The sequence below is a fragment of the Tinamus guttatus genome, unplaced genomic scaffold, assembly GCF_059628265.1.
Source record: "Tinamus guttatus ecotype Peru unplaced genomic scaffold, ASM5962826v1 Tinamus_guttatus_pri_ptg000048l, whole genome shotgun sequence".
Classification (NCBI taxonomy): domain Eukaryota; kingdom Metazoa; phylum Chordata; class Aves; order Tinamiformes; family Tinamidae; genus Tinamus; species Tinamus guttatus.
In genome coordinates, this window is record NW_028288582.1 from 5,620,834 (window position 1) to 5,691,783 (window position 70,950).

Here is a 70,950-nt window from a genome sequence, read left to right on the forward strand (position 1 = left end):
TCAGGACAAAAATAATAATACTTAGATAAGCTTAGCCTTTACCAGGGAACAGGCATGTTAAGCAAATCTAGGAAAGGAAACCTAGTATTAACTATCTAAAGATTTTATTTCATAGGTGTTTGATCCTTTCCACCCAGGAAACAGTGGCAAAGTTCTCACTGCATTTGTAGGCATGGAGACTCTGTGTAAGCACCTTCATTTCAGGGTATGTTTGAGATCAAGGCACACAAGGCTGACTTGACCTCCATGTCCTACCTCCAATATATGGTGAAGTAGAGTAATGTGGCTTTGGTTTGCTTTTGTCTCTGTCAGCTTGAGCAAGGCACTAATTTTAAAGCCTCCAGCATCTCCACTGTGATGCCCCTGGAAAATGCAGGAAAAAAAAAAAATCTTTGCTTCAGTTTCCAAGTCTTGTATTTAAATTTTCTGCTATCTTCAGAAGTACAACAATTATAAAGAAATAACTTCACTTACGTAGTTCAGAAAGTTTCCAACTTTAAGAATCAACTGACAGAAAATTGGCAGTCGGTGACTTGTAAGAAGGGCTGAAGAATAGAAAGGGACATTTTCATAAATTAAATAAGGTGTTCTGAAAGAGGATGTTCCTTACGTTGACAGCAGTGTTAAAACAACTCTCATCTAAGATTATGTAAAGTCAGTATTATTATGAATTTGGAAAAAAGAACAACATAAAAATGGTTTATAGAGAGCATGAACAGAAATAAGTCAGATGTACGAAAACACAATGAAGAAGTTTCTTTTTTTGGTATTTTCCCTAAACTACAGAGAAAACGAGATTTCCCATCAATTTTAGAGTATACATATACCATCACTGCAACCACTCATGAGGGACAACTACACGTGAGAAAGTATTTAAACATGAGAAGGTCAGTAGCTGTCATTCTCAGCACATTGTTACAGGTTTAAAAAGTGAAGGTCCTTTTGCCTCGTAAACATCATTAATGAGAATAATGAGAGGCTGTGCATACTGACAGCAGAAACTGGAATACAAACAACATTTTTGGCAGAGCTAGAACAGAATTCTCACCCACATGCTGGCCCACACTGCTGGGGGCTGAATGAGACTGCAGAAAGTTGTTGATTAGGACACAGATCCAAGAGTAGCTATAGCACTGATATCGAATAACCTAGTTATAGCCAGATTTTATATACAAACACACAAAAGTGCAGCTGGGCAACAGGAAGTCATGGCTGCTTAAAATTATGTATCTGAAGCTATAATCCAAGAGCTAATTTAGGAAAGAATTGAGTTAAAACGAAAACTGTATCTGATTTTGTGGAGGGAGTTTATGAAAATATTACAGACATTATTATGGAGAGAAACATTATTACGGAGGGAATTTATATAATTGAGGATACATATTTTGTAAAACAAAATAGATTCTATTATGTCACTTTGACTAGGTCCATCACAGAGCTATAGCCTGGGCTACAACCAAAACGAACTTAGAGGAGGAACTGGAAGAGCTTCATTGTTATGAACAAAACTCTCTGCTGCGCACACAAGTTCGACTTTTATTTAAACAAAATCTGGGATTTGCATATAGAAAATTTCCTTCTTCTCTGTGAGGGATTGTTGGTAGGAATGAGCCAACATGCCTGCTTTATTTATCTTGATGAAAGCTCTGCAGAATAGCACAAATTGCAGCTCTGCAGAATGAACTCCAGAAACAGAATCTGTAGCCAGGGTTTTGATGTTCCTTACATATTCAGCAATTAAAAGGTTAATTTTCATTAGATTATAGAATATGATATGATTGAGTCTATTTAGATAGAAGTTTTCTGTGCCTAAGCACTGGGCATAGACACATCACTGAGGCACTTACTTTCACAGGCTCTCCTGATTACTTGTGCTTTTGGCAACAGACAGTCCAGCAGAATTTTTGTTTCCTCACAAGCCAGCATACATTCAACCCGCAACTGGTAGCTAAGGGAAGTCAGTAAGAAAAAAAGAAACACAGGCCTGATTAATTGTCTCAAGTCCAGTGAGAGAATTTCCCATTTTAGGCAAAGAGCAGCACCAGTGTTTTTATGTTACCTTTAATGCTCTGACAAGAGAGAAGTCTCACTGAATTGGAATCAAACCCCTAGACCTTTCCAAAGACGTCCTAGAAATAACTATAACCTCCTCTTTCAGGAAGCAATGTTGTAATCAAATCTGGCAGTGACTTCCTTGCATAACGAGGCAATAATTTTTGACAATTCCTGGGCAGCACTAGGCAGGGCTTTTGTTCTTCCTGTCAACTTCTCAGACAGAAATTCCAACCACTTTGCAGTGATGTTGTTTAATAGTATCTTTATGCATCTTCATCGTGGATCAGTGTTGCGGAAAAGCCATGGAAACATCTTATAGAGTGTTTTTAAAGCTAGTTATAACCTTGAGAAAATTAAAAGCCAGATTTTCTCCACCATATTTTACCACAAATGGCTGCAGGATAGACAAGTTATCACATTTCACTGGGACTATTCCTGTGATTTGTAACATATCACTGTGTAGTGTTTTGAAGAACAAAAAGATTTCCTTCTGTGTGCTTTATCTGGCTTGGTGACAATTCAGGAGGTGGCCAAACCACAGACACTGATGTAATTTACTCATGGCTTTGTGGACTCTTTTTTTTTTTTTACAGACTGAAATCTCTAACACAGGGATGGAGAGAACTGGCAGCCAGCATTCAATCTGTAACTTCACACATACACTATCATACAGATAGTCACTGCACAACAGCCAACAGTTTTCTAACTATGACTTACTAATACCTAGGTGAATTTAACAAGTTTCCTAAAGGCATCAGAAAGTCTGTTTGGCCACTGGAAAGGAGAGGTTTCTCACCCATTAGTAGCAGAGAGTTGAAGGCTCTACGAATAGTAATCACATGCCTTCTCCTGAGGACGGAACCTTATGGACATCCTTCTAACACAGGAAACAGGATTCTTATGGATAACCCCTGTAAGCCACATACACTCACAAGTAGAAATCAAAGAAAATTTTACTTACTTAGGAACTTCCAGGAGATGGAGATAAAATTGATCTGTATTTGCTAGTTCTGATTTTTCTTCTTTGCAAGATTTCAGGCTATTTATCTAAAAAGGAATAAAACAGTAAAACCCCTGTAAAGTATTGTAAAATATTTCTGGGGCCCTGGTTGCTTCGCTCAGAGACAAAGCTGTTTTTTCTGAACTATTTGTGTGCACAGACAATGGGACTGAGCCAGATGAGACATAAATTACACAAGCAAACTGGTTTGCAAAGACCTGTTTAGAAGTAAAACTATTAAGTTTTGCTTCACTTGGAAGGCTGTGATTGTACAGTTTCTTTTATGATAAATCCCTGATTGATAGGCAGGACTTCAACATGTTCTGGTGCAATCTAGCCTGGCAATCCCTTCAGAAAAACAGATCCCAACACCTCTCAACTGAAACCTACACTGAAAGTCTGTTTATTCACCCAGATTTACAAATGCTAATATATTATACTCGTTTAATTAAATTATCAGGAATGAAAAGCAGGACTGATCCCCTTGGTGAGGCTCACAGTGTATTATTGCCTCATCTTTGTAACATGAGGCCAGATTTTTGCTGGGTAAGACTTCACTACTGCTCTATCCTAGGAATCCATTGACTAAGACGGTGCATGGCCATGAGGGATCCGGGCACACTGTCTTGCTCTACCAGTGGAAATATTCAAAAGCGAGCACCAGGCATGCTCTAGGTCCAGCAGAATCAGCAGGATGATAGATACCTCATGCTCTTCAGGCAGCAGTTTGAGTAGCTGCTTTAGCATCTCAGCATCAAACTTGGATCCATCCCCTTTGTGAATCATTTCTGCAATCTCTTTATTGGAGCTGTAGGAAAGAGAGATGCCAAGGAGCAGCAGTGTAAGAAGAGGGAACACAAAAAACATAGGAGAGCACAGTTCCATCATAGGAATAGAAAACAGCATCATAGGAATAAAGGACATTATTCATACTGCACTTGCCTTCCGTTGTTATTAGGATCTCACTCCTTAAAAGCATGATAAAGCAGATTTTGAGGGAAGCCTAAAGCTAGTTTAATAATAATTTAAGTGTGATTTCTGAGTTTGGTTCATCGTCATACAACAGAGTCCTCCCCTTTTAGTATGGGCATCCAGTGGCACTAAGGAGAGATTTACTCCTGAATTTTTTATACTGCTTTCAGTGAAGCCAAGGCTAAAACTGCTGGCTCTTCTCCTGCTGAGAGACATTTAGGAAAATCCCAGAAAGTTTCATCCCAGATCTTTTCCTAAAACTTTGGCAGACAATATGTCTTTGAAATGAAACCAGGCTGCTCTGATTTGGGTTCTGGAAACATCAACTCCCTGCACCTACCACTGCTAATAGAGGAGGCAGCTCAGTACAGAGCGTTATCGTCCTGCAAAATGGGAAGCGTGGCTCAACTACTTGATCCCACAGTCTCTAGCTGCTCCCAGGAGGGCTTAGATGCTGCCCAGGGAATCACGTAGAGATAAAAAATAGCAGCTAGGCTACACAGAGCTATTTTACACCATAAAGCAGAGCTTGCAATGGAAAAAAAACAGAGGGTTGAAAGGAAAAAAAAAAAAAAACCTTTCAGACTGATTCTGATTTATTCTTAGCACAAAGGAATCTCTAGGCTGAGTTTTCTTTCTGAAGCCCTTATAACATGGGACATTGCACAGAGGATTACACTCAGGGAGAGATCAGAAAATTCATCTTGATACTGCAGTAGTTCCAGGGAACATCAGTGAGGAGATTTTGCCAAGAACTGCTATAGATTCCCTTTTTCTCTTTTTAATCCTCTGGAGACTGTGACTTGGTGAACTTCCATTTGTTTAATTAAGTAAACTATTCCCTCTTTATAGACAATCTGTGAATAAAAATTATAAACAATTTTAAATTCTGAAGATGTCCCTTTAAAATTAACTAGCTACAGAATTCCTAAATAATGCTTCCTGCGTGCAAATGATATTTATGTCGATAATGCATAAAAGAAATACTTTCCTACATGATTTTGCTGCTATTTATAAATATTGCCTCTTTAGGAATCAGTGTTGTTCCATTTTAGGTTTAGTAACTATTCCAACATGGTATTAATTGCCTGGGAAGAGTCTGACTAGTACTACCACATCTTAGCAGCTAAAAAAACCTTAACTCCCTGATAAAAATACATAGCAGTTATAAAATCTCTGCTAAATTTATTTTATGTGTTTGGCATGTTTCTGTTCATTCAGACTACATGCTGAATTAGAGGCTACTCTACAGCACTTACCACTTAAATTGCTTCAGAAATATATTCAGAAGAAGACTTTTCCTTAGACCTATAAATGTGACCTGGCAGAAGAAAAAAAAAAAGATAAGAAAGAAAAGCAGTCAGTTAGACTGAGCTTTTGTGCATTTATTGGCAAAATTAATGCTTCTTCAGTAATACCATTATCAACACTATTCATAGCTGAAACTTGGAGCAATTTACAAAGCATGTGTGTCATTAGATCTCTTTTAGAAAGAATCAGAAAGAGAAAAAAGCACAAAAAAGGGAAATGATTTATCAAAAATATTCTAGTTTATAAGAATTATCAGTGAAATTCCCACATTCTCTCTTTATAAATCTAAGATCTGTTCCTCAGTAGATTTAATTCAACATGTCTAATCCTATACCTATTCATTCCATGCCCTTTTTTTTTTTTTTTTTGGTGTCAGCTTTAGAAGGTAGATATCAAAACTTCCTACTTTATTATAAAAGATTGACAACAATAAAGAGTGAATAAGCTATTTTTCTGAAGAACTTTGATAGGCTCTACAAGGGAGAAATCCTGGTACCTCTTTTGATTTATGTATTTTTGGCCCTGTTTTCTCCTTGTGTGCAGCTGGTGGAACACAGAAAAGCAGCTCCAAGCTGGTGTAGTCAGGCTCTACAAGGTCCTTGCTGCCACCTGCCACTGCAGCCCACATGGAGCGGCTTTCTGGAAGAGAAGGATGCTTCAAGATGGACCACAGAGACAGAGGAACACTTCCAAGCAGTGAAACTTGCAGAAAAGAAAGCTCTTCAGAGGATGAATGAAATACGAGGCTCATTAGTCCTGGGCAAATGTTAATTATTTAAGAGTGGCAGCTCCCACGGAGAGCATCCCAAAGGGTTGAAGGCTAATTAAACCTGGAAAACTATCACCACATGTGGCTCATTGCTGAAGGCAAGCTGAAGGCAGCTGATGAACTTAATGGGTTTCTCCAACTTCTTTTTGCTGTTGCTAATAGTCTACATATTGCACAACTGTGGTACCCACACAGGGGACGTTACGTCGTATTAGGAAAACATCTCTCCTTACAAGAGATATGAACTCCCAAGCCCACCACCATTGCCACATTCACTAGGAACCATCCACACAACACATGGCACTTCAAAACATGAAGTTATCTCTAACACTAGATTTTTTAACAAAATGTTTCACCTCCTTTTCCTTCAGGAGAGATTACAACACTATCCCTTAAAGACATTGGGAATGAGTCTGAATTTGTATCTCTGCATAAGAGAGCAAGCAGTGGGTCACCCAGGCTTTTTTGCGTGATCGTTTGTGTATTTTATCAGAGCAACAAGTTCTTACAATTCTCACTTTAGTATTTTCATAAAGAACCTCTGATGTCCTACCAAGCCCCTTTCTTGGCAGGGAGCACAATGGAAAACTCCTACAAGATACATGGCCTGTGAACTGAACTTTAAAAAATGCAGCAGGAATGGAAACTGCATTCCCAGTTTTACATGAGGGGCCTATTCCTTGCCTAAACTTGAAGAGACCTTGCAAGCACCTTTGACAGACCATATATTAACCATAGACCTTAGTGCTTTTGCAGCAGTGTGAAAATCAATGTGATGAACGGTGAGTTCATTGAGGAGAAACCACAGACCATTACTGTTCAACAGATCTTTCCACTCAATGGACTTCAAAACATTTTGTAAACCTTAATTAGCAGATTCACAACATCTTAACAAATCAGAGAGAGAGGCTGAGTGGTTAAATGTCACTTCTTGCAGCAACGGACAGATCTGGACCTTCATTTCTATACATTTTTCCAGTCTATTATTTCTTCCACTTGTAAGTCAAGACTTTTCAAGTTTATTAGTATTGACATTTTTTTTGAAGGATTGAGAGAGAGCATGAAAGAACCAACTGCGTAGCCCAACTCACCAAGATCTAACCCTCAACATTTCTATTTTTTGTTTAGATGTGAAGTAAACGAACCGGCCAGCCCAGTGTTACAAGCACGTACGTCTCACCACGTCAGAAGGGAGCTTCTGCCAGTGAAACACCTTCATCCTCAGCGTTGGCGTCTTGGCCCTCTTAGCGCAGGGCTGCCCGGCGCATCCGCAGGCGAGGCGGTCGCAGTCGGCATCGCTGCCCGGCAGCGGCGGCGGGAGCGGCAGGGCCCTTATGCCCGGCCTGGGAAGGGGTGCTGAGAGCAACTTGCATCCAGGGGGTAGGGCTGGAGGGGCTGGCAGCGACGGCTGCATTGCTGGCACAGCAAACTGTTGTGGGGAGCACGGGGAAGCACATCGTTGGGGAGGTGACGTCTTCCCTGGAGACTGCTGGCGCTTCTTGGAAAAGCAGGTTGGTGGAGAAAGGCTCAGATCAGCCCTGGGGTTCTCCTCTTCCAAGTCCATGTCAACTTGAATGCATTTGTTCACTTTTTGAACAAATCTCCTGGGCACTGAATTACGCTGAGGGGGACACTTCTTGCTTGGCAGAGTGTTCTCCATGGCTCCCCTGGTCCTGTTTTCCTGGTCTACAAGACAATAGTGAGGTGCAAGGATTAGCAAGGTCACACCCAGCTGCCAGCTTCTGTTAACTGCTACAAAGAAATGCCAAAGCAACAGAGACCTTCCACCTGGGGCAAATAGGAGAAACATTTCTATCTGTTTTCCAGAGAATAGAAGTGACACTGCCCTGCAGTTTCAGCTGTGTATTTCAGAAACAAAGCCTCACCTCAGGACTCCTTTTCCTCTTGCTCCTTTTACCTCTTTGTCGCAACATGTGAGGAAAACAAAAGCAAATGCAGTCACCACTGTATACCTCTACCTGCCTTCTGATTGCTTTTTTTCCCCCTCTGGCTCAGCCATTAGGCAGGATATTTCTTTCAAAGGGGTAAATGGATTCCCCCTATGGAAGTAGCTATAGTCATTGGTGCAAGAAAGCAACTTCTCATACAGCAGGGACACAATCATTCCCACCCCCTAAAGAAGAGCATTACCACAACTTACTTTGGCTGCAGGAGGGTGGGATTTTGAGAGAAACTTTGACCTAATAAATTAAACAAGCTACAGGTGAGGACAACTTAGCCTAGGCTCCTTAGAAGTTTGTAACCACACAGATAAAAGATAGGTAAGCTTAAGAATAGCTAAGATAAAATTTGACTGAAAGGGAAAGACTAATACAGCATAGATTCTTATTCCTGTGCTGGAACTATGCAGTTTCTCTTACAGCTTCTTGCAAAAGGCTATGGGCTGCAGAAGCAGTCCTCAACTGAAGCAAATTTTAAGTGTGCAGGTCAGTAGAAATACTTGCAAGTTCAGGACTTGTGATTGCCTGAGGGTGGAGCTTTCTTTTCCAGAACTTCCACCTCTTGTAGTCAGAAGTTATTCCAGAACTCAGTGGCTGTGGCTGGTGTGTGATTTCTCTCCTTTGGTTGGCTTCCAGAGTGACCTTCTTCAACAGTTCTAATAACGCTGGATGTTAAGGAGGGAGTGAGAGCAAACATCCAAATGTTAGTAGCAGTGCACTTCATATAGCCCTTTTTAAACATCTTAGGGAAACAGTGATGGAGACCTGCATCATCCCGGCCTTTAATGAACTCATGTCTTTAACAAAACATACATTAATAACACTAGTGACTTTAACAGTGTTAGCTGTATGGGTACTTTTAGTTTTATGTTCAGGGAGAACTGGAGGCTTATTAGGTATATACCATTTTTTATGTCCTCAAATGACTACATTAATACTTACAGCTGGCCATTATTCTCCTTACGTGGTAGTTTAGGTAGAGTTTTGTCTGCTTATGTCATTAAGGGAACTGCATTAAAACCTGCAATTCATACATCTCTGTTCCACAGTACTTATTTAAAATACCTCCTATAATTTGAAACTATTTGTCTTTAAAACCTAACAGTTCTGGTGGTAATGTCCAGTTCTTGGGAGAGCCTCCGTTAAATTGTGAGCCAAAGGCCCCAAGGAAAAAAAAGCCATAAAAATGTGGTTTGTGGTTTTAATCCTAATTTAGTAAAGAATTTCTTACATTAAAAGCATTAAATATTAAATCAACTAGAAAATAACATGTGATTTACATAAAAAATGGAATGAGTTAAAATGTGTGCTTAAAATAACTAAACCAAAGACCTATAATAGGAAATTAGTATTAACTGTATTTGCTGTTTACTTGAATTAATTTGTTGTCACTTTCCATAAAATTTTTTTCACACAAATAAACACTAAGGTTTTCCCAAAGGTAAACTAGGCTTACATTTAATTTATGCAAACAACCTAATGTATCCCCTTCAGGACTCTACAGTCTTTGTGCTAAACTTGTACAGATGTTTGTAATTACCCTAGCAGGACAAGTGAGGGATTCAGCACTGTGAAAGAACCTAATGAGGAATAATCCACTTTCTGATAGAAATATTAGGAGTAAAATGAGCTGATAAAAATTCTTATTAGAAATAATCATGTGAAATTTCTGCTGCTTATATGAATTAATTAAGCTGTTAGAGGCATCAGTAAAAGCCTATTAATTAGGCTTTTTTTCTTTCTTTTTTCTTCCTTTCTTTTAATCAGAATGCTCTTCTAAATTACTGCAGGATTTGGGTAAAAGGAAAATTTTGTTCTTAAATTCTAATGAAATAAAAATGCTTCACAAGAAAAATAGCTAATATGCTTTGAATGATAAATAGATTTATAATTATCTACCTTCAAAGATTATGCTTTTGAGACTATGCAGTGAAATCCATGCTGCTAGGAAGATTAAGGCTGTGGTATAACTTCAAGGCAGCTTTAATTTACACTGCTGATAGTATTAAAATGAGCCTGTGGGTATATTAAAGAAAAAAAAAAATCTCTGCATGAAACTTCTTCCTAGAATATGCAAAAACCCATCTCTCTCAAGAAAATTGCACCTTAATGAAAGCAAAAAGGGACTGGTTTGCTCCTGACAGGTATGAAAGTAAGGTAATGGGCTTACACCATCCAGCTAAGGCAGGCTATGGGCTAGCCCAGCTCTGACAATCCAGCTGAAAAGCAATGAAAATTGCAATTAACTCTAAAGCTATTTTGAGTATTTTGCTACTCTACCTTTTGTTTTACTGGAAAAGTTACTAATATTCAAGGACTTCCACAACACAAACTTTCATTCTGTACTTTCTGAAGCACTGAAAATAGACCTGCTTCTCATTAGCCCTGAAATGTGTGCTGAGTATTGATTATGTATATATAAACACACACATGTACATATAAAAGACCATGTAAGCACTATCATTTCTTTTGTTATTTGTGGTGCTGCTGGTGGGCTGATATGGGCCTGTGTTATTGTATAAGGTTTCATTTTCTTCATAGCTGGAAGCTCATTTATTAGTCATTCATGTACTGGAAACAGGGGTTTCAGGGAACAGTTCAGAAAATCAGCCACTTCCCCTTGTCCCCTTGTGTGTTGTTTTCAAATTTCTTTCTTTCTTTCTTTTATTTTTTTTTAGTGCTTTACAAATTGTGCCTCTAGAAAGTTTCAAGGTAACCATCAAAAATGTAAGCACAAGAGTCAATTTGTGTAATGCAAGATGTATGATAAAAGGCAATAAGATGGACAGTTTGCTAAATGGCTAGAAGCTAAGGACAAAGTGTATAAATCAGTCAGGGGAAAAGTTTGTACCTCAGTCATGTAGGTAAATGATTTCTAACCAGTGGAGAATGATCATTTGTTTTCTGCATTTGCTGCTGTCTGGAGTCGGGCTCTGCTTACATTAGGAGTCTTTGTGGACCTTTCAAGAGGTATCACTTTCTTTTTGTTATTAATGATTGTTCCAAAGATAAAAAATAAATTGAAGAAATCAAAGTTGTCAATCCTTCAATGAAAAGGCAATTTTTGTTTAACTCCTTTTTGCCATAAGGTTTACCCTCCTCCTTTCAGATACATTTGTGTGGTTTTCAGGGGCTTCCTGCAATCAGGATTTCAGAGAGGTATGAGGGGAATTAAAGTTCTTTGTAAGCAGCACTCTTGCTTTTACAGGAGCAACCATGTGATGAAAATTCACAAAAGAGGGGAAAAAACTTATTGTGTGTGTGTGTGTGTTTACTATTAATAGCTTTTCTTTTGTGATGCTTTTCATCAGTTTTTTTTTTTCATCAGTGGTCAAAGTGTTTTATTTGGATACGATTGCCCCCATTTTAGAGATAGGGAAACAGAGGCACAGAGAAATGACATGCTTAAGGCATCTGTCAAAAGCTGTAACTCCAGTAACCCAAGTCTTCTCCACCCCAGTTTAGAGCTCTGGCTATCAAAAAGCTTTTTAATGTTTGCAATCCAGCGAGTTAACCACTTCTTTTCTATGATGCAGCTACGGCTGTGCCTTGATTCTCTCGTACCAAGTTACTGAAAGCAGGGGGAACATAAAGCAGAAGGGCTCGTTTTCTGCTCGTGGAGATGAAGTCTACATGCTTAATGCTTGTGGGCTAGACTGTGGGAATGGTGAAGAGCAAAAGCCTTTTAAGAGAACTGTGCTTTACTACCTGTGCTTTATGGCAGGTGGAGATAAAGCAGGAGCCTTGGGCCTTGCTGCAGATGGAGCCTGAGCCAGCAGGCAACTATAGGGTGTAGGTGGATGAGACACTACTAGTAGCTGGTAGGAGAGGTCCCAGCTGGTCTTTGTGCACCTGCAACGCAGCCGTGAAGCAGTTTAAGAAGCCACGTGATGGCCTATGTAGAAATGGGGAGGAGGTGCGCAGGGGGCTTGGAGAAAATGGGTTTTATGACTAGCAGAAAGTTATGAATATGATAGAGATGACAGAGATGATCCTACAGAGGATAAGTAGGATAAGACTGTTGAGAAAACTTGGGGGGGAGGGGGATTGTGTCTGTCCTTTACAAGCTGCTGCCTGAGATTTGAGAGATTGTTCCTTAATGTGAGAACCACGTTGTACAACGCTTTCTTTGTGATGGATTGTGAAAGTTCTCCTTTGGTGGGAAACCTGCTTTAGGAAGCACATGTGATTGCACAACCATCATGGAGCTATGGGGCATGAAAGGATGTGAATGATAATGAGCAGGTAACGAGCAGACTAGGAGGCTGGATACATAGACACGTGTCATTGTGCCTCTTCATAAATATGCCACTGTTTTTCACTCATGTGTCTCAAAAATGATTTTCTACAGTTATTTTAACTGGGGTTTGTTTGTCTGAAGGGATTAGTGGCAGGATATAATAGCTTTTATTGTTGGATGTTTACTAGGTTTGAGATGGGCCATGGTTTGGAAGAACTTATCATCTACTGGTTGTCATTCGGCTAAATGTGGTTAAGCTGGGATCTGCACCGAGACCTTCATAGGCAGCTGCATGTGTCACTAAAATTCACATTTGTTTTCCCTTTTTTGATTATTATTATTACCACAGAGTAAGGACAAATACCCGAACAAGCCTCTTCACTATTACTACCTCATTCTTTTCCCTCTGTAATCAAGGTTGTAGACATGGCAAAACTGTTTTCTATAGCATACCCACAGCTTTACATATGATGTGACCAAAGAAAACATGGGTTGTGATGGAGTTTGTCTTTGGGCAGTTCACTGATGAACTCTCAGATGCAGGTGAACGCAATCACCATTACTAATATGTTCACCTGTATTTCATTGCTATGACTATTAACACATACATATATTTATAGACATAGGATTCGCATGGTACTGATTTTATTACTGGTAAGCTTTTATGTTACACTCAAAGTCTATCTATGTACAGAATAGATCTAGGCTCTGTGTTTAGACAGATGAAAAATGGGAAATTTTCCTGAAAGACAATCTTTTTTGTTTGTTTTGAATTTTATCCCGTCCCCTCCCAAACAGAACAGAGATATTTCTCAGTCCCTGCATTTATACTGAGTCTACATGAGGATCAAGAGGCACACTCTAGCTGCATGGCATTGGCACATTTTGGAGGTACGGACGTGCTCCAAGCCTGGAACATTGGTGCCTGCATCAGGGATTGAGGATGAAGGGGGTTGTGAAGATTACAGCAAGAGCTTTCTCTAATAGGGTAAAGGTTTTTTTGGTTCATCTTTCTGTTCACTAAAGGAAAAAGACTTTTAACTGTGCAGTACAACGGTGTTACTAAGCAATTCTGGTTGGAATCCAGAATTAGAACATAGTTTAATGGTGAAGTAATAGTCTATTGAAGAGAAACCATAAAAACGTGGGCCCTTACCACCCCCATGAAAGAAAGGAGTCAATTACTTTGACTTCTTTTATTCTAAAATTTCAAATATTTTATTGAAATTTAAAAAAACGAAGCAAAACCAAACCCTGAAAATCCATCCCCTTAAACACATCTGAATTTTGGTGAAGTGTTTGGAAACGACTTCTGCTCATTTCTCCCATAGCTTGATTTTTTCATGTAGCTGATGTTTAATTAGGAATACACAGTTATTTGAGTTATAAACTTGTGTTCACAGGCTTGTTTACGTAATGGACTCCACTTGCATTTGCTGTGATATACTTCCAAATATTTTTTTTTAGGACCAAACTCAACATTCACTTAAATGAGCACAGACCTGTTGAAGGAGTTGTAAGTGCCATTGTTCTTACCAGCAATTAGTTTGAACTTACAGCTGAAAAGTCACTGAAAAATCTTTGGGATCACAAGCTTTACTTAAAGGTTACGAATGGAGCAAATCCTAGTTGGACATCTTCCTTTGACCTGCTCTAATCCTGCCCTCTTGCTAAATAATCTCTGCAATGGAAGCAGAGCTGCTCTTAAGTAATAATTCTAGGTAAGTGCTGTGCTTCAACCTGCTTATCGGGATGTTATTATAGAGATAATTTAATATAATTTTCACAGATTACTACAGAACAAAGAAGCAGCAGTGGCTTAAAATTAGCCAGTTCTCAGCAAACTCTTGATGGCAGTGGAAATGCCGAATGCTATTTCCTTGAAGACCAACCTAAGAATTCAGAGAAATAAAATCCCTGGCCCTGTGAAAAGGTTTTCTTTTTTCCTCTTTAGATGGAAATGGGAGCGGCTGAAAGGCCAGAGATGTGGACACCTGCTGCACCATTCGAAGAAATCAGCCTGCCTGGGGTATCCACAGGTAAGACTCCACATGTAACATCGGGGTAGCTTTCTTGTTCCCTGCTCCTAAATCTCAAAATTACTTTGTTCCTCTGGTAAAACAGCAGTGTGGGCCGGAGGAGGCTGGCTGCTTGCTGCCAGCCTGGGCTGCAGGCTCGTGATGGTTGCAAGGCTGCTGGGTAAACGTGTTTGATGGATTTTTGTAGCCTGGAGTCTAATTTGAGGGCAGGAAAAACAGAGCAATGAGAGTAACAGGACTGGTATTTGGTGGATGTGTTCTGAGGCTGGAAAAAAAGAGACAAGGATAGACCTGTGAACAGGATCAGGTTAGTACCGCAAGTCATACCTGGGAGGGTGATGCAATTCTGCTGGAAATCTCGGCCTGCCGTCGCTAGCGGGGCCATGGATTTCAGCCGCAACGGGGCTGTGCTGTCCCCGGGATCCTGGGATCTCTATTCTAAACTAGTCTTCATTTTTGTTAACCAATTCTTAACATACTCATAACAATGCTGCCGTTAAAAGTTATCAGTGATTTAATTCTTGGTTGAACTCCTAACTTAGTCCAGCAAAGTTCTCTGTAAATGGACTGCCAAGTCCTATAAAGCAAAGCAAAATAAGCTTTAGGCTGAACATTAGTCTAGACACAGTGAGTTACCATATAAAGGCATAGTTTTTAAATGTAACAATCTCTTCCACTTGATTCATATTTCAGCAGTGTCACACCGTAGACTCAACATACAGAAATTTGAATTGACAGCTATATACAAAACTATGATACAAAGTTATTACAAAACTGAATTGAGAAATAAAAGCTCTGAATTTTTAAAACACAATACTGCACATTCCCAGTTTTCAAGCAACAACAACATGAAACTACCCGTTCTGCAGCTGGAACATAACACTTCAGAGCAGCTTAGCATGATTTTCAAACCCAGAGATTTACTGAAGTACAAGCTGAAAATGCAGCTAATAGAGCCCCCTGGAAAACCTCTTTCTGCTGCTTTAAAAACAGGAACTTGGGCGCTGACTCTCCCTCATCTGTACGTGAGGCTCCTGCAAGACAAGCTTACACTTAATTACACATAGCATAGGTGGGAATCAGACACTGTTTATATGGCTGTATGTTTAATAAAATACTTCTACTTTATTTCCAAGAGGGATCTCCTTTGCTTTAAACGATTGAGAGGGAAAATACATTTGTCTAAACTGTGCCTTGGATCTGCTTCAACATAAATTGATGGTGAGCGGTGAGGGAACACTTTCCACCTGCAGCAGTGCAACAAGTGCTTGATTCGTACCCCGAATTTAGCGGAGACACTGCTGTTTTTAAAATTCCTCAGAGGACTAAGCGCTGCGGTGCTTCCTTGGGCCACGCTCAGCTCTCGTTTCGAGAGGAGCCTGCCCTAAGAAGAGGCTGAAAGACGTGGCTCCAAGAAGGGCTCGTTCAGGGTCCGACGCTTGCAACCCTCCGCACGCAGAGTCCCCGCGTCTCGATGGGTGCCGAGAGCTCACGTAAGGCCCGGGCTGAAGGTGCTCAGGTCTCCAGGAGGTTCTTTGGGCTGCCAGGAAGGGATTAAAAGCGGGCGCGCGGGGAAGCTTTGCATCCAGCTGCAGCAGAGGCGGCCGCGGGTGACGCGTGGGTACCGCAGAGCGTCGCTTCCGAGGGACAGGCAGAGCTGGGGCTGTTAGCGTCTCTCCGGGGCTCCGTTACTTCTTCTGCCGCGCCGTGACACCTGCAGGAGGAGGAGGAACTGCAGAGTAGTCACTGCTGCAAAAACGAAGCTTTTGCGGTTTCACTTGTGTCTAATAGCCAGGGTGCTACTACGGAAACCAGCATCAGATAAAGGAAAAACTGGTAGATCTAAATTTGTATTTACTTAACAAAAACCTCCCGTACATTTACAGTACTGGTTCTAATGCTCAAGAGTTGAGACAATGTTGCTTTGACACTAGGCACTAGTCAAATCCTATAACATGAAGCTTTTGTTTTCTGAGCAGAATGTTGCAATGTGCTCCTACATTTTAAGTTACTAAATTCACTAAATTTATGGGCTGATTCTGATGCTTCTGAAAGATGAGCTAGCATTTTTTTGCCAGTGGTTTAGGCTGAGATCAGCCCTCCTCCTGCACCCCTGTGTGGCCTCCCAGTTGCCCAGAGGTGTTTTGGGGGGGAGTGAGGGCTGTATACTATCATTTTTAAGGTGCTGTCCCTGTAATAACTGAAGAAAATACCATTTCTAATGACAGACATAAAGGCAAAGGCCATACAGGAAGACAAGCATTAGCCTGATTACATTCCCATGGTCTATTAGGACACTGGACACTGAGCCTGCAGAAGGGGGAGATGAAACATCTGGTTCTCTAGAATTAAATTAAAACAACAACAACAAAAAGATTCTTAAACTCTGCTGTCTCTTTGCAGATGGAGACTGATCCTTTCTCTGTCTATTTTTTTTTTTTTTTTTGTAATGTGTATGTGCACATGGTATAAAGGTGGGAGGAGAAAAAGGGGACCTGCAGATTTGACGGGTCCCTGTCCTGTTGGTGCGGGGCTCTCGCAGGCACTGCTGGCAGCAAGTGGCTGCAGTGTCGCTTCTCCAGGATGCACTTCTGCCTTCCTGCCTCGGGCTACGCAGCCGCTTCGTCAAGGTACCAGTTTTCAACATATCCCTCCCTGTTGCTTTCCTATGTTTTTGAAGCGAAGTGCAACACCCCACCACAGAGTGGACTTTCCATTCCCAGAAATCAGGCTGCAAGTCAGGACAAAATTATCCTCCAGCCTCCCAAGAGAGGGGATGGAGGCAGGGGGCCTTGCTTGGCACTTGTGCTCAGGCATGGGGGATGCTGAGGAGGAAACACGTTCTGTTTACAAAATGAGATCGCAAGAGATTTGGCATCATTGATTCATTTCCTAAGAGACGCACATCTGAATGGAAAGGGCAACAAGTAACTATGCAATCTGTAACTATGCAATTTCAGTACAGTGGACATTTTATTTTTGTTTCTTGCTTTTCTTTCCACTTCCTGTAAGGCACTTTCAGAAAAGTCTTGTGGACAGAACTCCCAAAGTTTTCTTGTGATAAGTCACTGTCTGTTCCTAATCCCAACATTGGTGAGGAATGCAGTACCACATGTCCTTATTTGAAACTGAGTTTACATGTTCTGTCTGTCTGTCTTTCCTTCCCTAAACAAAACGATCTCCTTCCCCTCCACCCCTGAAAGCTGTATGAATGCACATGGTTTATTTGCTTCAGCTAATTACTTTGGTGTGTCAGATAGGGATTCTGATATTCTGATACAGGATTTGGCTTTGAGCTGGAGCTGGTAACTTCCTCCAAACTTTTTTTTTCTCTTCTCTACACCCACTGTTTTATTCCGTATATCAAATACACATACTTAAACTATAGAGAGTTTAAGTTTGAGTATTTAAAGTCTAGGTGCTGTAGAAACTAGCTGCTCTGAAAGCAAACCAAATATTCTTTGCAAGAGGTGTGTACTGAAATTGCATTTTTACAGTTTTTGAGAAAATAACTGAATCAAAGCAAAGACTTTGTTTATCACACGAAGCTGGATTCATTTGGTTAGAATGACTCATAATTATCTGCAGGGAAAGGCAGGTTGGCTGCTGCTGACACAGAAGACAGACGTGTGGGATATGACCCTGCGTCGTGGGGAGAGCAGCACTGACTCCATTCAACGCAAGATCAACCCCCTGGAGAGTAAGAATCAGAGTAACAAATTTGCTTTGAATGTATTTGTGATTAGAAACAAAGACAAAAAGCTTAGCTGATGTGCCAAGTAATGATTAAGTTTGTAAATTCTCAATGCTATGGTTAGTTTACAAAAAATGCCTTTGCAATGTTACATACCTCAGTGTACCACACAACCTTTTTTTGTTTTATTATCTCCAGTATCAGTGTCAACCTCTGCTTTTAAATGAAAGAAAAACACTAAATTTATATGATCATGGCAAAGCAAATGTAACAACTCGGAACTTCTTAAGATAAGCCCATCACTTAAGCAGCATAAAAGTTCTTAAATGCAATCCCTGGGTGCCTAGGGAGCCCTGTGACTTTTGTGGGGAGTTTTTTCCTTAAGATAGAAATGCTCATTACAGGAAAGCACCGCGAGGGCTGGGAGTGCGGGGTTTCCCTTTGCCGCAGTTGATTCTGCCTCCTGGGAAGGCCAGGGCAAGGAATTCCCTCCATCCGCAGCCTCTGCACTTCTGCTGTTCCTGGAACGGAGAAGCTACGGAGCAGGGAGAGCACCTGAAGCTGTCAGGGAAGGGGGAATGGAGGCAGGTGGGAAATAAGAGATCTAGGAGAAATTTATCCCCATTTCCGAAAAAGCCTCAGAAGAAGGAAAGTTCAGGAACCACATCTGGGAAAGCGCTTCTGTTCTGTAGCTTGTTTTAACTAGGGGAAACCGGCCTGCTTAGAAACAGAAATTATTATGGCCCTGAGGGCTGCCAGCACCATAAGCGTAAGCTCCTGTGTGGTGGATGCTCAGATGATGATGTATCTGTCAAAAGGCTGACAGACCCAAGTGTCTCTCCTATGAGTTAGTCCTCTATTTACTGCAGGCAAAAAGCACTTGGAATAAGACTTATGAAAGGGGGTGAAAATTCACAGCAGTGCTGATGTTTCTGGCTTTATCTGTTTATAAATAGTAGAGAGGGGGTGATTGCTGATTAAGCACCCAGTATTAACTGCTCTTAATCACTGCTCTGGAGCCTAATGGAGCTCTTGTTTGCACATAACCATGGCTTGTGGCTGTCGTTAGTGCTTATGACAGATGTGCTTATTGCCATCTTTATTGCATATGTGTAATGGGCTTTTTAATTATTGATTCATCATTACCCTTTTATAAACAACTTGTAAATGTCAAGAGAATGCGCAATGTTTGTGTTTTCTTTTTAAACCATTTTCAGATTTAAAAAAAAAAAGAAAAAGTAACAACTCCATTAAACAGAGTTGCTTGAGGGGAGGGAAGGGGACCTCCCGTGGACAGCACTGGACCTCTGAGTGGGGAGGGACAGATATAGAAAAACGTACTCCAAAGTCTCCCTGATTTAACTCAGTCCCAGAGTAATAAAACAATATATATATAAAACAGGCTACCTGTGTAGCTTTTGCTGTGCCTCTTCTTCTTTTTCCGTTTCCCAGATGTTCTTTGCTTTTCCCTGTCACTGTAAGTTTGTCCAGGGGGGAGTGTTGCTGAACAGGAAGAATCGGTGGCGGGCTCCTCCGAAAAGGACTTCTCTTGGGAAGTGTCCAACACTGAGTCAGTACCAGGGTCTTCATTTTCCTTTGCTGTCTCTTTTGATTCTACCTGATAAGCCTCATCAAAGGGAGTGGACTGAGCACTGCCAGGATCTTCTCCACTCGCACTTAGCTGGAGGTTGCTTGGCTGGATCATCTGCTCACTAGCTGGACTAATGCTCTCTGTGCCATCAGCATGGGATTCCTTGTCCTGCTGTTCTGAGATGGACCCATTGAGTTTGTCTCTCAAAGCAGTGCTCAAACCGCTGCTCCCAAACTTTATCCCAGTGCCCATACTGGTGGGAGAGAAGGTGAAGGTGCCACTCTTGGTGCTCTCCTGGAGGCCGTTTGCCTGCTGCTTGCCTGCTCCCTGCTCTGCCTGACCAGCCCCATCAGCTTCCATCAAGCTTGCAGACAAGCCTTCAGCTTGGCACTCTGGTGGCAATTTTCCTTCAGCATTTTCTTTAGGCAACACCTGGTTAGAAGCTGAGGTATCTGTAGCATCTTTAACCATCTCCGTTAGAGTAGTGGCTGGAGTGGGGGTGCTTTCTGAGGGATGACCATTGCTGCTTGGCTTTTTCTTATCATTGATTTGTTTTCCTGTAGCTTGTGGATCCTTAATGCTCTTTCCTTTAAACAAACAAACAAAAACACATAATTAAGTACAACTGCAGAATTATGCTCAAAGTCAGTCTGAAAAGGTCCCTGTCCTCAAAGGGGTTCCTGTCACTGGGGCCCAAGCTTGCGGCTGCCTGCACAGGGTGCCACCAGCAGGCTACCCCCTCTCAGAGGGGTCATCAGGGTGGGCACAAGGCCATGCCACAATAAATGTATTGCTGTTAATTGTGGAATCTCTGCTCCGCTTCTTCACTGCACTGATTGTGAAGCCTCCTTAAATAAAATACCCCAAATACAAATACTGGAAACTTCTTCCATGTGTGTTTGGCTCATGCTCAGAGGCAGACGGGAATGAGTAGCTGCAGGTAATAAAGTCAGGTCTGTGTCCTTACCAGACTGGCTCTCCTCTGGGCTCTCTGCTGGCAAGGTTTTAGGAAGCGCATCCACCTCATTTCTGTTCTTTGTCTTCCTCAGCGTGAAGCCTTTCCTTATGTCGGCCAGCAGTGCATCGATGACACACACGTCCTCCTGCTTCACTGCTCCCTTCTTAACTTGGAGAGAGAGAGAGATGAGCATCAACAACATGCCCAGGAGCTGGAGCAGAAGGCCTCTGGCTCTGCCCAGGCAGTGATGCCACCCTGCCTGCTACCTGCTGGCCTAGGCTAAAGCTCTGAGATGAAGCCTGACTGTGAAACCAGCCCCTGGGACAGGGCAGTAGGTCCTGCAGGACCACAGTCAAGCTCCAGGGTTCAGCAGACCTAGGGTGCACCTTGGTTTTTTCCATAATTGAGCGCCTTGGGCTGTCGCTCAGGGCATGTCATATGTCCTGTTTGCTGTTCATGTAGGTGGGGCTATTATTTTATTTTTCGATAGGGTCAAAATGATCTTGATTTTTCTTTTTAACTTCTTCCAGTTTTACTTTTCAGATGTGCCTTTCATTTTCAACCACAGAAAGGCAGATTTAAGTTATCTGCAATGTTTCTGAAACTTGTGCAAACTCTGCTAAACTGGGGTGAGACTACTGGGGATTTCAGGGAAAAAAGTCAAATGTCTCTTGTTAGATTTGGAATCTAGCTTGGAAAAAGCTTTGTTAGAAAATAAAAATGTTGAAATAACTGAAAGTTTAAATCTGAGATTTTTCCTCCTCTGTTCAATCAGAAAAATTAAGTTCTTGACCCAGCTGTGTAACTGTAGAAGGCCAATATTTAGCTATGGCTGTAAAACACCTAAAAGCCTTCAGTGAGCCAGCACCTAAAAACCCACAGAATAAATTAGCATTCCTAGTCCATTAAAACAAGAACAGAAAATTCTCCTGTTGGCTCTTGTAGACAGTTTTGGATGACATGTCCATCTCTCTTTAATGAAACCATTTCTGATACTTACTGACTTTTCCATTTTCCCCTTTCTGTCTCTTAGCCTCTTCTTCTTCCAGTTGTTTTTTCCTCTTCTCTGCTTTCGCAGCTTGCTCCTTTCTGTCCTTGTTTTCCTGCAGTGAGGTAACAGGAGGCATGAGAAGATTGGCTAAACATCTGGTAGAAAAGCTGATGAAAAGAAGGATGATCTCTTCAGTAAATAAAAATTTTTGTACTATCTTTCCAAGGGGGTGAGAGGGAGACTGTTGGCTTGTCTGGGGCTCTATGCTCATTCCTAATAGCAGGTGGCAGCAGTGATCTGCCTAACACAACCACTACAGTGCAGATCCTCTGATTAGCTGAGGAAAATGTGAAAGCCACTGAAGCCATGATTTGCTCCACACTTGTGGCCTTTTAACCACATCCCCTTTTTGCATACCCTTTCTAAAGGCTTTTTGCTCAAGTTGGAAATAAGTATTGTTTTAAAATCCTGATGCTCTAAAACTTATGCATTTGACTCCAGAAGGCCCTCTGTGAATCTGAAGCCAAAGTAGCATGAAAATCAGAAACTCCAGAATCTGTCTCAGAAACGCTGTTGTGAAGTTGGACTTTCTTAACAAAGCCAGTAGAGCTGGTCCTGGCTCCTTTCAAGCCCTGGCACCACTTTGAGATGGTAAGGACAGGTCATGGGGTTAATATGAGGCAGAGAGAAGCTCCAGCAGGAAGGAATCAATAGGGAATATTCTGCTGGGGTCCAGCCACCTCCTGAAAGGCTACTTCCCCTGCAGGGTTGAGGTGTCCATCCCACCCCCATCTATTTGAGCAGAGGTAGGCTCCAGTCCTGGGGTTGCGCAGCACTGTGTGTGCAAAAGCCTACCTTCATGGCTCGGATGAAGAGATCTCTGAAGGTTTTCATGGTGCTAAACATGTCCTCTAAGGACAACTTGCTGGGGTCTTCACAGAGATAATTTGCAAGTTCTTCTCTCTTCCTTTCAATGGTTTCAAATTTCTCTTCCAGCTTTCTGGAAGCATCAATGCTATCCTGAAATGCATTTAGTATAAACAGTAAAACGCCATTCAGAGGATAATGAGTGAAGGGCAATTAAAGAAGAAAAGATGACAATGTAAGACGTTGGAGCAGGGCTCTGCGGCCTTGCTTTTCACAGCAGCAGAGCTTATGCAGGGCAAATAGCTGAGATGGCCTTTGCTGCTAGTGATTGAGTTGTACCAGTTTACATGGAGCACTAGAAGGATGTGGAAAGCTTAATACCAAACCTAATCCCAAGACAGGATTTTTTTGAAGACCCACACTGAGAATGAATAGATTGGCTTGAACAGAGTAAGGAGGTCTTAAGAAATAGCCTTATCAAAAGATATCTAGGGCCTGTTAAGAAGTGGAAAATTAATACAAATGGGTTGTGTGCATCACAGGCTACTTCAAAATCTGGAAACCCCTCAAGAACCTCCTCTGTTACATATTATGTACAGAGCTGTGTGTTTGTGTGTGGGTATTCAAGGTGAAAGATATAAAGGAACTCCATTCACTGACCTGGATAGGTTTCTCATACTGTTGTTTCACATCTTCATTTGATGATGAGATCTTTCGCTGTAGCTCCAGCAACTTCTTTAAATTGGCACTGGACTCTGAGCGTATGATATCAATATTAATTCTGAAAAAAAATAGAAGTCCCTCATTAGTTCACTTCGTAATATCTTCAGAAGACTGAAGAGAGAATTCAGCAGAGCTGGTGGCTTGGTTTTCCCTTTCTTTTCCACCACTTCACTGACTAACTGTAGAACTGCCTGAATCTTGAGCTCTGAACTCTTTATGCAACCAAAACTCATGAAAATTTTACTTCTGCCATGGTACTCATGAAAACTGGGCCAGGTCTACCTACAACTTCATGTATTGAGTAGACGGATGCCAAAAAGAGTCCACTCATTGAAAGGGTTATTCTCCATCTTCATGCTCTCCTCAGTGAGTGGCATTAGCTTAGTTTCTCAGAACATGCTGGTTGAAGACACTTCAGAACTGCTTCTGGGTAGCTGGACTTTAGAAGATCCTGCTAACACAAAAGCAGTGCAGTATTTGGAAAGGCCTGTGAGGCAGTATTAACTGAAGGCACTGCAAATTTCATTCTTAAGTGTTGTCAGCTGTAGTACAACTATTGTATATTAGAGTGGCTTCAGTATTCACCAGCCAAATCTTTTGGTCAAAACTAAATAAGATGCTATTTCATTAATGTGCTATACCAGCTGTGTGTTCTATTTTCTGATACCTTATTAATGTGCATGGGATTTTGTTTGTTTGATTTTTAATTTGAAGGAAATGAAACTGCTTACCCTGCTGCTTTTGAAACATTTTCAAGGTCCTTTGGCAGTTCCAGTAGGTCTGTGTGGCTGTTTTCTACTTCCTGAAGGAGGAGAAAGAAATGTTGCTTATTGAATGCCATAAGCTGAGAGAGGAAGACAGGTGGGAAGAGAAATGGGCAGAAGTGCAGAGGAAGGCCTACATCCCACTACTGCCCCCCATCTCTAGTCTGATTTGCCTCACAGAGCAAAACAGCACTGCAGGTCCTGCAGAGAGGCAAGGCACTATAAAAACACATGAGTGCTGAAAGATTAGAAATACTCATTGTTAAAAGAAAGCTGACTTGCCACTGTCCTCTGTTCTATCTTACCGGGGATTTCTCTTGCTTTCTTCTGTTGGACTACAGTTGGCCATGGCAGGAGGCAGGGCTCTGGTTTGATGCAGTTCAGTTTCTACAGTCCCAGCAAGGCATTGGAAGGGCTTGATTCTTATTTGCCTAACTTAATTCCATGCTATGCTTGCTGAAGTTACCAATTAGCTAAAATGGGAGCTTGACCATACATGACTGGATTTGAGAGACCTTGATGAATGAGATTGTCAGACCAGAACATGGAGAAAAAGCAGGGAAAAAACAGCAATGCAGAGAATAAGAAAGACATAGGGGCCTAGAAGGATCATGAAAATCTTGAGTATAGTCTGGTGGAGAAGGGAGAGGCAATGAAAAGGCAGAGGAGTTGAAGCAACGCAGAACAGCCAAGATGGTTTAGGTAGCCACATGTTCTGTGGTTTGCAGCTGGTGATGTGCACAGATTGTAGAAATATGAAAAGAGGAAGTTCTAGCAATTATCATGAAAGATGCTAAAGGGAAGCAGGACAAAAGTGTCCGCACAACGAGTTCCCTTTAAGCTGAATAATGCCCACAAATAGAGACTGTTAGCCCAAGTTAACGGAGTGACCTCAGCTTGCAAAGCTGCAGTTTGCCAGGGAGGATATGAATACCAGTGTGTGGCAACAAACGAAAGCAGAGTAGGAAGAATGGTTCTTTTGTGCTAAAATCCTCCCCCTTCCCTGTTGCCCAGGACTTGGCAGTGGTACCTCCAGAATATGGTGGAGCAGAGTCACGCGGGTTTGGTTTGCTTTGGTCTCGGTTAGCTTGAGTAAAGTGCTGATCTTAAACCCATCAGCATCCCCTGTGTGACTTCCCTGCGAGACAGAAGAAAGCAAACATAATTCCCAGGTCCAGCCAAATTACAATGCTAAGAAAGAAGAATAATCCACATATCATAATGACTTGGGGGAGAGCAAGACAAAAGAAATCCTTACATAGTTCAGAAAGTTTCCAACTTTGAGAATCAGTTGACAGAAGAGCGGCAGACGATGACTGTTCAGAAGATCTGAAAAACAAAACAGGTCTTTAATTAAAGCCTTGGTCAAACAAGACTGTTCCCTAAACTGGATTAAAATTGGAGTTCTGATTTCCACCAAATGAAAATTGGATTTTTCAGGTTTGCAACCCAAAGGCCCAGCTGGAACTCACTCTAAATAAATTCAATTTAATTAGCTGGGCCTCACACACGTTTTGATGACCTTTGCTTGTTTCTTCTTTTATATTTGGTATCTCATTTCTAATGGAAACTAACGTGGAGTTGGAATCTTTTTACTAACAGTCACTAACTTGCTGCCTTCTGTGGAAGTATTTTAGATTTCTATTGGTATGGATGAGGATAACTGAGCTAAAACTTGAATCCTAGAAGACTCTGAGAGCCTATTCAGCTGTGCAGTGAAGCCAGGTCTGACAGACCTGTGAGCAGGTGCCAGCTGATAACACCAGACACGCTCTCCCTGTTCTTGTTCTTGCATGGCTGAGGTGCTTATCAGTGCATGAAGGATACCACCCCTATCCTTGTTTTGAAGACAGGGTGCAGCAGTGGCGTTGTTTCTCACACATTTAGCTTTGAGAAAGGAACATCTCCAAGAGGACAAGTGGACTGCTTGGAAGAAAATTTGGAGGAAGTTTCAATTAATCCCAGCAGGAAGTTGTCCCTCCAGCTGGAGAAACCCATCACAGGACTTAGTGGAACTGGCTCTTCAGGATGGGTTCTTCTTTCTCAGCTCTTGACAAAGCCGAGAAAGAGGTAGGAGGCTCCCTTTGGTGCTGTTGAAGGTCTGGAATCAGTTCTCAGGCAGGCATCTCTGTGCATGCTGCCCCCAGGATAAGCCGAAGGAGACTTCTGGATGAACAGATCTGAAATCTAGAAATCACTGTAAACTACATTTGCTTTCACTTGGTGGATGACCTTGAGAATAAAACTGTCCAGAAGGATTTTATACCTCTTCCCCCTGCCAGCTATATTTTCCATTCTGCTCTTGACTAGAAGCTCTGATCACAGCAAGCGGAAATCTATTGTCCAATTGCAGAGACATATTGTGTAATTGCTCCATGTATTCAGATGCTTCCATCTCAGCATTAAGCATTTACAGCCCAAAATATCAACCTTTTTCTCTTCTGGTTCCATTTGTAGCCAGGGAAAACTGAAGTGTTGCTGCTTTCTGTGGAAGTTGAGGGCATGCTTTTGTGGCAGCAGAGGAAATTGCTGCAGGAAGATTTCCATGTGGCCATCCAAATAATACTGGATGAATTAGTTGTAACAGGGCCAGTCCTGTTGTCCTGAATTCAGCTCCTTTGAAAGGGCTGGTGAGCTTCCCATGCTTCACTGTTGGAAGTGATTCAGAGAAATACAGCTGCTGCAAAAAAAGCAGGACAGAGGGCGAAGGAAAGTGATCTTCAGTCCCAAAAGAGGCTTTGACCATCAGTGGGAGTACCTAGAGCTGCATCCCTTGTTCTGAAGCAAACTAGTGACTAGCTGCAGCAGGAGGGTAGCTGTGGTGCTGGGTAGCCCCATTGCAAAACTCTGTATGTAGATGTTTTCTAGCACATTGCGGTTTATTGCTGTAAATAAGACAAAGAAATAAGGTCACATCATTTACCTTCACAAGCTCTCTGGATGACTCCAGCTTTTGGATGAATCATGTCCAGCACAACGTTGGTCTCTTCACAGATCAGCATACATTCAATCCGCAGCTGATAGCTAAGGAAGGAGATTGATTAAGCATTTTAAGATGCTGTGATCTTGGCCAACATGGTGGCCTTCTTCCTAGGTCTTCTAGAAATGTGACAACTCTACAACATGGCCATGGCACAGCATCAGCCATGTCCACATCAAAGCTCTGCCCTGCGGCTTGTGGAAGGAGGTTCAGTTTTCCATGGTAACCTGTCACTGGAATGTAGTTTCTGTTGAAGCAGTAAGATCAGCAGGAAGGAGACTGACCATAGTGTGAGACCTGGGTTTTCCCATCTTGCCATTGCCTTAAGCTCCACTATGACTTTCAATAGGTTACATGGCCTCATTGTGAAGATCTGGCCCTAGGTCTGGGTCAGCTTCTGCAATTTGCAAAGGAAAGAGGGTGCTGGAGCAGCAGTCACCTTTCATCCAAGGGTGGCAGGGAAGGGATGATGCTAAGGAAGGGGGAGTCTCCAACATATATTGATCAGTACTTGTCTGTGAGGTTCCTATAAAGAAACTTAAACTGCTAGAGGCAAACACTGTTTATGATGAACTCCCTTACCTGGGAATCTGAAGGAGGAGAAGATAAAACTGATCTGCATTTGCTAGCTTTGATTTCTCTTCTTTGAAGGCTTTCAAGTTTTCTATCTAATGAGAAATAAAGAAACAAGACTGCAGGACTGCACTGCATTAACAGCTCTGCAAATGAAGCAAATCACAATTCTGTCCTGACCTCATGCTTTTCAGGCAGTAGCTTGAGCAACTGCTTCAGCACCTCGACATCAAACTTGGTCCTGTCCCCATTCTGGACCATGGCAACCACCTCTTCGTTGGAGCTGCAGGGAGGAGGAGCAGAGTCAGCCGTCACCCAAAGGCCCTTGTTCCACTATTACATGCTACTGAGATACGTATCCATGCAAGTACTCCATGCTTTGCCTAATGAGGGCCACAGTCATCCAAGAGGAAGCCTGTCACAATGATTAACTGTGCACTTGGAAGATCGATATTCAAATACCTGCTATGCCCAAAGTTTTGTTTCTGACCCTGGCCAAAGGACTCAGGACCAGAGATCAATCCTGCAGTTTAGATGCCTATCCCTACACACTTGTTTGTCTTTACAATTATCTGATTCTTAAATTCTCTGTTGACCCTGCTTTCAGTACGGGTTTACTCCACAGAAGTCTTTTACCACCTAAATCGCCCTATGTTTACGTGCCACAATGTCTCCTCTGTAAAACAAGATGTAAAGCCTTTTCCATGTTTCCCCCAGACCCAGTGTTTTAAAGACAGTGTATTATAAGCCAGGAAAGGTTCAGACGTTTCTGCATCACAGATCACAAAAGCGCAATGGCTGGAATAGATTTTGTGAGCACCTTACAGACACTGGGCAAAAGCTGCTTGAAGTTTTGGCAACTATCATGAAAACTGGCCATATCTTACCATTTAAATTGCTTCAAAAATATGTTCAAATTGAGACTTTTCTTGGAGTCCAAAAATGTGATCTTCATTAAAAAAAGAGAAGATATTTGATATTAGATGAACTGTCTGCCATGATCTTTAGTCTAAAGAAAGAGAACAACCCTCTCACCTCCTTTGGTTCTGTCTTCACTGATGCAGTCGTTTTCTCCTTGGGAGTTGGTTGGGGAAAGCAAAACAGTTGTTCTATGCTTGTATAATTGGGCTCTATGCTTTCCTCACCACTGCTACCCACTGAAGCCCACATCGAGTGACTTTCTGAAAAAAAATACACAAGGGATTCAGAGACTTTACAGGGGCAGCTCAAAGCTACTGGCTTTTGGGGCAACAGGACTTGCTAGAAGGGAAACTCCCCAGAAAATGAACAAAATCGTTAAGGACCCTCAAACTCTCTAATAGCACCAGAATTATTAGGAACAATCTGGACCATGTACTGGCAGGGTACATTGCTGCTTAACCAGAGGATATTGTTATGTGCTAGGAAAGAAAAAGGCATCTATCCTGGTGATACTTTGTTATGAACTTGCATGGTTTCTTTAGGCCAAAATGTGCTGATAAGAAAATTAAGCATGAGGCAGACAGAAATCATAGAGCCACCATCCTCTTCCTAAAACTGTATTCTCCTCCACAACCAGGTTAGCATGAGAAGGGCCTTAGCCACGTTTTTCCTGGCCCCATACCTGATATTATTTTGGTTCCTTGCATGCCAGCAGAGGAATCACGAACAACCTGGCCATTTTTTATCTGGGGCCTTCCTAACTTTTTCATTTTGTAATCTAGTCTCCTTATGGAAAGCTGAATATAGGACTACTTAACTTCATAAATTAATCCCCACTGCACTTTAAAACATATCTTCTCTTTGATCATGACCTAAGTTTCTCTATAGAAATCTCCACTGAAACTGTGGTTAAGAATGTGCTTTATTTAGATCTTACCTATACCATCTTCCATACAGTGGATGGTTGCTTGTCAAGGTAGGCTGACCTTGCCTACTCTTAATTCTTCTCACATTTCAGGTTCCTTTTCAAATCCATTAGGAGAGGGAAATGTGACCCACAGATTGATAAACGAATCAATATTTCTTGGGTCTCTTCAACTCTTTCAGCGTCCTTCCTGAGTTGTGGCTGATGTGCCCTGTTCATGACCGGTGCCATCTGTTTCGCAACGGCAGATTTCTAGAGTACCTGACCTTGACACACTCCCTTAGTCATGACTTTCATGTATATATGAACCAGGGAGCAGATAGCCTTGAGCCCAGATCAGAGCCTGTTGAAAACCCAAGTCCAGCGTGTGTCATGATGGATTAGGAGAACCTTCTCATCTATCTCACTGCTTTCACTTTCAAAGGATTTTAGTTCTAAACAACCTATTCTAACCTAGTGATCTAGATGGAATGGTCATTATGTATTACTAGGCTAATGCTATTTTTTTAAGCTTTGCAGGTCAGATGTACCAGAAAAACAAAAACAAAAACAAAAACAAAAAAACCTTCTGTTTCTACATAGAATCAACCAGATTTGACACAGTCGAAGAAAACTGTTTTTACCTCGAGTCACCCGAAAAGTGACAGTGAGTTTATGCCTGGGGCACCCACCTCTCACCACATTGGAAGGCAGCTTCTGCCAGTTCAGCTTCTTCATTCTCAGAGTTGGAGTCTTCACCGTCTTGCGGACAGGCCTGGCGAAGCCAACGGGGCAGCTGAACTGGGCGGCTACAACAGCTTCTATCTGGTCTCCTGGGATGGCTGCCATGCCGGGCAGGGGCGGTGGGGGTGGTGGGACACCCCCTATGCCGGGCAGGGGCGGTGGGGGTGGTGGGACACCCCCCATGCCGGGCAGTGGTGGAGGTGGAGGGACACCCCCCATGCCAGGCAGTGGTGGAGGTGGTGGGACATCTGCCATGCCAGGCAGTGGTGGAGGTGGAGGGACACCCCCCATGCCAGGCAGTGGTGGAGGGGGCGGGATGCCCCCCATGCCAAGCAGTGGTGGAGGAGGTGGGATGCCCACCATACCAGGCAGTGGTGGAGGAGGTGGGATGCCCCCCATGCCCGGCAGAGGGGCTGCAGATGACGAAGATGTGCCTGGGAGTGGAGGGGCTGCAGGAACATCCACTGTGGTGCATGCGGAGGCCGTGGCTGCTGCGCCTGGCAGCGGTGGAGGGGGTGGTGGTGCAGGAGGTGCCGGGGCAGGGGCAGGGGTGGGTGCAGGGGTAAGCGTCTCCGGCGAAGCTGAGCAGGCTGAGAGCTGGGAGGATGAAATCTTCTCTTCTGCAGCAGATGGCTCTGATGGAGGTGCTGGTGCCTTGGAGGGGTTGTTTGATCTCAGAGGGCTCTGAACTGCACTGGCACACACTTTCAGCTCAGTCTGAATACCTTCATTCATGTTCCCAGACAGTCGGTTTTCAGCTCGCTTTTGCTTGTTTGGTTGTTTCTTCATAGATAACAGCCTCTCGATGACTTCTTCAACTGTGTTCCCCTGAACTGAAAAAAAAACAGGTGACGCTCAGGGGAGGAAATGGGGCTTAAGGCTTGGTTCATGCTATTCAACCCTCTGCAGTTTCCTTCCTAGGATTCTGACCCAGCAGCTCAAAGCCCATAATCACTGTTGTGACTATCAGCAAGGCTCACCAGCATGAGTAGCATGTTCTCAACGAAGACAGAATCACACTCGCTCCTGCCACCCAAAACTCACTGCAACATCTGGACTTAACCATCAAAGCAAGGCAATGTGATTGCCTTGCTCACTGACATCTACAGGGGATTCACATCAAGGCTTGATCCCATGTCATATATGAGATTTGCGTCTGTTTCTGTTCAGTTCTTAGGATGCCTCATGGCTTCGTTACTGTGCATTTAGGAAGAACTTTTGCAGGTATTGGATAGGAGATAGGACAAAAAGAGGTTAGTGCAACGCTGAAAGTATGTGCCACTCATGTCAGTCTTACTGTCATTTGCAAGCAAAATGGCTCGGTTCACTACAGCATCCAGGGACTCCCATAGCAAGAGGCTGGAGTGGTGAGATGGTTCCAGGTGCAGAAGGCTCTGGAGGATGGACAACAGCTGGATGGAGACTGGAGAGCGGCTCACCTGGAAGACAACGTGCTTTCCATTAAAGGTAAGGCAGTGAACCAGACTGGTTCCAAGCAAACTGTGCTGACTATGCCATTGAATGACTTTGCTCCCCACACGAGAGTCTACTTACTTTATTGAAGAGAGATGAAAAGACCTCATGATGATCATTCATGTTTATCCCATCACATATCTTCAACAATTCCTCATCATCTTCTATCTTGAACTCCTCAAATGTGTCACACTGGATAAGCAGATCCTCCTCCTCTATGTCTCTGCAATCGTATAGCATTCACTTTCACTGGAGAGCCCTTTGCTGATGATTTAGATGATTGTTGTATTTTAAATTGTTTTTATCTCTTTGCTTCTTGTACTCAGACAATCAATGTTGAGGACACCTAACTAACTCGTTTATAAAGGATCAAATCCCATCAGCACTTCCTTTCTAGAACTAAACAAACTTCTACCTACAGACAGCACATGGAAATGAATGTGACATTTTATGGCATAATCTAGCTCAATGTATGCTTTGCATGAACATCTCTTTGGAGGTATAAAGACAGAGGGGTTTTTCCACCCTTTGGAAATTATTTTTTTTTCCCATGACAAAGAAAAATTTGCAAATACTGTTTGGAAATAAACTTTAACTTGAATAAACTTTAGCTTGAATAAACTATATTTTCTGCCATTCAATATTAGATCAAAAAGTACTAAACCCAAGTTTTCAGCTCTCTGGAGTATTCTCAAGGCAGGAAGTCTATCTGGCAATATTGAAAACACCATTTATCCACTATTTTTGAAAGAGCTGAATGGAGAAATTCAAGGAACATGACTAACTGCAACTAATATGAAATGCACTCTAGAATTTACCATAGGTGCTTCTGCTGGTGCATCTTTTTTAAATTAAGAAGCTGTGAAGATAGATATGTCTGTATACGCAACACCAAAGTATCTTTGCTGCATCCTTCCAGGACAAAGACCAGTCGTGCAGCACTTTCGAATACACGAAGCTGATCAGGGAACTTAGAGCATCAGTTCAGCATCAATTTGAAATGCTGCCTCAACAAGGACATTGTTGTGCCTTATTCTGCCTGTGCTCAGAGCTTTTGCCAATGCCATCTGTGACAGCAGCTGCTCCAGGGACACTGTGGCTGTTGAGAATGTCTTAACGTTGGCCAAAAGCCCCTAGTTCCCACATGTACACTACCATGGTCCACTCCACCCAGGTACTTTTCACTGAACACTACTGAGGTCTGATAAGCGACACATTTCCATAGCTATATTACTATGAATCTCATTTATAAAGGAAATTTAAATGTTGATCCTTACCTTAGCTTGTCTAAAATATCCAATAACTGAAGCCCTGAGAACAAAAAAATATATATTTATTGGTTACTTGGCACTGAGGTATTATGATGATCATGTAATAGTATTCTGTAAACATATTTTGCAGAAAGAAAAAGTGAGAATATCTTCATATCCATCTGTCAAAACAGATAGATTCATTTCTCAAATGAGGAGACCTTAGTAGACACATCTACAGCTGAGTGAGATGAGGAGCATCCCCTTAGGATTACTGAGGGACACAAGCACTTCTGGGGACAAGACTCACTTCATTCTGAATTAGATGTCTAAAATAAGTCAAATAAATTGTGCAGTCATATGCCCCTTTCTCTCACAGAAAGAAATGGAACATAGGCCTATCAGTTCAAATAAGCATGTTATGTTAGATTAATCCTAACTACGGTGCTTAGGATCCCTATATTCAAGTAGTTGGAAGTGATCCTGGATCATGGGTAAACTTATGTGGCAAAACTGAGTGGCTGCAGAGTGAAGAAATCTCAGATTCTATTAGAAGGAGTTGCAATCTATAGAAATGTGGCTCCAAAAGATGGTGCCTATAGAAACATATTGAAGACATTCAAAGAATAGAGTTCTACGGGGATGCCAGGAGAGCTCAAAGCTATGGGAAAACTGCAAAGAAAGATTAAATAGATCTGGTTAAAATTGTTTAAGAGAAGAGTCCAAAGCCAAGTGATATGGCTTCAAGAATTGCTCCTTGTCCCTCCCTATTATCTTATTGATACATTTAATAATGAAGCCATAAAACTGCCCTGGTTTTTGAACTGATTTTCTCTAAAGAAAGTTAGGTGCAACAAATATTCTTACCTATGAACTCGTTTCTGATTTGTGTTCTTGTTCTTAGCTCTTCTTTCCCCAGTATTATGGCATTAATAGCACTCAGTAGCGTCACCATGTATGGCACGTTATCTGTATTTGAGAGCTCATTCATTATGACACTGAATCGATACTGCTGGTTCTTCACACTCTGTTAATAACACAAGTGATGTTCAGACAGTTCTGTTCATATAGCTCAGAAACTTTCATCTAAATGAAAGCTCTCAAATAGAATTAGCATCCTAAAAGCTCTGTCAGTTTATCCTGCTGAGCACAGAACAGGAAGATACAGCCAAAAGCTGCATTTCCCAGCCACAGAGCAGTGTCTGGTCAGCAGAGGAAGTCAGTGAAACACCTTCCAGATCCCTTTATGCTTTCTGACAACGGATGAGTACCCTGGATTTTGAATTAGTGAATCCCATGGATCTGGCACCTTCTATTTGGTTAATCTGGTGGCACTTTTCCTATCAGAAAGGATATGGTGGTTGGCAGGAGTCTGCCTGTAGACAGCATCTTGACCTTCTGCTGACACAGAAGTGTCCAGGCCAAAATTCCTACAAATTTCACTATATAAATCCCCATCTCTCTTACCAAAATGATGCAAAATTAACCTAATTTCTACTCCTCTTCTGCAGTACATAGATCTACCTGCATGAGTCAGACCCCAAGTGAGTGTTTGCACATTCTGCGAGGCAGCAAGACCTCCTGCTGCAGTTCAACACTTGCCTTGTAATGGTCCAGGGCATCCAAAGCCAAAGCGTGGCCATCTGATGAATAAATGCACAGTGCAGCCAGGAGTTCAAATACTTGCTTTTTGACCATGACATTAGTTGTGTCAAGTGCTGGCGGAAAAACAGAAAAGAAATAAAGAATTTATAATAGCAGATTAATGTTCTGAATCTCAGTGTCTTTTCCTAGGGGCTTATGACAATGGTTAGAAAAAGGATTTAAGAAGCAGAGTCACAGTACATGGAAGATGGGGAAAAACATTCTGTATTACAGCTGTCTCATCCCAATCACAATATATGGTAGTAGCTTCTAGTGGGAAGAGCAAATGCTAGTTCATTTATCCTACAGGCATTTTGACTGGTGATTATAGCTGTTCACCTGCTTCAAGAACTAGTGGAAATGCTGCTAACAGCAAACAAAATCTCAGTGAATGCACTTGCTTGTTTTATTTCCAGTTTTCAAAGATGTGTATTTTCTAGAATGGTAGATGAACCACTGCCTTTTTTTCCAGTTAATGAGTCTTATTTTTATTGCAGAAATAAACATGAAATAGGTCAGTTATTCTAACCAGGCCTCATGTATTTCCCTTCCTTCCATTCCTGTTTCTCTATGAGACCTGGGAGGTATGGGGAAGCAGATTAGACTGTCTTTTATTTATTTATTTATTATTGTACAAAGAAGTCAGACCACTCAGAAATCCAGGCTGGCCATTTATTTTTTACAGTACAAAAATGCCAGTTTTATATTCCACACTGGTTAAGAAAGCACATGGTGAAGAGAAAGGAAGAGGACTTTAAAACTGAAGATGGGAACAAAATGCATGCTTTCAGCCTAAATGCATTTTAAAGAGATATTAAAAAGGGTTTCTAAGCACAGCTGCGATTTCAGTGCCACAGAGTAGCATGGAAATGTTCCTCCCGGTCTCCCTGTAAAGTGCAGCGCAAGCCCTAGAAGCCACCCTGATGAGTTTGCTACCTAATGAGGAACGAAGTGAATGGCTGGAGAAACTAAATGGCAATACCTGCAATTTTATAGATGGGAGCAGACTGAGCAGCAGGGAAAATAGTATCTATCTCTTGAGCCTAAGCCATGCTAGATTCTGTCCTCTTTATGGGCTGCAAGTCTCCAAACCCTTTGAATTTCTCCTCTCTCTCTGCCCTTGAGCCTGAAAAAAACTAAACGGCAAATGCCTGCTGAGAAGACGAAAGCTGAGAGGTTGGGGGCTTCTCAAGTCTGCTTAAGGCAGTGTTTATCCTGACTCCCCAGGGAGCTAAGACAGTCGTGTGGAGGTGAGCCCACCCATAAAGGAGAGAGAGGCAATGGCAAAGGAATATCATTTTAAAGAGGAAAATAAGGAAAACAGTCCATGTAATTAATCAGTTGTGATCAACAGCTTGCAAGAAGCCTTTTAATACCTTTGGATATCTAAAAAAGCAACAGAGCAGTGGAACAATTGGAAGACACGTCTATGAAGTACATTCAACCCAGGGCAGGAGGATGAAACAGCAGAAACTTTTCTGCAAAGTCTCCCCCCGCCTTGTGTACCTGGTGAAATAAGATGTCTTCTTACCTTGGAAGAGTTTTCTGACATAGCCCTCGTTGCTGACGATGTACTCGATCCCCTTGTGGGAGTTCATCACCGCTCGCACGCAGTTGATGCAGGTGAGCTGCAGCAAGGCGTCAGAAATCCTGGACACCCCTCGCCCGGACAGCCTGTCCAGGGCCTCCAGGAGGAGGTCGAGCCCACAGAGCTCCAGGAACTGGACCATCCAGGCATCGTCGCTGTTCTCCAGCCGCTTCTTCAGCCCAGAGTAGTTCACCACGGAAGGCATTTGAAGGAGGCGGATGCAGAGCTCCGGCTCGGCGTTTTCTAGGTTGGCCTCTGACTGGTCTGTCTCCTGGGGCCCAAGTTTCTCCTTCAGGGCAGCCCATTTCTTGTGGGCACCTTCCTTTTTGATGGACATTGTGAGCAGTTTACCCTGAAAGGGTAAGAAAAGACAAAGTAAGAATTATTTTTGGACTGTCCCATGGTAGCAGTGTTTTTTCTCCCAGCAATCAGTACTTAAACCTCAGTGGCAGCAAATCTCTTCTTAGGCCAGCTCTCAGGCAAGTGGGGCACACCCTGGGGCCAGTCCTCTGTTGAGAAGGTAAATATATTTCCCAGTTAACCATGTGCATTACATTCAAGCCCTGAAACCTCTGTAGACTGACTCTTAGCACATCTAAGCCAGCAAAGACGTCTTTAAAGTAGCCAATTTACACCAGTCAATAGCCACTGCCTATTTTCATGCAGCGAAAGGACAAGGTTGGAAGTGGCATTGTCAACCCTGAGCTCTTTATGCCTATTTAGCCTCTTTAAAATCTCACTACCCTGGCAAGGTTGTGTTTGTAGTGGGATGAAGTCATTTTGAGCGTATCTTGCTCATAAGAGCATCTGAGAACCATGTTATTTTTTGCCTTTGTTTCTTTTGACTGATGTGGAGGCTAATTTTATAGCACTCACTCAATCTCTTCCTGTCTGTTCTTACAGCAAGTACATCAGGAAAATGTAGTGCTTGTGTGTGATAATGTGAGAGTCCAACAGGTTGCAAATGGAGGAGCTGCAGCAGGAAGCTATTAAAACAGCAGTACATCTGCTCAAAGATGAGGAAGAGCTTTTTCATGGCCTATCTCCCTGGGGAACATGGTCCACCTCAGCCATTCAGTTCGCAGCAATGAATGTGAGGGTCTGATGCCCTGCAGTGAAACACCAAAACCAAGTTAAAAAAACTCTGGGTGACAAACTTTGTGTTTGAGGCACTTTGTTTTAAACCTGTAGTGATTAAGATACAGATGTAAGTGCTTTTCACATATTTTCACCAACCAGGCAGGGTAACTTCAGCACCTGCCTCCTTGGTGAGCCACATGCTGGGCAGAGGTGTTGGACCCTGAGATGACTTGTAGGTGTCCAGACAGGCACTAACACCATATCCCCTCCCTTCCACCCAGCTGCGACCCTCCCATACATAGGGCTGAGGAGCCTCCATGGAGGTCAGAAGAACCTGGGGCCTAGCTAGCCCTGAAATGGCCAAACTAAACAGCTCCAAATTATAGGAGAATCTTGTTTTCCCTTAGAAATGCCAGTACTAGAGTTTCTACCTTGCAGAGTGTAGGGAAAGTCTTGAAAGTCCAGACTGAAAGTTTCTGAATGGTTTATTTTCCAGAACACCAGGAAAAAGGACCAGTCATTTACAAGTTTCTTACTTGATAGCCTGCCTGGTGATTTTTTTATTGAGAGTTGAAGCGTTTTGAGAGATACCATCTGCTTTGCTGCAACAGAGCTGTGGGCCCTATGTACTACTGAAGGATGAAGTCACAGAAAATCCTCATACACTTTTATAGAACTATGGAGAAAACCCTTTGCAGATTTTCCCTTTTCTTCAAAGGGAAAATAAATCCTTGGCTAGGATTCCAGTTGTGGACTGTTTAGTTAACTGTAAAAAAGACAAATGGCCATGATGGAAAAATGTGAAATTGCAAATATAGCATTTGAGGACATACTGCACAGCTTTAAAAGAATAATTTTAAATGGAAGAAAAAAAAAGCTCATGCCGAGGTACAGGCCAGAGTTGCTAAGATTCGTCACAACGGTCAGATACCAGAGCCCTTACTCACTCTTGGCGCAAGCTTTGCTGGAGTTAGTCACACCCAAGTTGTTCCTGTGAACCCAAACCCAGGAATTTGAGTCTGGCATGAAGCAAAGGGGAAGTTCCCGCTCCCCAGCACAGCGAGGTGTGCAGCTGCCACCGCCGCAGCCCTGGGATCGAGGTGGCATCTCGCTGCTCTCGCCTTAGTGCATTCCACCACTCCCGCCTTAGCAAAGTTGCACTGTTGGGGCTGGAGGATCTTGGAATAAACTGCATCTGGGGCAGAGTTTGGGGCCACGGTGGGCAGTGGGCATGGGAACAAGCACCCATGGGTGTTGTGGAGCTCCCATGCGGCTCTGGTGCTACCAGCAGCTCAGGGATGTCTCTTTAGCATCCTGCCTTCACCAGAGTCCCTGGACCTTCTCAGCCTCCTGCTAGCAGCGAGAATGGAGAAGTGACAGTGCAGGGCTGTGCACCGCTGTGCAGAGACCGGGCAGGGATCCACGCGGCGGCACAGCCGGCCGGGCCGGGCGCCTGGCCCCGTCCCAGCCCTGACTCACAGCCTGGCTCTCGGCGCTGGCTGGAGCCAACCTCTCTGCTCTCCCCAAAGCGAAAGCGCGCTCCAAGCTGAAAATCCGGTTTGGCGCAAGCCTGGGCTGCTGGTTTTAAACCTCTTTGTGCCCCAAGAAGCCTCCTCATGCAGCCCTGTGAAATGAGCTGCACAGCTGGCCCCAGGACCAGGAAGGTACCGGCACCTCCTGAGCAGGCGCTGCTCTGGCTGCAGAGACTGTGCCCAGGCTTCAGGCTTTCTGCAAGCTCTCTTTCAGTCTAACTTCTTTTCACACCCAGTAAATCACTCTGTAATTTGCACATGACTAATCCTTCCTTATCGATCTTGATAGCATAGTGGGTTGGCTTTTTTTCTCCCTCCCCAGTTATGCAAATACTCTGTTGTATACATCATCAGCTACAGAAAGTCATAGAGAATGTAGTAGCATTATTGCCCTTAAGTTCAGTCAGTTTCTAAAAATTAAGTGAAACCAGTGCAACGGGAGACAGGAAATAATGATAGAGCATCCTGTTTACTGGCATATTCTAAATTATCCCTTCCTCCCCACCTGCTCTGCACAGATGTGAGGAGAACAGAAACAAACCCAGTCAGGTACATCTCGAAACAGTAGCGGCTTGTGGTTATGCACCACACTGAACAAATTTGATTGATTAAATATTCTCTCCCACAGAGTGCACACTCTTTCTATGGGGAAGAAAAAAGATTGCTCATGTACCTGATCGTAAAAAAGAAATAAAATAAATGGGAGCAGTACTGTATAAATGGGCAGGAAATAAACATGGAGGAGAGCAGGGTACAATTCTGCAGATGGTGTGATAAATCTGTTTACAAACACAGATATGAGTGATATATTATGAATGCAGCTTCTCTCTATATTTTCCATGAAGCACAGTGTGGCAAGTCTACTCTTTGAAGTGCTGGTATCGCTTTTGTGTCTCTGACCACAAGGGCTTATTATCAGGTCAGAGGCCTAACCGGAGCGAGACATATCAGATATTAAGATGGCATGCAACTGTTTTGCTATCTCAGAGAGGCAGTTTAGCACTATGCAGGCTGAGAAAAGGGAAGCATCCTGACAAAGAGACCTGGCACTGGACTTATGGCTGCATACATCTTGCTTTAGCACCGTGCTGGGCTTGCAGCATTCCTGGCCTGCCCCTTGACTGAGCTGCAAGTGGACATGCTGCTGCTGTCTCCTAGAGACATCCCGGTGGCACATTCACACAGCCTGAGGTGGGCACATTCACAGGTCACCACATTAACTGCGACAAATGCAACCCTCTCCTGATCTTCCGTCTTTTCCCCCAAGGTGCTTGAAGAAGTATCAAGAAATACTGCAGAGCTGCGATGCTCCTTCTCTGCGCTCATCCATGCCTGTTCTATAACCCTTCCTTTTGCTTTCTTTCTGAACACAAGGTACTTCCCTGCAGCTTTCTGTGCCCAGCTGCCCTCCAGGTAAAAGCCAGCTCCTATGGAGATGAGATCCCAGGGAGACAAATCAGGGCATGTCAATACTTCTTCCAACCTGTGAAGCTGTGCAGATTGGAGCTGTATGGCACACACACAGCCTAAATTACTGCATGCCTTTAGCATGGTATGGGCCACTGATAGGACCTGGAAAGATGCATGAAAGGGCATCTTCTACCAGCTAAGTATAACTGCGTGTTGAGAACATGGAATATGTTACAGGGCACAGCTATTCTGGTCTTTGGGGCAGGCCCTGGCCACTGAGGGACCACTGCCTGTGCTGTGTTGCAGGACTGCTGGAAGCTGCAGCTCCCTATGGCTCTGTGAGAGGTTTTATGAGCTGAGCGGTCCCTGAGGGACTCCCTCCGCTTCTCGCAACAAGGCTGTCGCTGCCAGCCCCAAAGAAATGCTCCTTTTGCTGCTCTGCGCGGTCCCTCCCTCTCTTCTGTGCCTGTTTCTGGCACTCAGGAGGCTGTTCTGCTTGGACGAGCGCTAATGATAGGTTTTGTTTCTGGGTAGCTCCAGTTTTCGCTCTGCCATGGGGAATAGGCAGAGCCTTTGTATTTTGCAACATGTCAGACTGCTCAGTCACTAAGAAGAAACAACATCCCAGCTTTGTACTGTCTCTAAACACTTCGGGAAGGCTGGCGGGTTTGTTCTCTTGCTTTCATTTGTACTATTGTGCTTTCCAGTGCAGCATCTGAACAGCACATACACACGCACTAATGAAATCCTCCTCCCCGGCCTTGGAAAAATGGAGAGGGTTTTAGAAACCCATCTGACCCCTCAGTGCAGGGGGGTTGAGATGTGTTAGCAGAAGCAGGGTTCGCCATCAGCCTGCGGACAAGGCGGCCACAGGCCCAGCTGCTCTATCCCTCTTCTTGCGCCACGCACAGTAACCCCAGCGGTTTCAGATCTAGCTGTTCTTGAATCCTCACTGTAACTGAGGTGAGAACTAGCGATTTAGGATTAAAAAAGATTAAAAGATTTTGGAATGAGTGCCAAATCTTGTTAGGCAACACTGAAGATGCTGATTCTCTTGCCGGCACAGCAGAGAGCTACGCTACCGTGTGCAATTTTGTGCAAGTGGAAATATGTCCATCCAAAAAGATGAATGGCGGGGGTTACAGCAGGATTAACTACGCAGGTTGAAGCAATGCCCATGCCTTCTTCCTCCCTGGTAAACACATAGGTAAATAAATCCTTGCTATAGGAACTATAGCTAAACGGAGACACTTCAGGATGTTTATGTCGGGATCGTCAGTGACATCTAAAGCACTCTTTTATATATGAACATTGCAGCAACTTAACTTTAAATGGGTTTGAAAAACACACGCAGTTACAGCAGTAACACTGTCTGAGGACGGTCAATAACCAATTTACCTTAACCCAGTAAGGTAGGCTTAAATCAAATCAATGCTACAGCAAGACCCACACTTGGGAAAAGGTGATCACAGCCCCAGGAAAAATGGCAGAAAGGGACGTGTGCCTCTCTGTTTTGGTCCAAAATGCAGCCAAATTAAAGAGTTTCCCATGGCAGCCACAAGCCCTGCAGCAGTGCCCATGGAAGTTAAGCATGGTGGGACCCAAAAATCCTTTGGGTGCAACGTGCCAGCAGAGGCAGCAGCTCGTGGTCCCCGGTGGTACCTGCTTTAATGATGTTCGGCCTTTCAGGGCGCAATTTTTTGAACCCTGATTCGGCAGCCCCGTGTAGAGCAGAAGTCACTGAGCAACACGGGAAGCGCAGCAGTAACTTGCTAAGATTCTCAAAGCTGCTCCTCAGTGGGAAGCCGTCACAGAAACTACAAAAGCCCCAATGATGCTTTTATTCCCTTAAAAACAATCAAACAGCAACAACAACAAAAAAAAAAAGAAAGAAAGAAGCCAAAAGCAAACTAAACCACCTCCACTGCTGCTGAGAGGAAAGAGAGAATTGGACTCCCATCTCTGAGCTGAAGCCAAGTTCCAGCGGAAGGGAGCGTTTAAAGAGTGGAGCAAACTTTCCCTTCCTGGCCCATCTCCTTCTCGTCCTCCGTGCCAAGTAATGCTCAATCAGGACAGTCCGAATCCCTACGCAGCCTGCATGGCAGCTTCACGTGACGGCAGGGTTCAGTGCAACAGAAATATCAGTCTTGGGAAGCAAGAAGCTTTTCCCTATCCCCCGGGAGGAAAGATGTCTGCGTGTCCTTCATCACGCCCTACACTGAGGTTGGCTGCTCCCGCGGTGGCTGCGAGAGATGGGCCCGGCTGGAGGCTTATGCGCCATCCAGATGTGACCCGCTCTGGGCACCGAGCCGAAAACAGGACAGTGCCCCTGACTTGCTGTGACTCAGGTCAGAGAACTGGTGCGGTGAAGAAAATCAAAGGAAAGAATTAAAAAAAAAAAGAGGAAGAGGAAGAGGAAGGTAGGACTGAGAAGTGACAGACAGCAAGCACCTGCAGCTTGCATCATTCAGAAACTGCCTTTTTCTCCATGAGGCCCCTAATCTGAATTGAACTGAGCAGACCAAAACCTGCAGCAACAATTTTATTGCCTTCATGGGGAAACTCAACACTTGTGCTCATGAGCATCGCTCCACCGATTCCAGCCACATTGGCAGCATGTTCATTCGTTTGCCCTCCGTGCAGATCAGGTAGATTTTGGGAGAAGAGCTCGCTCACGCACTTCTTAACCGATTTTCACCCTAGTGGCCCAGTGCTGAGGGAAGTGACTTCATGCACTTCATCCTGTTGTCGGAAGCCTGAGTGTCTGCTTAGAGTATTCAAGATAAGCATGAATTCATGGCGGATTTCACATCAGCAAAGGAGTTTCAGTTTGTTACAGGCTCTCCTGAAGAGTCATCCACAAATCCCAAGGTTCAGATTAGCAGCTAAATGTTCTGAGCAGTAGTATGAGCCTCACAGTAGGTTGGGGAGGGAGTTGAGTAAAAAAATTCCTGCCATGAAAGGATTGTTGATGTTGCAAATTCCAGACCTCTCAATCACAGGAAGGGATTTAAAGGGTTCTCAGCCCCCATCACATTTCATTTGAACGCTGAATCTGTGAAAGATGCCAGAAATGTCTGTGCTCATACAAAGACTGTCTCTTCTGCCATATCAAAAAAAAAAAAAAAACAGGAAAAAAAAAAAAGGCTAAAAAGTCGAAATTCAGCTCCAGCACTGAAGGCTGTCCTGAGGAGCAAGGGTTTGTATGGAAACACCTCAGATGGCAACGAGGAGCCTTCCATGGATCCATCTCTCCATTGGTGAGGTTCTACTAGACATGCTGCTTTTGGGCTTCAAAGAGAAGGCTGACATTTTTCCCCCAGCAAATTAGCATCCATGCTACCCAAATTTTCTAGCAGATGATTCTGTGGCTCTCTGAACAGTAACTGCATTAAAATTAGATGAATTAAATCAAGAACTAAGAGCTCCATCCCACCTAAAAATAAACCAAAAGCAAAAAAAAAAAAAAAAAAGAAAAAACCTAGAGTCTCAAGCTCCAGTGCCACTCTGCTGTTCCTAGAGCACACCGCAGTAGCTTGTCTGTGTACACAATGCATCCATAAAATGCAGGAGTCCAATTAAATAGAAATAAATACGCCCAATTTGTCTTTAAGAATTATTCTTAATTATAGCAATCAGTACCCTCTTGCTGCTCTTTGTTTACATGACAAATCGGCTCTTGTGTCTGTGTTTTTTTTTCTCTCATAAGCCAAGTTTCAAGGATTTTAGGAATGAGATGCCCAGCTTGCTTTGGGCTAGCAGAGCCAGATGCCATGGGAGGTTGCTGCGATGACAGTGCTCTCTGTAGGTGACACCCCATGGAGCTTCTCATCCACCGTTAAAAACGGGCACAGCCAGTGTTACAAAGCAGGTGTGGCAGCGTGAAGACATAAAAACAGACAGGTAGAGAGCCCGACCTCCTTGCTGCCCGTGAGGACAGCAGGACTTTGCTCATTGCAGCATTGTGCTGTCCTGGGGGGAGGGCAGGAGCCTCTGGAACAGCTGCTGGGGACACAACCCGCAAGATGTGACAGCAATGGCTCTTCCTAGGCTGGCAGTGAAACCAGCTGGTCTGCTCCTTCCTGGGCAAGCGGTGACATTTGAGCATCCTCAGGAAGCAGCGGGAGCAGAACAGGGAGCTGCAAAGCTGCCTATCTACTTCCTAAACTGCTCTGCTCTTCTTAGAAGTAGAGGGAGGAGATTTTACTGGCGTATGTTTTCGAAAATCCTCTGGCCCACTTTTTGCACACCAGATACCTGGTTGTTTTTGTGCTAGGTACAATCACGGTAAAGAAGGCTAAAATAACCACCCCCAAACCCTTATCTGATGGATACCACAGATAGAGAAAACAAAGGACTTTGCTATTGCCACTCATGCTTCCTGAAACTGTTGTGGATTTAATGGGAGGTCTGCATTAAACATCTAAAACATCGAAGCTCTGCAACTCTTTGCTAGGAAATTGCTGCAGTAAAGAACATCCTGTTGGGGGTGAAGGTGCTTCCTGCCAAGGAGAAAGCTCCATTAGCAGTGGGAACCTCTGCATTTTGTTTGCACATGAGATCACATTTTCTGAAAAAAGAAAACACCCACTGCATTAGCAGTTTTACCTGGAGCAAAGGGCACAGGCCCATTCCCAGGTTCCTAAAACACACATGTGCTCACACTGGCTCGTGGAGACTAAATGAGGAGGCCAATATTTATTCAGAGGAAAGGGCTGCACGCGCTGCCGAGCCATAGAGCTACTCGGATTTACATGAGCACTTGAGGACACTCCGCTGAAAAGAGCTATGGAGACACCAGGCTGCGGATGCTTATGGAAAGCTTAGGGAAGCAGTATATTTTCTAGGATCAAGCAGGCTGCAGACGTGACTCCCTCCCACGAGATCTGCTTTTCCATTTCGGAAGCTGATGAATCTCTGTGGCCGGCGTCTCACCTAGGGAATGGCCCGCAGCAAACACGGAGCGGCCCGGCTCCGATGGGATTCATCATCGCCACAAGTCCAGGCAAAGGCAACATGCGCACGAAGGAGAGCCGGCCTTTCCCTCTGCCACAGGCTTTCCAGGGAGCTTGTTTGCATATGGACATCACCAAGAGGCACCAAGGGACAGGCTCAGCTGCTAATTTAATAAGTTATGCATTCAAGCTGTTTAAAATAAATTCTTGTACAGAGTAGGCGCCTGGCTTAGCGTTCTTGCAAAACTAATCCACTCTAAAATTCCTTTCAGATTATTTTCTTTACTGCTGAGTGAGAAAGTGTGACGACACTTGAGAGTTAGCTTAAAATTGCATCTTAACCCTTCTCTTTGCTACAGTACTGGTGGCAGTTGTTTTGAGAGGACATAAAACTGTCACTCCTAGAAATTCTCTTTGCAGTTTTAATCCACAGTTTTGTAACCAGCATGCAGATTTATGATGAGGGAATATGGCTTTGCTAAATATAGTTTTAACTTACATATAGGATGTCTTATTAATTATATTTTGATCTCCCTTAGTATTTCCTGTGAAATAATTTATATCAACAAGTAGTTGGTACTATACTTCTTTGGGAAGAAATTGTTCAGTCATATCCTCGACTTTTTATAGTAAATCTATAGCAAATCTATGCTATAAATTTACATAGGTCCAGCGAAGCCCAAAGAGCTGCACCACTTTCCATCAGCTGAGCATGTAACTCTCACTGATCTCCAACTGAAAGATCACTGAACTCACCCAGTATATAAATATAAAAAAAATATGAAGGTAACGTTTTATAAGTAAGTGACTCACCTCAGCTTGCTCCAACACTCTCTTGAAGGAGTTATCAAAAGAGTGTTGTGGAAATTGCGGGTTTGTAAAACAATTTACCTTTGTGCTAGTCCTTCCCCTCTGGCCTTCTTATGGATAAGTAGAGGCCACATTTTGGGCTTGGTTACAGTTGTATATTCAATGCAACTCCAGTAATGGAAACAACAAAAAAAAACCAGAATTAATTTCTAGGCTTAGAAACGAAGCCTTGGGACCGGATAAATACAAAATAGCTCATGAATATTGGACAGCTTGTTCTGAAATGTGGAACCAAAGTCCATTAGTGTATAAACAAATGAAGGAGCCAAGCAGGCTGGAAAACAGCCGTCAGCAGAAGGAATGGAGCAATTTCTCAGTCGGTCTTCATATACAAGCTACTGAGCGCTGCATTGTCACGATGCAAAGCAAAAGGAAGACAGTTACAACAGCTGACAGGGAGCAAAAATACTTGTCTCCCAGCTCACCTTCCTGGCATGTTCAAGTCCTTAGCCTGCATCATATAAGTCATGACAAGTTAAGGAATTCAGTATGAATTGCCAAGCCCATTGCTGAAGTGCTGGGGAAGTATTGCAACCCACTTTCTTCTTTATTTCTTCCTGCAAACTCTTTTTGCTTCTGCCAGAAGCACATTTATTTTACAGCACTGCACACGCAGCTGAAAGTTAAGCTGAACAACTCTAGAGGACCTTTTCTTTTTGTATTTTTGTAATAGCAGAAGCAATTAGTCTGCTTCAGGGGATGAATCAGCCGTTTCTGAGCAGGAAGGCAAAAAGGAGGAGATTGTGGCTTTTTCCCGGAGCAGAGGGAGGATTACTCACACCAACAACCTGCCGGGACGCAGTGGCCAAGGGTTCCCAGCTGTGCTCAGAGTTGGACCCCGCAACCAGGTTGGGGCCATCCAATGGACCCCAAGGCAGGAGGAGCTCCGCATTGGGCAGCAATGCTATAATGTGGTCACATCTATCAGGACACCTCAACCGAGAAGCGTTAAAGGAGCTTCAGGAAAGTGAGGACGAGTTCATACCAATAAAGATATGATCTGAGAGACAAAACGTAACGAGTTGAGCGTGGTGTTGGATATAGTGTGGTCTCACGAGAAGTATCTGGCTGGGAATCCCTTGGTTTCCTGTTCAGCTTTGGTGTTAAAAAAAAAAAAAAAAAAAAAAAAAAAAAAAAAGATGGGGGGGAAAAGCTGGTCACTGTTCACAAAAAAAAAAAAAAAAAAAAAAAAAAAGCTACCTTATACTATAGAAGCTCCTATCTCTGCCGGTGTGGTGAGGATTGCAAAATAATGCTAATATAAAACTTACTAAATTGGGGGAAGGCTGTGAAATGACTTAACAGAGAGACAGCCCAGGCAGGATGGATGAGAAGTCACCAGTTTCCAGATAGACGAAAACAGCACAACAGAAGCAGCACAGAGATAGCTGCCTTATTAAAAATAACGCAATTTAACTAGCAGACAGGGGAATGTAACAAAGTTATTCCCCAGCTCCAACAAGACAAACAAAACCGCTCATTGAAGTTAAAAATTAAAAAATACAATCACCTTCGCTGCTCCTGCTGGGAAGAGGCACCTGTGAGGGGCCAGGAAGACCCTGCTGTTCTCTCTGCTGTGCAGGGGTTGTATCTCCCTGGTACAGCGGGATTTGCAAGGCAGCTTTTCAGAGAAGTCCGTGCCATTGAACCCGTGAGCAGCTACTCAACCTGTGGGCTGGAATTTCTCATACATCCCCGTTAGGAATGTCCTGCTGACACAAAGAACTGGCGGGGATGCTCCCACAAAATACTCCAATGGAGCTGCACAGTAAAGTGCAAGTTCTTCTGTCCTTAAGTATTCCTCCATATACACTTCAGCCAAAGCAAAATAATGGTTGTGCTAAAAAAAAAATAACTACTAATTAGGAAGTGAATGCAATATAGCACCACTTGGTGACATCTACTATAATGACACCAACCTGAACATTGTGGAGGTCCTACCAGCTCCAAAATTTGGCAGTTCTTCATCTACCCCCTCTTTTTTTTTTTTTTTTTAAATGGACAGTACTGGAATAACCTCCCTTCCAAAGGAAACTGTTACTTCCGAAAACATTTTGCAATGTTCTGGGTGGCTCCAAGCCTGGAACAGGGTTCCAGCCACTGTGTGGCTTTGCTAGGTCTCCCTTTATCATCAGCTCCATAGGTTTCAGGTATCAAGCTGCTAGAAACAGCTGAATCTGTGCACAAGACCGATGAGTTACATCGGATAGTAAAATCCCTGTGCTGCTCAACACAGACCCTTTCTCTGAGCTGTTTGCAGATGTGAAAGGCTATGTTGACAAAATTGCAACAAACGTTCACTTGCCATGTTAGACAACCGATTTCTTTTAACGGCAGCAATTCTTCTACATCATATGCGATGACTCAGGGGCTCATGAATTCCACACACCCTCTTCCTATTTGTATCTGCATTCAGTCCCATAAAATTGGCTCCTTGTCTACCACTGATGACATCTGGTAGCAATTAGAAGGCTTGTCTGCTGCTCACTGGTTATTTTTTCCTAGGAAAAAAAGGAGAGGCGATACACGGCCTTGACTAGAAGCCTTAGCTGCATCGAGAAGCTACACAAACGCCATATCCCCCCTTTTCACTTTAAAGCCACACAAATACAGCCCTTTTATTTTCTTTTTGAAATATTCCCTTGAACTTCATCCTACAGCTCTGACAAAACCTATGCCTAAACTTGTACCAAAATCACTAGCAACATGCCACCATCTATTAAAAATGGCAAGTCCAAGGCTCAAGGATTGACATAACTATTTTACTTTTCTTGATTTGATTGTAGCACCTTGGTTGGATCCAACCTGAGAGCTTTCCATATAATTAAGTACAGAATTGTCTTCCTGTTCTGTTGCAATATTTGCTCTTTCAGTACTTTTTCTAGTGACTTAGAGATGCAGGCAGCTTTCATCTTCAACACTTAACAAGCATCTATATGATGCAATGCTGAAAAACACTGAAATAATCTGGAGTTTGGTGGTAATACCAAGAGGATTATAATATTCTTGGTCAGAACTGCCTAGTCATTCCAGCTCCATCGTTATCAGGAGGGCCTCACTCCTCCACTTAGTGTGAGGGATATATCAGTCTGCAAGGCTACAGCCAGCTTCTGCAAAATATTTAGCTTATTTTCACCTTGTCAGATAAGAAGCCTTGTACAATTTTAATAAATGGAACATAACTGCTCCTGATGGTTTGTTTGCATGTACCAACTGCAGTATTTTGTACCAGACAGAAGTGGATTTGTTTAGTGCCGCTGCACAGTCCTATGAATTGACTCTGTTGATTCAGTGGGTGGTACTTCCTCTGAGTCACTATTACAAGACCTTGTTACAAGTGTTAAGAGCAAGGATATTAAACTGGGAGTTAAATCTGAGAGCTGATATTAGCATTCAATTTGTCTGAAGTTCCCCCACTGTTTAAGGTCAATGAATGCTGTTTGCTGCTGAATCTACTCCCTGGTGTTGCTCTCTCCTGCTGAACTGCTCCCATCTCCTGCTCCTGGCTGGTGACACTGGGCAGAGTTCCAGTCTTGCACCTCAGCTCGTCCATGAGGGATGTGGAGTGCAGCAAGCTCGGAGCGGCACTGCCAGGGCATCAGCCAGAGCCGGCTTGACAAAAGCTGCTACAAGTTTTGGCTTGCTTGGCATTGCATAGCAAAGAGCACACAGCTACTATTTCTATACAGGTAAGAGCAAAAAACCCACCAGCCTGCGAGAACTACACATTGATTCTGTAAGCATAAAGTGAGAGAAAGTTGTATATCGGTACAGATTTTATAACTTTCCATTCAGAGAGGCTCTGATACTCCCCCTTTGCAGCAGACTGGGACCGAATGAATTACAGCTCTGTGCAATAAGATATAATCGCTTACAGTGCCTGGATTTGCTGGCTTGCGACATCCCTTCCTGTCCCACATTCATACGATCTTTTACAACAAGATCTTGCGCGCGGCTTGGATTTTTTGAAGCAAAATCCTTGGACAGCAGCCTAGAATGGCATTATTAACTTATAATGAGACCAAAAAAAAGAAATAAAGCATACGCTCAGAGCTTCCTGCACCCCTCCCTTCTCTCTCCCTCCCCCAAGTTTCGGCACTGCCTCTCTGGCAGCTCAAGAGGAGAAAAGAGTTTCTTGGCCGGACAGCTCAAGTAGTGAGTAAGTTCAGTAGAACAATTTCAGTTTGACTGTAACTCTGCTGACTCCAACTTTTCTTTTTAACCGACTTAGGCCAGAAGTTTCTGTGCAGAGCACCAGGGAGTCTGCTGTGCTTCACAGCCAGGAATGCAGTTATCCAGGAGAGTTGCTATCATCTGAGGAATCTCAGGAAACTGAGATACAGTTCACAGTGCTGATCTTATCCTGGGAGGACCGCAAACCCCATTTTGTGGTGGTTCTTTCAAGATCTGTATCTGAAGTCTCCTCTGTCTCCCCCAAGCTCTGGAAATCGGCTCATGTAGCCGGTGTTGCAAGATGCCACTTCAGCACTGCAGAGCTATTGAGTAAAAGGAGATGAGGAGTCACAGAGTAAGGAGGAAAATCTGGGCAGGATTTTGCAGACCTTGACTGAGAGGTACTGGACAAGATTATCTTTCTAAATAAAAGTCTAAAGTTGGCCCAACTCCAGGACCAGGCATGGCTGCTGGAGGCTGTATGTTAGTAGTCGTGTTTTCACAGCCAGTTATGAAGGGACCACATCTCACCTATGCATCACATTGTCACTCTATAAACCACACATGCCACCTATACATCACAGCATTGCAACTACAGTCCAGACCATATCCCACCTATACAGCATATCCGAACCATGTCCTACCTATACAGTGTATTGTCACACCTGCAACCCTGACGATGTCTCACCTATTCAATATATTGTCACTCCTGCAACCCACCATAACCCACCAATATGCAGCATATTGTCACTCCTGAAAGTCAGATCACATCACACACATAGAACGTATTGTCACTTCTGCAAGCCAGACTATAGCCACCTGTGCATCATATCTCTGCACCTGCGATCCAGACCACGTCCCACCTCCACATCGCGCGGCTGCACCCGCAGTCCTGCCTGCATCCCACCTCTCCCAGCACCGCGGCACCTGCGAGCCGCCCTGCCGCTCGAACAGCGCCGGGGCCGGTGACATTTGGGGAAGGCGGTTCCGCGGCGCCGGAGCGCGGCCGTGGCGCTTCCCCGGGCACCGGCACCCCGAGCCCCCCGGCCGCCCCCTCCGCGGCGCGGCCTTACCCGGCCGGGAGCAGCACGGACCCTCCGCCGGAGCCGCCGCGCTCGCCGGGCTCTGCCCGCCCGCCGGAGCCGCCCGGTTCCGGGGCGGAGCGGGAGCCGCGGGGCCGGGAGCGGGGCCGGGGCGGCCCGGGGCGCTCCCTGCCTCCGCCGCTGAAGTTTGGTCCCGCTCCGCCTCCCCTCGCGGCTCCTCCCGCCGCCGCGGCCCCCTCCGTGCCTCCTGTCCCTGTCACCCGCGCTCTGTGGGCATCCTGCACCCAGGTGCTCTTCCCACTATCCCAGGCAAAGGCGCTTGGTGGCTTCAGCCACTGACTGCGGGAGCATCCTATCTCTGGATACCTGGGTGCCAGCTGGCACGTGCTGCTGCCAAGGAAACAGGGCTCGAGTCCCCAGACGCCCCTCTTGGGGCCAGCAGGGACGTGGGGAAATCATGAAATGCAGGAACCCCCAGTGGTCAGAGATCCAATGTGGTCAGACCCTCATCTGGGGAGCCTGCACCCTGGTCTGCTGTTTGTCAGCAGCTGAAGTGCTTCAGTTTCTACCTCTGCAAAAATGGGAGAGGAATGTCTACCTTCTGCAAAATACTCCAGATAAACAGTGGAATTAACTCTACACGTTATCAGTGAAGTAGGAGAGTTTGGTGGAAAAGTTTGTTTCCCTTCATGGGTAGGGAGTAGTGTCTCCTGTTGGTGTGAAGGGAGCTTGGTTCCCTTCTGGTTTCAGGCCAAGATCCAGCAAGTAGCACTGGGCTTGCAGCCTGGGTGGAAACCTGTTAGGAGAAATCAGGGGTGGGCAGAGGGTGACGGCTGGAGTAAAAACCACGATAAAGGGTTTTGCAGGGGGCTGCCTCAAGCTGGTGAGAGCCAAGCCTTAGACCTTCAGGTTAGATCTCAGCACACTACAGGGTAGTTGCAGGGTTAGAACACAGCGTTAAGCATCTTGGAGATGTCAAATAAGAGAATGAGACTTGAGATTTTACTGTTTTCTCATAAAATACTCATTTGTTTCTAGTGGGAGAAGAGGGAAAGGGAAGAGGACTGCATCTTGCAGGGCCTGCAGTTAGCCAGCATAGCTCTTCCGCTAGTCTTCTATTCAAAATAAATGTTTGTAAATTGGTATCTTATGCAACACTCAGGTGAGTACCCAATTTGATCTATATAGCAGAATGAAAATAATGACTCAAAGGATTTAAACGTGATTTTGAAATAGCTATTTGTTATTTCAGAATTTTTGTCTTTTGCTGCTGCCTTTGTTTTCAATTTTGCCTTTTTTTCCTTCATAGAATCATACAATCCTTAAGGTTGGAAGGGACCCTTAGAGTCTAGTCCAACCCCCCGTACACGCATGGTCACCTAGAGCACGTGGCACAGGGTGGCATCCAAGCAGGTTTTGAAGATCTCCAGAGAAGGAGACTCCACAACCTCTTTGCACAGCCTGTTCTAGTGCTCTGTCACCGTCACTGTCAAGAAATTTTACCTTAAGTTCGTGTGGAACTTTTGATGATTCATTTCCCTGCATGTTTTTTTCAGTTTTCGTGCAAGAAGGGGAACAGAGAACCCACATCTTCCACATTCAAGCCCCTTTTTTCTTCTCTTTTGCTTTCGTCTGTTCCCTTATTTCTCTGGGGTTGCCCTAGTGCAGGAGCCGTACTGGCCACATGGGAGCAGGCCCTGCTTCTTGCCGTGATGGTCATGCTCTTGGCTCCCCTCTCACTCACGTGGCCTTCAGGCATTTTCAGTGTCAGGCTTGTGGCCTCTCTCCCACTCGCTGATTCCATGTGCTATGGGAATGGGCCAGGAAAGACTTTAATCTGCCTAGCAGCCATGTGCATAGGGCCCTGGAGCAGCAGAGGGGCTGTTTTACACCCAGGAGACCCACTGCACACCACGGCTTGTACTCAGGACAGGTAAAAGGGGCAAAGGAACTGGTTCCCCTTCCTCTACACGCCATTGCCCTACTCATCCCTACCCTGCCAAAAATAATTGCCAATCATGCTTCCCGATCTGGGCATGAGGGAGACAAGTGCATATGACCCTAGAAGTTGCTTATAAAAGAGCACTTATAACTTCTGGCCTGTGAAGGGTCTCAGTCATCTAGAAGTGAAGAGCAAAGCTCGGAAAAGGAGGGCAATGGGAGAATACGAAACACTGTAGAAATGCCTTTTTTTCCACCAAAATCCTTTCTGAAGTATTTGAGAAGCAGATATGAGCGTGGGGTGAGCAGGGAGCACACAAATGCTCTTTGTTTGGGTAAAACCACATTGCGCATGTGTGTCCAGGGATGGATGCACATGGGATGTGCTGAGGGCATGCAGGAGCTGAGCTACTTCCCCAGCCTGCATCTGCACTTGGAAACTCCCCATCTTTGGAAAGCAGACTGAGCTCTCCCTGACTCTTCATTAGCCTGCCCTGGAGAGAGTGTGTTTGCCAAGTGCTCCCAGTTGAATGTCTATCTGTAGCTCCATTTCCATGAGAAAAATGGACATTCATCTTGCCCCTGCTCATTGCTGGTTCACTGTCCCTCCTTGGCCCTTCCTGAGCACCGATAATGTTAAAATAAATGTGAGTTGTGCCTCACTGCTTGCATGGTCATACCATTGCAAGCTGCATCCGCAATGTGCAAATAGGAGTCTGCTGCATGGACCACCTTCTCCTTGTTTACATCCAGCTGCTCTGTGACAGTGAGCAGTATTCTCCTAATCTGCAGTTGGCCATTTTTTAGCTTTGGTTCAGGCAGAAAAGTTGATGGCAGTACCCACTGCTGGTAGTGGAGATCTTCACCAGTAGCCCCCTTGCTTGGGCTCCCCCAGCAAGGCTGGGAGAGGAGCTGGGAGCAGAAGTTCCAAGCACCAGAGCGGGACTGCTGACCCCACTGGTGCCTTCTTGTCAAACAGTGAAGGGTCACATGCTGGCTCTTGGTTGCTCAGTCCCACAGCTAACAAGATTGAAGGAAACACCAGCAGACGTGGGAGGCGTTATGCTGAAGTTCTGCGGGATGGTAGTCCTGGCTGAACTGAATTCTTAAAATCAGCTTTTTCAGTGGAATGAACAAGTATCAGCTCAGCTAGTCTTGGTCTTAGTTCTCACTACGTAGACTAACATTTTTATCAGGTTTTGGCCGCAGAGCTAGCTTCTCCCTGCTGCCCTGGGATCCACGTCAAGCTCCGTGTTTTACTTAGGGTTGTGCTCTACGCCCCAGCAGCACTGAAACATTTTACCCTTTGACATGAAGGCGGGTAGTTGCAGAGGAGCTCAGGAATGTCTGTGAGACATCAGTGTTTGTGCAAACATTCCCCTTCCCAATCGTTAGCTTGCGTTTAGATAGAGATCTGCCATACCAAGCATGTCATTGCTGCACAGCTGTAGGAATTGTAGTCCCAAGGTCTCATGACGAGAGCTGCCTTTGTGTTTTGTCCCCTCTGGGATTCAAGCAGAACTCAATTGTGGCAACGGTTTAGGTTAAGAGCCTGTTCTGCACAGGAGGATATCTGACTTCTTCCCTCATGGTTACAGGGGAGGACAGACACAGAAGAGAAGTCCTTCGGATTTTGAGTCGCAAAGCAGTAGCAACATTTGAATTTTGCTGGAGGAGGAGCCACACAAGAGATAAAAGCCTCCAAGGCAAGGATATTATCTGTAATATCAAGTACACAATAATCTTTGTTTTTCAGTGTTCCTTGAATCACAGGAGATTAAGCGAGAACACAGGGAAGCAATCTGATGTTCATGCGTCGGTAATGGGTACGTACATACACAAGGATTTTAGGCACACATTTTGCAATGGGAGGCACATTTAGGAAAAAAAAAACATTTATGAAGCCTAGAGACAGAGAATGGTGAAATGCTTCAGAATGTGCAATTTAGATAAAGACTCACTGATGTCCTATTATATAATGCAGCTAAGCACAGTCAATTTTTCTAAGATGTTTTCCATCACTCTGCCTCATATTTTATTTCGTTAGACACAACACTTGGAGAATGAGAGAGTCCTTTGTTCTGCAAGCTCATCTGCTCCTATTGCTTACTCCCCACTTGATAACATTCTTTTTATGTTCCATGATGTTTATTTCCACAGCAACAGTGATTGCATCTCAAACATGAATTCAAAGAGGCTAAAAGCTTCCAGAACACAAGTCCACTGCAGTTAAAAAAAAATGTTAAAGTCAATCTCTTCACTCCTCTCCCCCACTCTCTCACCAGATTTCTACATAATTTACATTACTACAACTAAGGGTTAATGAATATATTTCTTCTATAGTGAATTTTTTAGTTCTGGGCTGTGATGCATTCAGGTGCACTGATTTACTCAAAATGTGGCCTAACAGAAGATACTTTTGGGCTGAAGTGCTCTGGCCTTCCTACAAACCTGTCTTATTCCCCAGTGTGCCTGGTGCTCTTCCAGGTGCGTGGCAACATTGCTCTTCCCTTCCCTTGCTACTGGTAAGGGAAACAGTTAAAAACTCAGGAGCAAATATTCCCAGATAGTCTCTTTACATATCCCATTTGCTGATGGGACCCCAGGCTGGCAGTCAAACCGCATGCATACATCCCACGTGGCTCCCTATCCTTACCTTGTAGCTGGCTGCATAAAGATTTATGAGTCTGCTGGAGCCTGGAAATGTTTCTAGCTCTGGCAGGAAAGCCTTCTGCTTTTATGTCCAGCACGCCAGAGCTGCTAATAACTCAGCTAGGAGCATCCTTTGAAACCTTGTGTGTAATTCACAATAATTCCCAGAATGATGAATTTAAACTGAACAGATGCTGGGAAGGGGAATGATAGCGCTGTTTTACCACATGAGATTAAAAGACTTTGCCTGATACAGCATAGCAAAACAAGGGTTGAGAGGCGACATGATCATATCTAAGTGTTTCAGGAAAGGTGCAGGAACAAATCCCAGCAGCTCTTCAAGCTTGTGAATTATATTGGCACAAGAACAAATGGGGATAAATGAGGAATGAGCAAATTTACACTAGAGGTGGGAAGAGGTTCTCTGATGGTCAGAGAAGTAACATACGGGACAAGAGATGAAGGTAAAAAGAAACCATAGCCTAAGTTAAAAGGGAGCTTCATTGCTTTATGGAAAGCGATGGATGAGCGATTTGCCTGCAATAGCAGAAGCTGAACTCAGTGAACAGGAAAAGGTCTGGTCCTAAATTCTCCTTTCATTTTATTTAAAGCTTTTTCTATAGTCTGAAGATATGAAGAAGGGTTGTGATGTATGTTCTTGCCCTCTGATTTTGGAGTCTGGTCAAGGACAGCTGCTGCACGGTATGGGATGGGTATGGTTTTGGATATGCCACCCCTCTTCTGCTTCCCTCCTTGTTCCTCCCTATCAGTTACTTACCTGCCAGGCTCTGCCAATCTCTTATTTCTTAATGGTGACCCACTGTGGTTTAATACCTCCTTTTGCATCCTCTATTCATAGACTATTTCATATATTTGGAGAGAGAAGGTAGGTTATTTGATAGGCTAGGTAACTTTGGTTGTATCTTATAGTGCAGACTCCTTCCTCCTGACTTTGGATTTCTAGCAGCAGGAAGAAACAACACCCAGTGTTTGTTAAATAGTGTTACCATTCTGGAAAAATATTTTTGCAAAGGTTTAGACCCTGCAAATTGTTTGGCACAGTAGTTTGATCCTGCAGATTACTGTAGAGTTATTTAGTTATAACTTTATTCCAGCAAAAGAATGAGAGGACCTCAGAGGAAACTGAGACAGGTTCAAGATGAGCAGCAAGAGGTGCTTCACACATGAAATAAAGTTGTAGAACTCCTTGCTGCAGGGTTTTGTGGTTGCTAAAATTTGTGGGAGAAAAATGGACAGAGAGTTATTAAGATATCACCTCTGGCTCAGGAAGTGTCTAAGTTAATGAATGCTGGAGGCTGAGGAGGTATCCTGGGAGGGAGGAGAGGTATCATTATACATTATCATTCTGACTACAGGCATGTCCTGTAGTTGGACAGGGCTAGCAACTGGAAGGCATCTTGTCTGGCCGCTCATGGGTACTAAATGTGGGGCTGGTTGAACACAGACTTTGACGTGTGCGAGCCCAGCTATTCTTATGTTCCTGGGCTTTATTCCAGCGCGCTTCTCATATGCAGCTGAAGCCCTCCACCATCTGCAGAGCCATTTCAGTATCCGTCCTTTGACATCATGTCTTTAGAGGGCTGACTCACTGTTTGCCCAGAAAGTCTTTGTTCTGATTTTGAGTATGGGATTAGATTTATTATTTTCAGATGCTGCGCTAAGCTTCCTCTGACTTAGTGAGCTTGCCTGAATTGATGGAAGGATGCAAGTGCCACTGCAGAGGAAGGAATGGTTCCTTCTTCTTTATGGTCCTACCATCCTAGCTTGCTGAAGAGCAACCTGATCTGCATATTTAGTACTGACATGGCATGGAAATTTCATGCTCAGTTTTGATAAATAAAATCAGTGTTCTATCTGAAAGCACCCAAACAGAGCCCCTTTGTGAGAGCAAGACTTAGGCCTAGTGTGTACTTTTGGGAGAAATGCAGGATAAAAAAAAAAAAAAAACTTCATTTTTTGGGAGGGAAACTGATACAAACATCAGGCCATTTTCATTTACAAAGGCTCTTTTTCAAAGCTTGTACACTCAGCAAAACAAAGGCTGACCCATAATGTGACTCTACAATAGCTTGAAATATTTGTTGGCTATTGTACATGCATACATCATGCTTGATTGTAATAGGGCTACAGTTGTACCCAGTGTGAGGCTGTAGTCAGCCTATTTCCCATTAACACACTAGTTGCAAGGGAATGGTCATCTTGTATCTCTGCTGTTTCTTGGCCAAGCTGCTGTCCATCTCACCACGATGAAAAAAACCTCTCAATTCTGAGTCCAGTAACAAAGAAACCAAATATTCACCCATCATTTTAGAGGAAAAATCTCTAATGATACTAAACTGGTTTGTCACTTGTCTCTCCTATCCCTTCCAAACCTTTTTGTTTCTCCTAAAGACTCGACTGAATTGTGCTGCGGGCTGCTTATGGTCAGCAAGCAGGTAGCATGGATACTTGGAGAGCTTGGTCTGTGCAGGTAATTTGAGCCCCGTGGTAAGATAAGTGTATAGAGGTGGTCTCTATGCCCTTGGGCCCATGTAAAAGAGGGATAGTCTGACTTCTGTGGTCCATCCTTAGATGCCCGAGGAGCTCCGACAATATAGTAGTACCATCCAGTTAAGCACTTAAAGCAATGCTAGTCTGCAGGTTGATAATAGTCCTTGATAACCTGTCTGTGAAATTATTTTGGAGCATAACATAATTCCTTACTTAAGGTATGGTCTATTTGTAAAGCCAGTATTGCAGCCTTTGCCCAAATGACTGCAGCGGAGCTTTCTTCAAAATTGCTGTAACTGGGAGAATGAAGCCACTGGAGTGGGGCGTTTTCAAAATCATCAGTTGTTTTACTGGGTGAAACAATTTTTGCTTAGATATTTTCATCACAATCAGAACTGATTTGCATTAGGCAAGAGTTTTTCAGTAAAAATTGTCACAGCTTGGCATGAATGACTTGTCTTTTATGCATGTCACATGGCATAACAACACATACAAATTTTCTAATTACTTCACAGTTTTTGTGTATGTTTCAAAGTTTGGGCCAAGAACACAGAGATCTGTTCCAGTAGGAGAGCTGATGACATATATGACTCAGTACATGGCATCTATCTGAATGCAAAAACACTTGACCGACACCAGCATTTATGCATTTGTGGCATTTAAATAAGATGGCCTTTATGATTAATTGTATTTTAATATTTACTATTTGTATTACTTTTGCACAATGAAGCTTTTGCTAGTCATTGTGTCAATGCTCTAGAGAAGCAGTTTCTACCTTCAAAAGCTATAAGGAAAAACCACTTACAGACAAATCCAGAATGAGTAGAAGAATATTTCCTCAAATATCGTGAAGACAGATAGTAGTGAGGGAATAGATTTTCAGAAAATCTCAACAGCTAGGTGCCTCAGGATGGGAATCTAGGAAACTAGGAAACTTCAGTCTGGGAAAACTGGTAGGAAAGAGTAACAGAGGATTAAATTAGTGGTCACAATATCAAAGAAACAACCAATCAACCAATCTAAAGGAAACCAGTTCCATGGATTAATGACTGTTAAAACATAGGAAACAAAAAGTAGGAATACTTCATCAGTTTTCACAGCTCAGGCTAATAAACTACCGTAGTGATATATGATGGATTCATTTTCAATATACCATAAATGATCTGGAAGAGGTGTGAGTATAGTGTGACAACATTTCCTGATGATGCAGAGTTTACTGAGAATAATAACAATTATAACTGACAACAGAGAATAACAGAAAGATCTCATAATGTTCATTGGCTGAATGGTAAAATAACAGATGAAATTCATGTATTTAAGGAAAACAAAACAATCCTAACCATGCCCAGCGGTGAGATCTAAAATTAGCTATTGCCTTTCGGAAATAAGAGTTTAGACTCATCACATACAGCCGTATGAAAATGTCAGCTCACTGCTCAGCAGAGAGAAAATGGCAAATCAAATACTAGGTATCGTTAAAACAGAAGGATAACAGAAAAGAGAAAACAAACCATTCTAGAAATATTTTGCCCTCACATCTAGAACAGTGCACACCTGGAACAGTGCATGCACTTCTTAACTGCCCTACTCAAAAATGAAGGTGAAGGGCAACAAGAGGAATAAGACAGCTTCTATGTGAAAAGAGCTTATATTGACTTGGAAAAGTCAATACAGACTGAAAGAATCTATGATAGCAGCAGAATTGTCATGAGTGAAATGGAGAAACTGAATAGAGAATAAAATTATTCACATTTTTCCCCCCAAATGTGAACCTGGGGTCACAGAATGAACCCGTTTTTTTGAACAACCCAGTATTTTAATAAACAAAGCAAAACATTTCTTCCTGTGATGTGGAATTAAACTGCAGTGTTAACTGCTTTGGTGTAGATACTAAAGAATTTTTAAAGACTTCAGAGAGTAATTAGACAAAGTCAAGAAATAAAAGCCCCTTGGGGCTATTAAACACGAAGATTCAATACCAGCTCTGACTCAGAAAGTCCATAAACTGCAAATAGATTGGAAAAATACTGGGATTATTTTGCCATGTTCTTATTTCCTAAGGGTTCACTGATGTTAAAAGTAGGATATAATCCCATAGTGTATAAGGTCCATAGATGGACCCACAGTAACTGCTCTTGTGTTCTTCCCTGCAATAGGGACTGTGTTTCCAAAAGGTCTCACTTACCATGTGAACCCCAATCAGCAAAATGAGCTGCCTTGTAGAAGTGTTCAGTAAAATGGGATCAGATTTGCTTTAAAAATCGAGCTCTAAACTGGTGCTAGGCCTTTAAAGTCTGACTTTTCCAAGGTTGCAGTGGAAGATAGTAGCAGAGTCTGCAAGATACTTTGATGCTTAGATCTTCTAAGTTCCCATGGGATGATGTAGCATGAGACTAGTAAAACCAGTCTGCCATACTGTGTGCACTTCTGCTCCTGTTCCTTGCAGTTATGATACCATTTAATCATTTGCTAACATTTTCAAAACATTTATCCATGGATTCTGACAGCTTTTGAACTAATTGTGGTACAGAGAAGTTGGTTTATCTGAAACATCTGAACCCGGCAGTCACAAAGCTGACATGATGGGGTGTTTCCATAGCTGCTCTCTCTACACAAAGGTTATGACTCAGCCACAGATGTTACATGGTTACTCATCAGAGAAGTAGACTAAAGAAAAGACTAATTTCTAACTGAATTTTATTAAGTTCTTAGAGTAGATCTGAGGCAGAGGCTCAGAGATGGGTGCTGGTAGGGTGAGATGGGCACTGGTTGAGTGGGATAAGGAGGACTGACATATTCCCACATTGTGCTGCTTAGTTCAGTGGATACTTTCACTCATAATAAACCCTCTCCTCCTAACTATGTAACAGCTGCACTTAGCCCCAGGGGGGTTTCATTAAACTCAGGAAGCAGTGTATTTAGACCTGAATCCTGGCTCAAGGGACTGAAAGATCTGGATTCTTGGCAGCATATGGAGTTTTGTGACCCTTCCTGCAGTTAAATGGGAATGAGCTGCACAGAGAATAGGCCATGTTTCAGGAGAGCTGTGATTCATGGTGATCCTCTGAGTCACAAGGCCTGCGAGGGTTATTTTAGGGTAGGGCGGGATATTTGCTTGAGGATGGACCTTCAAGCCACTGTCTCGCTTTCATTTCTCTGCTATTAGCAAGCTTGGCTGCTGTGTGCTTGTTTCCTTCTTACTGCCCCTCACCTGCCTGTTTGATGCATGGTGGAAAAGACACTTGTGGGCTGGGTTTTGTGCAGTGAAGTGTCTTGAGGCTGGATAAGTCAATCATGTCTGCACAAGGCCAAGCTCAAGATGAAAGATGCGTCATTGCATCAGGTTTTTATTCATAGCTGCAAAACCAAAGCAAGGCTCTTGCTTGTGTGCCCAGAAAAACTGAGCAGAGATGTAATGAAGTGCTGAAGGTCTGTCCCTCTCTGCTTGGTAAAGTTGTAAGAGTTCCCCATAGGAAATCAGGTCAGATCCCGCTGATACTGCTGGAATTGCTGTGGACTCCCTGAAAATCCATGTAGCAAAAGCAGTGTAGCTGTGAGGCACTGAAGCCGTAAGCATAGGAAAGTGTGCAGGGAGAGAGCTCTTCTGTTATTATGCCAATTTCAGTTTTTGTTCATTTAATAAGAAGTTTAGGCAGAGCTTAACAAAACTGGTGTTTAAGTCTTTCAGTAGGTTTTAAAAAAAGGAGCCCGAAAACTTCACCGAGACATTATTTGAGAAATTTGGAAGACAAAAGCCAGGGAGATGTGTAGGCACTGAGCTATATTTTCCAGCTCTATGAATGAACCTGAAAATGAATGGGGAACAGAGCTAGCTTGTTCTAGCCAGCACGAACAGCTCGGACAGAACAGTGCCTGTTTCTGCACAGAAATCACTCAAATATAGATACTTATGTTCTGACAATGTCAGAGCAGCAGAACTGTTACGTCTCCCATGCTAGGCATGAGATTCCCTCATTTGACTTCTTCCCCTTCCCTGCGGGGGGAATCCCATGTGTCTGGTGCAGCTGATCTGTTCGCTCTGTGAATTCCCCATCAAACACGCAGAGACCTCGGGATGGCAGGGACCCTTACAAACACCTTGTACCCACTTTTCACTCCAGAATCTCCAAGCTTGTTAAGAATCAGCCTTGAAGTGGTTTCTTATAGAAACAGCATGTTATTTGTCCTGAAAATGAGGAGCCTTTTCTCATCCCAGAAGCAGCACAATAAATGCAGGCATTTCAATATAGTTTGCTGTAGGAAATCACTTCAATTACATTTCTCATTGTAGTGACTCGGAGGCTAAGAATAACTAGAGTCGAATGGCTTTGTGCTGTTGAGAGACGTGTTTTGAGAACTGAGCCCAAACTTGCATTACTCATAAGTAATGAAACAAAAACTGCTCCTGCACTCAGCTCAACTTCCCGTGGGCCCAAAAGAGGAGAAAGCTTTCCTTTGCCTAATCAAAATTAAAACCATTGGGAGCATGTAGTACTTAAGTGCCTTAGCCCTGAAGGAGCTTGGTGGCAGCTGAGACACTAATAGCCACCATCAACCCTCTGGATGGAAGCTGTCCTGAAAGCTAGTTGGAAATACCTAAGGAAAGCTCACCTTCCGGTGGTGGCTCTTGTCCTGAACCTTGGGAAGATGCCCTGTGCCTGTCTTGCTGTGCAGATGAGTGCAGGGAAGCCTCGTGCTGCTGCACAGCTGGATGGTTTGTGGCTTGGTGGTGGCATGGCACCTTGGGCTGGACCCATGGAGAGCCCCTGTACTGCTGTGCAGCAAAGGGAGGAGATGTTCATCACACAGCGTAGCTGTTATCAGGCTAGCAGCGGTAATGGGGCTGTGAGGATGTGGCTGGGTGCAGACCACAGAGCACAAGCCTTGTTGCTGTGTGAGATCTGGCGGTCTGACTGCGGGAAAGCTGCTTCCTCCATAGCTTGATTCAAGCTGGTGCAATTTCACCTCCACTTTACAAGATAGTCCTGCAAATCGGTACCCTGTTTTGGGGAGTTTCTGACGGTTGGAAGGGGAGAGAGAAGGGAAATCAGACAAATGCTTTCCAGCCTGGTGAGCTCAACAGTGCTGCTCATGTGCTTTGGCAGGTCGGGGGAGCCAGCCCTGGGGTTGTGGTCATCCTGTTGAGTGACATTACATATGTCCATACCCATGCTCCTGGCAAAGCTCCTTGCAAAGCCTCGGTGCCCAGTGTGGAGGCTGTGCTTTCTGAAGGGGAAAGCAGAGCCTGGGCTTTCTCCTGGGAGCAGATTGGGACAGTGCAGAAAGGTCTGGGTTGCTTGTACCGTGGGAGGGAGAAGAAATGCCAGAGGAGTCAGGCACTTGGAGGGGGAGGAGGCAGCTCAAGGCAGCGGGATGGCTTGGGATCCCATGTGGGAGGTTTCTGTGTCACTCCAGGGGCAGCGGAGGTCTCCAAGTTTTGTTTTGGGAATGGGATTGTGGACTTCTGCCCTTTTTTTTTTGCCTTATAATCCTGGGGAAAAAATATCCCACTCGACTACACAAGTAACAAGAAAATCTAATAAAGAAACATTTTCCTTTTAATTCTATTCTGAAGCCCACATTTTAGTCTGAACAGGACATAGAAAAGAGATTAATCTGTGTCAAGTGAAAAAAAAGAGAAGCAGAAGCTGAGATGTGTGATTGCTGAAGTGTACGAAATGAATGGTTAGATGTGGCCTGGAGTTACAGCTGGGTGCATCTGACTATGTCATTGCACTGAAGTTTACAAAGTTGATAAGATTTCACTGCTGTGGATGCGATTGCACTGCCAAAAAGTCAGAGAGGAAGCTGTGATTCTTGGCCACTTCCAGAATTACAGATCAAGTGATGGTGTTGGGATCTGGCCTCTGATTAAAATCAGGGAGTGCCAGAACCACTGAGAGCAGGGAGTCATGCAAAGCACTTGCTGCATACTGCACTAATGACTGCAGTACTGGCATGGTGGGATTCTGCCAAAACCAGAGGAGGCTCCATCACCCTCTCCAGCAGAAGGTATCAGTGCAATGTGGTCACTCGGGATGGGTCACTCCACCAGAAGACCAGCATCTGATCACACTTCTTACCTGGAAGAGGGGAGTAATACTGAGTTCAGAGCCCATCAGGTGCATGGATGCTTTTGAAGAGCTGTGCCTTCCCCCCTCGCCCCTTTTTTCTTTCTTTTTTTTTTTCTCACTTCTAGTAAATATTAGCTTTGACTATCCCACGGGAAAGCTCAAGCAATGCCTTCACCCTCCACACCAAGCAGGTCAGATACATGGCTGGTGAAATCTATAGAGGCTCCACTAAACTCCTGCCTAAGGCTTGATGTGAAAGCAGCAGGAACTGCAGCCATGTGGGTTAATTATAGGCCAGGCTGGAACTTCCTGCAACAGGGAAGAAAGCGAGCTTGGAAAGAGCTGGTCTGTGATTCCTAGCAAAGATGCAAGCACAAATGCTCTTGCTGCTGTGACTGGATGTGAACCCCCTCCTTGAATTGATGCTGATTCAGTAGGAAAAAAGAAAAAAAAACACTCCTCTTGCCCTGGCTGTCCTCAATGAACAAGATGAAAATATGCCCAGTCAGCTGGATTTGCTCTTTTACGGGAATCGAGGTGGGCAGATGGCACTGTCCTCTCTGTTTGCATGTGTCTGTGCCATGTGGCAGCACAACTATGTGACCCGGTGAGGATCAGAGGCAGTTTCTGCATCTTCTGGGGGACCTTCACCAGGTGTGGAGTTGAGGAGAGGGTTGGTTGTGCTGACCTCAGAGCTGCTTTCCTGGTGACTCCACATCTTAGGGCAGAAACCATAGCTACGGAGGAAGGATGGCAGGAAGGAAGGGTTTTGTGGTCAGGTACCATGAGCCAGGTGATCTGTTCTGTGCCTTTCTGCTTCACTGGTGCCAGTGAAGAGCTGCTTGCTCTGGAGCTGCTCACCTCACACTTAGCAGCTTGGTGGGCTCAGGACCTGAACCTCTCACATCTGCAACAGAGTCCTTTTACAGCACTTCCCTCCCCCACCCCCACCCTTTTTTTTTTTTTTTTCAGGAAAGTCAGTAAAATTACACAGGTCTAGGAGGTGAAAATTGTAACTAACTGCAGGCTGAAGAATCAAAACTCCCTTCCTCCAAGGCACACATGCTCTAGGTGTCCCTGCTTGAGCAGGGGGGTTGGACTACGTGATCTCTAGGGGTTCTTTCCAACCTTAACCATTCTGTGATTCTGTGAAGTGCTCTGGCTGGGGCAGGGGATGTGCCAGCTAGGTTGGCTATTGATCGAAAGAGGTTGCAATGCCATGTGGCAAATGCCTTTGGAAATGAGAGATGTTTCTTTCAGAAAAGGAGGTATCCTGAAGTCTCTTCTACCCCGTTATTTTTCCTTGGCTAAAATCTGATTCACATATTGGTCTCTGAGAGATTTATCAAGATATGTCTTTCTGGGAAAAAAGCCCTCAAATACTCATTGACATAATTTTTGCTGCTGGTGTCCCCAGCTGTTAGGGACATGGGGTGAGTGAAAGGCTATGCTGCTTCACATGACAGGAATCAAAGACTGTTCTGCCAGCCTGGTATGCAGAATTCCTAAGTCAGACCTCTTTGCTACTCAGAAGGCCAGATATTTTTAAGATAATGTCCTCTTAAAAAGTAAAAGTCTTCCCCAGTTAGGGAAACTGTCCAATTCATTGTCTTTAACTGGGCTCAGTTTCCCTATCCCTAATCCCCTGATCAAATGTTATGTGTTGTGTTTGTTAATTTCAAGTTTTGATTTTTTTTTCCAGTCATGTGGAATAGAAACGTACTTCCAACATTTGGGCTAATCTGGCATTTCCTCTTCCCTGCTTGTCTTCTTGTCTACAGGAAGCTGGACACTAGGAGTTCCCCAACCATGCCCAGCACCATCATGGTCAAGTAATGCTGCAAATGGACGCAGGTGTGAGAGGGCCTGGCAATGTGTCCAGCTCTGCAAGGAAGAGGTACAGTCAAAGCTGCTGGATGCTACGTGCCAGGGCAAAGTGCGTAAAGGAGATGCTTGGCAACTTGCTTATCTGGTGAATACCAGCAGCTCACTTCCCCATTCACTGGTTATGTGCATGAGCCTCGGGGTGGTGCAGGCAGGGCTACTTTCCTTTCAAGCACATGATTCAAGCTTGTGCTTGTGTGCTCTGCTGAAAGGGACCACAGCGGAGGGGATGGAACCAAACCGTGCCTACCTTGGGGGTGCTCACTGTTTGAAGGCCGTACTTTTTCCTGAAGCCAAACCTTCCTGTTCATATGGTGATGCAGGATATGTCAGCTGCTGTGCTAACCTGGGTTGGAGGCAAGATCCCCACAGCATGCTTGCAGGTTTGGTGCACGCTCAGGGTACTTCAGCGCATGTAAACCTGAATTCCTGCTCAGAAACCTGGAGGCAAAAGTGTGCTGGTTCTCATTCCCTACTCTCACACCCACATGTACTAAAGTAATCACAGACTGAGTGATTTCTTTCTCTCAACTTCCTCTATTTTTTATCGTGGTTTGACTTTTCATGCAGAGATGACCTTGCTGGGGGCAATGGCCATTCCTCTGACCAGATCCAGCTGTCATTTAGGAAGGGCATCTTAATCCGGAGCTGCAAAGGGATACACATCTTATATTATTGCTGAGAACAGATTTGAGCTCCCATCTCTCACGTGACTGGCTTGTCCATCCTCTGGCCTGGAGAGGAGTGAGTGAAAGCTCTTGTCTTGTACCCTGGAGCCAACCAGATGAGGATGCTGGTAGTGTGACATGTCCACCTCCTAGACCTGGGTAAGCCTGCACTTCGAATTTCTTGTCAAAGCTACATCTCTTTGTGTGAGGTAATTAATCCATATGGAGAGGCAGAAGCTCTGTTTGAAGCTCTGTGAGAGGAGGACCTGGGCCCTTAGTGCTGCTCTGTGCCCTAACTCAGTGCTACTACCCCTGAGTGACACAGGAAAAGCAAGCCAGAGCCTTATTTTTTATCATTTCCTGAGAAAGGATGATGCTAAGTTCCTGATCCTGGAAAATGTCCCCACTGATAGGGCACAACTCTGTCTCAGGACACTAAACAGCAGTACATCTCTCCTTCATTTGCAAAGGAGCTATTTATTGTCCCCAGTCTGCAAGATGGTGAAATGGCTTGGGGCAAGCATGTAAAATGGCTTACAGATCATTGATTGCCACAAATGAGAAGACAGCAATTACACTGTTTACACCACAGTTGTTTTGCTTTACAGCCTAATTCATGTTCATTCCCCTGTAACAAACTTGCAAGGAAAAAGCACCCTTTCATTGGTGTTACTCATCTGTATAATTAAACAGTAAGTGCCTGATCTGTCAAATAGATAGACACACATTCAGGTTTTTGCTTGCCATGTATTTGCTCAGCAGAAGGGTGGAGTCCCTCAGAATTGGCACCGTTCCACTCAATTCAGCTCCATTAAAGCGATGAATGGAGGCCTGGTTAATTACACGGGCTGCCTTTATAAGGGACAACAGGTGCTGGTTTCAGATTGGAATATCCTCTCGTGGTTCCTAGCATGTGGTAGTATCCACAGCTTCCCCAGTTAGACTGGATGAGGATGCAAACTGCTTTGGTGGGGGGAAAGTCTGGTCTGCTGTCGCAGTTTGCAATGTGATCATCTTGGGTAAGCATTAAGTAGGATTAACTAGGCAGTGCTGGGATTTCTTCTTTTCTTAAATTCCTAACTTGCAGGTTTCAAAATCCAACATCCAACTAGTAACTAGTCCCTTACTTTTTGCACCTTTTGGATTCTGCATGGGGAGTGATGGGCAGTGACTGCACCTTTAGTAATGGTTTTCTGGTTTATAATTTATATATATTTCCCAGCTGCCATGTCCTTGTTCTCTTCATGTGAAAATGATGCAGTGAAGCCACACAGGCACAGTTCTGTCCCTGATCATCCTATCTGTAAAACATCCTTGAAGATGATTGCTCTGAGGAGTCTTCATGAATTCCTTTGAATCCTAATGAAACGCAGCTACATGCAGAATACAGCTCTAATTCTGGATTTTTGGAGGTTGTGCTACTGCTGGTTGTGCCTACATTTCCTACACTTCATCTTCTAGCTAGTTTTTACATACCAGATCCCTTGAAGGGCCACAAAAAATGGGTTCCCCAGAAGATTGAAAACCTGCCCTTCCTCCAGTATAAGCAATGGAGGATGCTTCGTAAGCGTCTTTCAAGGAACCTGGGCAACTTCAAGGGATGCTCAAGGAATAGGCAATCAGATACAGGGGATGTGTCTTTTGTGGTTGACAGAGCAGGAGCTTTTTCTGTGTCTGAGTATTGGCATTCCAAGTGCCCTTGACGTGGGTAAAGGATTACACTGTGGGTCTGTGCCAGGCCTTGCTCTGGGCTCTGCGTGAGCAAGTCTAGCAGCCAACCTTCTGTGAGTCAGAGTGATGGGGCAATGGAACCTTCTTCTTGTGTGGATCTTGTTCCACAGTTCTGTGTACTATTTTGAGCATCATACACTTAGTTCTCTATTCTTGTATAGGTTTTAGAGAAATGAAACCTTCAGACTGGATTATCTTTATGTGCAGGCAGTCCTGGTCACAGAAAGCTCTTGGGGCAATGGGCAGTGACTTTAAATGCCTGTGAGTGCTCTGCACTTTCGTAAACTTAGTTCTTCTTTCTAAGATCAGTTCCACCCAATTGGTTCAGTTGGATGACTTGAACACTGTCCTCTCTACATTTTGACCACATCATGCTTAGTTTGAACTTCTGTCACCTTGGTATATTGTGTTTGCCATAGACACTGAGTGAGGCAGAGAAAGATAGTGCTCTCTCTTTAATGTAAATATCCTTAACACAACTAAAGTACTAACTTCAGTGAATGAGTTTGTTTTGGTTTTACATTTTTATATCTCTTTATTTTTCTACTTTTTCTACCAGTCCTGGATTGATAGCACAAAGGTCAACATTTAGCTTCCTTGTAAAAAAATTGCTATAGGGACCGGCTTGAGAAAACTAAGCTTATGGATTTTCAGGAGACTAGCTCTCCTACTCAGAAATGTGCATTAGCTGGATAAAGAAACTGAATTTTGCTGAAGAGAGGGGAAAAAAAGTATCCACCAAGAAAGATAAAGGAGGGAACATCAAACGTCTGATTATTTCTGCCCTAAAGCATAGCTGTAGGTCACCACAGTTGTTTTTACTGGTTTCTTGGGTATAGCAGTTCCTAGATCTTTTGCAGAGAAATCTGATATTCCTTTTTTTCTTGTCAATTGCTGCCATTTTGTAGAGTGTCCCATCTCTTTTCTTCTCTTGCCTCCTAGAAGTTGAAGCTTAGGGAGGGATCACCAGTTACCCTGAGTGCTTGGGCAGTTTGTTCAGATTCTCGACTTTGTTTGCAGTAATAACATTTCCCCAGTTATGTGTCCTCTTTGAATAGAAATGCTTCCTTAATGTGCAAAAACTCCATAAAAGAACTGAAGACATTTCAGAAGGCCCTGCTAGATTTTCATCTCCCTTTTTTTCTTCCACATGTCCAAGGAGCGTCCTGTCCCCTGTGGACCTTTGTTTCCACCAGCCTCTAGGGCTTAGGAGCCTTAAAGATAAGGGAAGAGTGGTGTTGGTCTTGTAACTGTCCTCCGGAAATTAATAATCATTTTAAGATTTATATAGGGCAATACTTCACCGGCATTCACCTCACAATAGTACATTACCCCTTATGCTCTTTTTCTTACCATTTTTCTCCAAACTAGGACACTCTCTGGTCAGCTTGGGAACTTGATTTTAGGCCGAAAATTCTTCTGCTGTTTGGTGTGCAAGCTGTTTGGTGTGAGGGATTACAGTAGTGAACAAAGCGAGGCTGTAAGACTGAGGGAACTCAGAGGCTAAAGCCAATGGCTTTGCCCTGTTTTGGGGCTTTCTGTACAAGATGCTCAGAGCCTGTGGTTCCCAAGGGCTCTGCTATAGAAATTGCTTTCTGTTCCAGGCTGTCATCTGGGGCATCAGGCACCACTGCAGAGCACAGCTGGGAGTGTTCAGCTCCTCTGCCCGTGGGGCTCCAGGGTCCTCAGGCAGACACCTGGAAACAGGAATGTGCAATTACTGGCTGCTTGTTAAAAGTCCTGTCTACATGGCCTAGAATGCCTGCAATAGGGAGAAAATCTAGATTTGGGGGTAATATTCAGATGCCTTCATGAGGAGATGCCTTCCCGCAATCCCCTCGCCCTGCTATGATACAGCTTGCAGTGGATGACATATGAGCTAACTATTTGGGACAGACGTTTTTTTTTGATATTCTTCTTCCTGTGTGGTGTTCACATGTGCTTTTGCTTATTCCACTGCCTGGTTGCAAGTCCTGTCCATAAAGCACAAGAAAGAGCAACACTTTTTTTTTTTTTTTTTTTTTTTTGTGGATAAAGCAGCATCTCCCCCACCTAGGCCTTGTTCTTAGAAGGAGTTAAATTCCTTTCTTGTGAGTTTCTAAAACCCAGACTAACTCCCTAGATGTTCAGCCTGAAATGTATACACAGTGGATAAAACCCAGCCCAAACAGCAGGAAGTTTGAAGAGCCATGAGGAACAGAAACAAGGCAAGTACATAGTACCAAACTGTTCCAATCCCCAGCAATGTGTTTGATGATTTTTCCTCTGTGTGGTGTTCTTGCAGAATATCATTCATGTGATTAGATAGTCTTTATCCGCAAAGTACTCTTTAAAACAGCAGGTATCTTGAGAGGAGGAGTTTTATCTCAGTTCTCTGGCAATTTCTTTCCCTGGGTTCTTATCCCATTTGATTT

At 43.9% G+C, this 70,950-nt stretch overlaps 2 protein-coding genes across 5 annotated transcripts in view; both read right to left on the reverse strand.

The window, feature by feature from the left end:
* Window positions 1-7,767, reverse strand: part of LOC104570675 (inverted formin-2-like) — a 14,887-nt gene extending 7,120 nt beyond the window's left edge. The window contains exons 1-8 of the mRNA XM_088539584.1: window positions 7,281-7,767; window positions 5,835-5,977; window positions 5,287-5,348; window positions 3,761-3,863; window positions 3,017-3,102; window positions 1,848-1,948; window positions 475-545; window positions 256-363 (exon numbers count right to left, since the gene is read on the reverse strand). Of these exons, the coding sequence (XP_088395710.1) occupies window positions 256-363; window positions 475-545; window positions 1,848-1,948; window positions 3,017-3,102; window positions 3,761-3,863; window positions 5,287-5,348; window positions 5,835-5,977; window positions 7,281-7,767 (1,161 nt within the window). The remainder of the gene's footprint in view (window positions 1-255; window positions 364-474; window positions 546-1,847; window positions 1,949-3,016; window positions 3,103-3,760; window positions 3,864-5,286; window positions 5,349-5,834; window positions 5,978-7,280) is intronic.
* A 7,628-nt stretch (window positions 7,768-15,395) lies between these two features.
* Window positions 15,396-51,136, reverse strand: LOC104570680 (inverted formin-2-like). Of its 4 annotated transcripts, XM_088539477.1 has the most exons (23): window positions 51,106-51,136; window positions 35,956-36,364; window positions 34,383-34,498; window positions 33,648-33,807; window positions 32,808-32,841; window positions 31,612-31,753; window positions 31,355-31,496; window positions 30,006-30,890; window positions 28,524-28,669; window positions 28,376-28,437; window positions 27,669-27,771; window positions 27,498-27,583; window positions 26,859-26,959; window positions 25,194-25,264; window positions 24,966-25,073; window positions 23,903-23,973; window positions 23,109-23,229; window positions 22,437-22,601; window positions 21,591-21,693; window positions 20,600-20,758; window positions 19,449-20,219; window positions 18,198-18,257; window positions 15,396-16,061 (listed from the first exon to the last, which is right to left on the reverse strand). In XM_088539477.1, the coding sequence occupies exons 2-22, from the start codon at window positions 36,347-36,349 to the stop codon at window positions 18,199-18,201; spliced, it is 3,999 nt and encodes a 1,332-aa protein (XP_088395603.1). In that variant the 5' UTR covers window positions 36,350-36,364; window positions 51,106-51,136; the 3' UTR covers window positions 15,396-16,061; window position 18,198. The 4 variants fall into 4 exon arrangements, with proteins under 4 accessions (XP_088395603.1, XP_088395591.1, XP_010216015.2 ...); XM_088539465.1 differs by lacking the exons at window positions 34,383-34,498; window positions 35,956-36,364; window positions 51,106-51,136 and having other exon boundaries at window positions 18,198-18,254; window positions 33,648-33,809; XM_088539458.1 differs by lacking the exons at window positions 34,383-34,498; window positions 35,956-36,364; window positions 51,106-51,136 and having other exon boundaries at window positions 16,048-16,079; window positions 33,648-33,809.
* Window positions 51,137-70,950: the final 19,814 nt, after the last annotated feature.

Excerpts from the sequence above, each read along its gene's own strand:
- LOC104570680 (XM_088539477.1), bottom strand. The coding sequence starts at position 36,349 with ATGTCCATCAAAAAGGAAGGTGCCCACAAGAAATGGGCTGCCCTGAAG. Across the intron at positions 21,694-22,436 it reads TCTTCATCCGAGCCATGAAG|GAAAACAAGGACAGAAAGGA; the intron begins GTAGGCTTTTGC and ends ACCTCACTGCAG. Across the intron at positions 18,258-19,448 it reads GCACAGCAAAAGCTACACAG|CAGAGGTTGACACTGATACT; the intron begins GTAGCCTGTTTT and ends TTCATTTAAAAG.